This window comes from Mesocricetus auratus, unplaced genomic scaffold, assembly GCF_017639785.1.
Source record: "Mesocricetus auratus isolate SY011 unplaced genomic scaffold, BCM_Maur_2.0 Super-Scaffold_100009, whole genome shotgun sequence".
NCBI lineage: Eukaryota > Metazoa > Chordata > Mammalia > Rodentia > Cricetidae > Mesocricetus > Mesocricetus auratus.
Genome location: NW_024429193.1, coordinates 50,084,932 through 50,138,356, shown reverse-complemented (window position 1 = coordinate 50,138,356; position 53,425 = coordinate 50,084,932). Strand labels below are relative to the sequence as shown.

General features: G+C 39.3%; 1 long non-coding RNA gene across 1 annotated transcript; it reads left to right on the top strand.

The window, feature by feature from the left end:
- The first annotated feature begins 29,856 nt into the window (after window positions 1-29,856).
- LOC121142208 lies at window positions 29,857-53,183 on the top strand. Its single transcript, XR_005879186.1, has 4 exons — window positions 29,857-30,008; window positions 30,610-30,614; window positions 34,730-34,731; window positions 53,172-53,183. It is a non-coding gene; the product is annotated as an uncharacterized LOC121142208 (long non-coding RNA).
- The last annotated feature ends 242 nt before the right edge of the window (window positions 53,184-53,425 follow it).

Here is a 53,425-nt window from a genome sequence, read left to right as displayed (position 1 = left end):
CAAGACTTAAGACCAACACTCCTCAAACTGTTCTACATAATAGAAGCAGAATGAGTTATTGGAAAACTTTTAAAAAGTTTTTTATAATAACTTTTTTATTTAACATTTACACTTGTTACTCTCAGCTCTACGTCCCCTTTTCCCCCTCTCATCTAACTCCCCCAACACCTCACTCTACCACCCCTCTGCTCCCCAGAGAGGGTAAGGCCTTCCATGGGGATTTTCAAAGTCTGTTATATCATCCCAGGCAGGGCCTAGGCCTTCCCCATGTGTCCAGGCTGAGAGACCCTCCCTCCATGTGGAGTGAGCTCCCAAATTCCATTTGTGTGCCAGGGATAAATACTGATCTACTATCCAAGACCCCATATATTGTTGAGCCCTCCTTTCCGAAACTCAGGTAAAGGGGGTCTGGATCAGCCCCATGCTGGCTTCTCATTCATCATCCTGGGATCCATGCATTCCCCCTTGTTTAGGTCAGCTGCCTCTGTGGGTTTCACTAGCTGGGTCGTGATTCCTTTGCTTGACACTCCTCTTTGCAACTGGGTTCCAGGAGTTCAATTGAGTATTTCACTATGGATGCCTGCCTCTGCTTCTGTCAGCCAGTGGATGACAGTTCTAGGATTGCATATAAGGTAGTCATCAATCTCATTATCAGGGAAGGACATTTAAGATAGCCTCTCCACTATTGCTTAGATTGCCAGTTGGCAAACATTTTTACAAGGCTACAATTATGTTGGTACCCAAACCACACTAAGACCCAACCAAAAAATAGAAATACAGACAAATTTCCTTCATGACCATTGACACAAAAATACTCAATAACATACTAGCAAATAGAATCCAAGAACACATCACGAAAATCGTTCACCGTGATTAAGTAGACTTCATCCCAGAAATGTAGGTATGGTTCAACATGCAAAAATCCATCAATGTAATCTACCATATAGACAAACTGAAAAAGAAACACCATAGGATAATCTCAGTATATGCTGAAAAAGCCTTCCACAAAGTCCAACACCCCTTCATGATAAAAGTTTTGGAGAGTTCAGGGATAATAGGAATATACCTAAACATGATTAAGGTAATATAGAGCAAGCCAACAGCCAAAATGAACTAAATGGAGAAACTCCAGAATGAGACAAGTTTGTCCACTCTCTCCACATCTCTTAAATACAGTACTTGAAGTTCTAGCTAGAAAAATAATACAACAAAGGGAGATCAAGGGGATACAAATTGGAAAATTAGAAGGCAAACTTTCAGTATTTGCATGATATGATAGTTTATATAAGTGACCTGAAAACTTCTACCAGGGAACTCCTACAGCTGATAAACACGTTTAGCAATGTGGCATGATACAAAATTAATTACAAAAAGTTGCCATAATATATGTAGACCATAAATGGGCTGAGAAAGAAATCAGAGAATCATCATTCCTTACAATAAGCACAAACATCATAAACTACATGAGGTAACTCTACCCAAACAAGTGAAAGACCTGTATAACAAGAACTTTGAGTCTTTAAAGAAAGAAATTAAAGAAGATACCAGAAAATGGAAAGATCTTCCATGCTCATGGGAGATAGGTAGGATCAACATAGTAAAAATGGCTACTTACCAAAAGCAATTTATGAATTCAATGCAATCACCATTAAAATCCCAGCACAATTCTGCATAGACCTTGAAAGAATAATTCTCAGCTACATATGGAGAAACAAAAAACCCAGGATAGCCAAAACAATCCTGTACAGTAAAGGAATTTCTGGAATCATTGTCATCCCTGACTTTAAGCTCTACTACAGAGCTATAGTCATGAAAACAGCTTGGTATTGGCATAAAAACAGACCAGTAGACCAATGGAATTGAATTGAAGACCCGGATATTAATTTTCACACCTGTGGTCACCTGATTTTTGATAAAAAAGCTAACAGAATGGAATGGAAATGGAAAATGAAAAGTATCTTCAAAAAATGGTGCTGGCATATTGCAGATAGATCCATATCTATCACCATACTCAAGTCCAAATGGATGAAAGACCTCAACATAAATTCAGCCACATGGAACCTCTTAGAAGAAAAATGGGAAGTACCCTTGAATGAATTGGTTCAGGAGACCACTTCCTGATCATAAGAGTAGCATAGATACTGAGATCAACAACTAATAAATGGGACCTCATGAATTGAGAAGCTTCTTTAAGGAAAAGGACACAGTCAACAAGACAACCTGATAGCCCACAAAATGGGAAAATATCCTCACCAACTCCACACCTGACAGAGGGCTGATATCCAAAATATACAAAGAACTCAAGAAGCTAGTCACCAAAACACCAAACAATCAAATTAAAAAGTGTGCAAATCAAAATAACTCTGAGATACCATCTTACTCCTATCAGAATGGGTAAAATCAAAAACACCAAGGACAGGTTATTCTGGAGGGGATGTGGAGAAAGGGTAACACACCTCCACTGCTGGTGGGAGTGCCAACTCATACAGCCACTTTGGAAATCAGTATGGAGATTCCTCAGGAAAATGGGAATCAATCTACCACAAGACCTAGCAATTCCACTCTTAGGCACATATCCAAAAGAGGCAAATTCATACAACAAGGGCATCTACTCCACTATGTTCATAGCAGCATTATTTGTAATAGCCAGAACTTGGAAGCAAACTAGATGCCACTCAGCAGAAGAGTGGATAGAGAAAATGTGGTGCATTTACACAATGGAGTATTACTCAGCAGAAAAATAACAATGGAATCTTGAAATTCGCAGGTAAATGGATGGCAATAGAATAAACCATCCTGAGTGAAGTAATCCAGTCACAAAAAGACAAACATGGTATGTACTCACTCATTTATGGATTTTTAGACATGGATCAGGGGAGTGTCAGCCTACAATCCCACTGACAGAGAGTCTGGGAAACAGAACCTTCAACCAATGATTGATGGAAGCAGAGGCAGACACTCACCGGTAACCACAGAACTGAACTCCAGAACCCAGAAACAAAGAGGGAGGACTGATGATCATAGGGGTTAAGACTTGGCTTGTTTAACCCACAGAAACAGCTGACCTGAACAAGGGGAGCTCTTGAACCCCAGACTGATGGCTGGGAATCCAGCATGGGACTGATCCAGACCCCCTCAATGTGGGTGTCAGTGAGGAGGTCTAGGCAATCTACGGGGCCTTGGGAAGTAGATCAATATTTGTCCCTGGCATACAAATGGACTTTGGGTGCCCATTGCACAATGAGATGCTCTCTCAGTATGGACTCTTGGGGGAGGGCCTAGGCCCTGTCCTGAATTAAAAGACAGACTATGGATACCCCCATGGTGAGCCTCACCCTCCCTGGGAAAAGGAGTGGGGATTGTGGGAGGTGGGATGGAGGGTATGGTGGGAGGTCATGGAAGGAGAGGAGGGAGAGAGAGGACCTGGGATTGACATGTGAAGCAACCATGTTTCTAGTTTAAATTTAAAAATCAAAAAGACATAAAAAGTGGGGTACATAACTAAGTAGAGAATTCTCAATAGAGGAATCTAAAATGTGTGAAAGACTCATGAGAAATTGTTCGACATCCTTAGACATCAAGGAAATGCAAATCGAAGCAACACTGAGATATCACACCTGTCAGAATGGCTAAAATGAAAAACATCAACGACAGTTTATGTTTGAAAGAATGTGGATAAAGGGGAACACTCCTCCATTGCTGGTGGGAGTGCAAACTTGTATAGCCACTTTAGAAACCGATATGTTTTCTCAGGAAATTTGGCAATCAGTCTACCTCAAGATCCAGCACTTTTACTTTTAGGCATATACCCAAAGGAGACACATTCATACCACAATCTATTCAACTATGTTCATAGCAGCATTTTTGTATAGTCAGAACCTGGAAGCAGCTTGAATGGCCCTCAAATGAAGAATGGATTAAAAAAATGTGGTGCATTTACACAATGGAGTGCTACTCAGCAGAAAAAAATACCATTGAAATCTTGAAATTCATATGCAAATGAATGGAACTAGAATAAACCCAGGCACTGAATGGCAAACATGGTATGTACTCACTCATGTATGTATATTGTACATAGAACAAAGGACTATCAGCTATACCTACAGAAAGTCTAGGAAACAAGAATGACCTTGCATAAGGGGGAAGGGACAAGATCTGCTTCGTAACTTGGGAGCATGAAGGGAGGTGGAAGGAGGTAGGAGAAAGAGGAGGGGAGAAGAGGAGGTGGAAGGAGAATATGATGGATCAGGAAGACTTGAGTCAGGGGAAGAATAGAGGAGAGCAAGAAAAGAGATACCTTAATAGAAGGAGCCATCATAATTTTAAAGAGAAATCTGGCACTAGGGAAATGTCCAGAGATCGGCAAGGATGATCCCAACCAAGAATCTAAGCAATAAGAGGCTACCTTAAATGTCCTTCCCCTATAATGATATTGATGACTACCTTATATGCCATCCTAGAGCCTTCATCCAGTAGCTGATGGAAGCAGAACAGAGATTCACTGGTAAGCACTGAGGTGAACTCCTGGAATCCAGTTATAGAGAGGAAGGAGTGATGAGCAAATGGGTCAAGACTATGCTTGGAAAACCCACAGAGACAGCTGTCCTGAAAAAGTGGGAGCTCCAAAGTGACAACTGGGGAACCAGCATAGGACCAAACAAAGACCTCTGAACATGGGTGTCAGTTTGGAGGTCTGGGCAGGGGGCCTCTGTCAGTGGACTTTGGGAGTCCATCCCCCACATGGAGATACTCTTTTAACCTAGACACATGCGAGGAGGGCCTAGGCCCTGCCCCAAATGATGCGAAAGACTTTGATAATTCCCCATGGGAACTGGATTGACTGGTGAGATTGAGGGTTGGTGGGGACATGGGAGAATGGGAGTGAGAGGGAACTGGGATTGATATGTAAAATAAGATTGTCTCTAATTAAAATAAAAGTTTAGAAAAAATGAAAATAAAAAACAATTTTTAAAAAGTGGATCCCAAAAGGTGCAAATTAAGAGAGTTCGATTGCAGATTCTTAATAACTTTCAAAGATTGCTAGGAGACATTTCCTATTTATGAGCCACTATTGAGGTAAAACCTGATGAACTGAGGAATTTGATAAAACCCTTAGAAGTTGACAAGGACTTAAATAGTCCCAGGTAATTAGCAGCTGAAGCTGAGAGAGAACTGCCTTCGGTGGAAGAGAAATTACAGATTGCACATGTGGACCATGTGGATGCAAAGCTTAACTGCATTCTAGTCCTGATATCCTCCAAGAACTCCCCTACAGGAATTTTAATGCAGAGGGAAAATAATTATCTTAGAATGGAATTTTTACCACATAAACCAAGTAAAAATTTAAAAAAATTTTCGAGTTAATTCTAAATGGAAAATTGAGAATTTGTCAATTAGCAGGAATAGACTCAGCAGAAATCATTGCACCTTTTAAGAATGATGAAATTGAAAAATTATGGCCAGAAGTGATCCTGGGTAAGGAGCTTTCAGTAATTTCTTTGGGAGAGATTAAGAGCAAATATCCCCAATGCAAGAGAATTCAACTTATAAAGAGAACAAATTGGATGCTTCCTTGCATTGTCTGGGAAACACTAATTTCTGGAGACCCAACTTTCCATACTGATGGAAATAAATCAGGAAAGGCAGGTTACATATCAGAAAATTTAAATAAGGTAGATCTAAGCCTTTATGATTCTGTCCAAAATTACGATTACATGTTATTCTCATGGTATTGTGGATTTTATGGAACCTCACTACATAGTTATTGATTCACAATATTCAGAAAGATTTGTTTATTTATTTTTTTTATTTTTCAGTTTAAATTTAGATTAGAAACAAGGTTGCTTCACAAGTCAGTTCCAGGTCCCTATCCCTTTTCCTCCCCTCCTCCATGCCCTCCCCCAACCTTCCCAATATCCCCTCATTTCACCAGGGAGGGTGGGGCCCTCCATGGGGGTGTCCATAGTCTGTCATATCATCCAGGGCAGGGCCTAGACCCTCCCTCAAGAGTTCAGGGTGAGAGTGCATCTCACATTGTTGGATGGGAGTCCAAAGTCCGTGTGTATACTCGGGATGAGTACTGATCTACTGCCGAAGGCTCAATAGATTACCTAGGCCTCCTCACTGACACCCACATTCAGAGGGTCTTGATCAGTCCCATGCTGGATTCCCAGGCTGATGCCTGGGATTCAAAAGTAACCTTTGTCAGGTCAGCTGTTTCTGGGGGTTACACCAGCCCAGTCTTAATCCCTTTGGTCATCAGTCCTCCCTCTCTGTTACTAGCTTTCTTGAGTTCAGCTCAGTACTTAACCGTGGGAGTCTGCCTCTTCTTCCATTAGCCACTGAATGAAGTTTCTGTTTCTCAGACTCTCTGGCCATGGGATTGTAGGCTGGCCCTCCCCAGATCTATGTCTAAAATCCATATGTGAGAGAGAACATGCCATGGTGCTCTTTTTGTGACTGTGTTACCTCACTCAGGATGGTTTCTTCTAGTGTCATCCATTTGACTGCAAATCTCAGGATTCCATTGTTTTTTTCTGCTGAATAGTACTCCATTGTGTAAATATACCACATTTTCTCTATCCGTTCTTTGGTTGAGAGGCATCTAGGTTGCTTCCAAGTTCTGGCTGTTACAAATAATGCTGCTATGAACACAGTGGAACAGACATCCTTGTTGTATGAATGGACATCTTTGGGATATATGCCTAAGAGTGGGGTTGCTGGGTCTTGTGGTAGGTTTATTCCCATTTTTCTGAGGAATCTCCATACTGATTTCCAAAGTGGCTGAACAAGTTGGCACTCCCACCAGCAATGGAGGAGTGTTCCCCTTTCACCACATCCTGTCCAGCATAAATTGTTATTGGTGTTTCTGATTTTAGCCATTCTGACAGGAGTGAGATGGTATCTCAGAGTTGTTTTGATTTGCATTTCCCAGATGGCTAAGGATATAGACCAATTTCTCAAGTGCTTCTCGGCCATTTCAGACTCCTCTATTGAAAATTCTCTATTTAGTTCTGCAGCCCACTTTTTAATTGGATCCTTTGGTGTTTTGGAGACTTGCTTCTTGAGTTCTTTGTAAATTTTGGAGATCAACCCTCTGTCAGATGTGGGATTAGTGAATATTTTTTCCCATTCTGTGGGCTGCCTTTTTGTCTTGCTAACTGTGTCCTTTGCCTTATAGAAGCTTCTCAGTTTCAGGAGGTCCCATTTATTACTTGTTGATCTCACTGTCTGTGCTAGTGGTGTTATGTTCAGGAAGCTGTCTCCTGTACCAATTCATTCAAGGGTACCACCAACTTTCTATTCTAAGAGGTTCAGTGTGGCTGGATTTATGTTGAGGTCTTTGATCCATTTGGACTTAAGTTTTGTGCATGTCAATAAACATGGATCGATCCACATTCTTCTACATGCCAGCCTCCAGTTATGCCAGCACCATTTGTTGAAGATGCTTTCTTTATTCCATTGTATATCTTTAGCTTCTTTGTCAAAGATCAGATGTTCATACATGTGTGGGTTAATAGCCGGGTTTTCAATTCGGTTCCATTGGTCTACCTGTCTATTTTTGTGCCAATACCAAGCTGTTTACAGGACTATAGCTCTATAATAGAGCTTGAGGTCAGGGATGTTGATGCCTCCGGATGTTTCCTTGTTGAACAGGGTTGTTTTGGCTATCCTGGGTCTTTTGTTTTTCCATACAAAATTGATTATTGTTCTTTCAAGGTCTGTGAAGAATTGTGCTGGGATTTTAATGGGGATTGCATTAAATCTGTAAATTGCTTTTGGCAGGATTGCCATTATTACTACATTGATCCTACCTATCCAAGAGTATGGGGGATCTTTCCATTTTCTGAGGGCTTCTTTAATTTCTTTCTTTAAAGATTCAAAGTTCTTGCGATACAGGTCTTTCACTTGTTTGGTTAGCATTACCCCAAAGTATTTTATGTTGTTTGTGGCAATTGTAAAGGCTGATGTTTCTCTGATTTCTTTCTCAGCCCTTTTATCATCTGTATATAGTAGGGCTACTGATTTTCTTGAGTTGATCTTGTAGCCTGCCACTTTGCTGAAGGTGTTAATCAGCTGTAAGAGTTCCCTGGTAGAGTTCTTTGGGTCATTGATGTAAACTATCATATCATCTGCAAACAGTGAAAGTTTGACCTCTTCCTTCCCAATTTGTATCCCCTTGATCCCCCTTTGTTGTCGTATGGCAATAGCTAGAACTTCAAGTACCATGTTGAAAAGGTATGGAGAGAGTGGACAGCCTTGTTTTGTTCCTGATTTTAGAGGAATTGCGTTGAGTTTCTGTCCATTTAGTTTGATGTTGGCTGTTGGTTTACTGTATATAGCTTTTATTATGTTTAAGTATGTCCCTGTTATCCCAGCTCTCTCCAAGACCTTTATCATGAAGGGGTGTTGGATTTTGTCAAAGGCTGTTTCAGCATCTAGTGAGATGATCATGTGATTTTTGTTTTTCAGCTTGTTTATATGGTGGATTACATTGATGGATTTTTGTATGTTGAACCATCCCTGCATCCCTGGGATGAAACCTACTTGATCGTGGTGAATGATTGTTTTGATATGTTCTTGGATCTGATTTGCCAGTATTTTATTGAGTATTTTTGCATCAATGTTCATGAGGGATATTGGTCTGAAGTTCTCTTTCCTAGTTGTGTCTTTGTGTGGCTTGGGGATCAAGGTTATTGAAGCCTCATAGAAAGAGTTTGGCAAAGACCCTTCTGCTTCTATTGTGTGGAATACTTTGAGAAGAATTGGTATAGGCTGTTCTTTGAATTTCTGGTAGAATTCTGCACTGAGGCCATCTGGACCTGTCCTTTTTTTGGTTGGGAGATTTTGATGACTGCTTCTATTTCCATAGGGGTTATAGGTCTATTTAAATTGCTTATCTGTATTTGATTTAGTTTTGGTAAGTGATAGCTATCCAGGAAGGCGTCCATTTCCTTTAAATTTTCGAATTTTGTGGAGTACAGGTTTTCAAAGTATGACCTGATGATTCTCTGGATTAACTCAGAGTCTGTTGTTATGTCCCCCTTTTCATTTCTGATTTTATTTGCATGTTCACTCTCTGCTGTTTGGTAATTTTGGACAAAGGTTTGTCTATCTTGTTGATTTTCTCAAAGAACGAACTCTTCATTGCATTGATTCTTTGTATTGTTTTCCTAGTTTCTACTTTATTGATTTCAGCCCTCAATTTGATTATTTCTTGACATCTACTCTTCCTGGGGGAGTTTGCTTCTTTGTGTTCTAAAGCTTTCAGCTGTGCTGTTAATTCTCTAGTATAACTATTCTCCAGTTTCTTCATGTGGGCACTTAGTGCTATGAACTTTCCCCGTAGCACTGCTTTCAAAGTGTCCCATAGGTTTGGGTATGTTGTGTCTTCATTCTCCTTGAATTCTAGGAAGTCTTTAATTTCTTTTTTATTTCTTCTTTGACCCAGGAATGGTGCAGTTGTGTATTATTCAATTTTCATGAGTTTGTAGGTTTTCTGCAATTTGTGTTGTTGTTGAATTCTAATTTTAAAGCATGGTGGTGTGGTAAGATACATGGAGTTATTCCAACTTTTTGTAGCTGCTGAGGTTTGATATGTTGCCAAGTATGTGGTCTATTTTTGAGAAGGTTCCATGTGGTGGTGAGAAGAAGGTGTATTCTTTTTTATGTGGATGAAATAGTCTATAGATGTCTGTTAATACCAGTTGCGTCATTACTTCTATTAGACCCTTTGCTTCTTTGTTGAGTTTCTGTCTGGTATTCCTGTCTAGTGGTGAGAGTGGTGTGTTGAAATCTCCCACTATAAGTGTGTGGGGCTTTATATGTGATTTAAGTTTTAGTAATGTTTCTTTTACGAAAGTGTATGCCTTTGTATTTGGGGCATAGATGTTCAGGATAGACACTTCTTCTCGGTGGATTTCACCTGTGATGAGTATGTAATGACCTCCTTCATCCCTTTTGATTGATTTTATTTTAATGTCTAGTTTGTTAGATATTAGAATTGCTACCCCTGCTAGTTTCTTGGGTCCATTTGATTGAAAAATTTTTTCCCAACCTTTAACTCTCAGGTAATGTCTGTCTTTGAGGGTGAGGTGTGTTTCTTGTATGCAGCAGAAGGAGGGGTTCTGTCTTGGAATTAATCAGAAAGATTTGTTTTACATATTGAAACTGCTGCATTTACACTAGATGATACAGAATTGAATTTACTATTTATTCAGTTACAAGAAATAATCAGGAATAGGAACCATCCCATAAATATACAACACACAATATCTGATACCATATGGGTCTGTCAGACCCTCTAGCACAAGGTAATGATGTAATTAGTCAAGTATTGATAATAAATGTGCTGGAGACCTCAACATTTCATTTAAAACATCCACCAGCCCCACATCTGACATAGGGCTGATTTCCAAAATATACCAAGAACTCAAGAAGCTAATCACCAAATACCAAATAATTCCAACAAAAAGTGGGGTACATAACTAAATACAGAATTCTCAATAGAGGAATCTAAAATGGCTGAAAGACACATAAGAAAGTGCTCAACATCCTTAACCATCATGGAAATTCAAATCAAAACAAGTCTGAGATACCAACTTACTCCTGTCAGAAGGATAAAATCAAAAACACTAGCGACAGTTTATGTTGGAGAATATGTGGAGAATGGGAACAGTCCTCCACTGCTGGTGGGAGTGCAAACTTGTACAGCCACTTTAAAAATCAGTATGGCAGTTCCTCAGGAAAATGGGCATCAGTCTACCTCAAGATGCAGCAATTCCACTCTTAAGAATATACCCAAAAGATGCACATTCATACAACAAGGACATCTGTTCGGCCATGTTCATAGTAGCATTATTTGTAATAGCCAGAACCTGGAATAAACCCAGATGCCCCTCAACTGAAGAATGGATAGAGAAAATATGGTACATTTACACAATGGAGTACTACTCAGCGGAAAGAAAACAATGGAATCTTGAAATTCACAGGAAAATGGATGGAACTAGAAGAAATCATTCTGAGTGAGGTAACCCAGTCACGAAAAGACAAATATGGTATGTACTCACTAAGATGGATTTTAGACATAGAGCAAAGGATTACCAGCCTACAATCTACACTACCACAGAAGCTAGGGAACAAGGAGGACCCTAAGAAAGACATACATGATCCCTTGGATAAGGGGAAAGGGACAAGATCTCCTGAGCTAATTGGGAGCATGTGGGTAGGGGAGAGGGAGTTGCAAGAAAGAGAAGGGAAGAAGAGGAGGGGATAGGAGGACATGAGAGAGCAGAAAGATGGAATCAGGGAAAGAATAGAGGAGACCAAGAAAGAGATACCATAATAGGGGAAGCTATTATAGGCTTAAGGAGAAATCTGGCACTAAGGAAGTGTCCAGAGATCTACAAGGTTGACCCCCAACTAATAATCTAAGCAACAGTGGAGAGGCTACTTTAAATGCCCTTCCCTGATAATCAGATTGATGACTACCTTATATGCTGTCGTAGAGCCTTCATCCAGTAGCTGATGGAAGCAGAAGCAGACACCCACAGCTAAACATTACGTTGACCTCTGGAATCCAGTTGCAGAGAGGGAGGAGTGATGAGCAAATGGATCAAGACCAGACTGGAGAAACCCACAACAACAGCTGACCTTAACAAGGGGGGAACTCACAGACTCCAGACTGACAGCTGGGAAACCAGCATAGGACTTGTCTATATCCCCTGAATATTGATGTTAGTTTGGAGGTTTGGTTAATCTATGGGGCCTCTGGTAGTGGATCAGTATTTATCTCTAGTACACGAATGAACTTTGGAGGCCCACTCCCATGGATACTTTCTCAGCCTACACACATGGGGGAAGGTCTAGGACCTGCTCCAAATGATATGACAGACTTTGAAGATCCTTGTGGAAGACCTCACCCTCCCTGTGCAGCAGAAAGGGGATGGGATGGGAGGTTGGTGGGGGACAAGGGAGAAGGGAAGGTAGAGGTAACTGGGATTGACCTGTAAAACAAACTTGTTTCCAATTTAAATTTAAAAAAGGAAGAAAAGTCATGTAGACAGCAAATTTTTTTAGATTTTAAAAATTTTTTTACAAGGCTGTCCACTCTCTCCATATCTCTTCAATATTGTACTTGAAGTCCTAGCTACAGCAATAAGACCACAAAAGGAGATAAAGGGGATACAAATAGGAAAAGAAGAAGTCAAACTTTCACTATTTGCAGATGATATGATAGTTTACATAAGTGACCTGAAAAACTCCTCAAGGGAACTCCTAGAGATGACAAACACCTTCAGGAAAGTGGCAGGATACAAGGTAAATGCAAAAAAATCAGTGGCCCTATTATATACAGACGATGAAGTGACTGAGAAAGAAATCAGAGAAGCCTCACCCTTTACAATAGCCATAAACAGCATCAAATATCTGGGGATAATGTTAACCAAGGAAATGAAAGACCTGTATATCAAGAACTTTGTGTCTTTAAAGAAAGAAATCAAAAAGGATACCAGAAAATGGAAAGATCTCCCATGCTCTTGGATTGGTAGGATCAACATAATAAAAATGGCAATCTTGCCAAACACAGTCTACAGATTCAATGCAATCCCTATCAAAATTCTGGCACAATTCTTCACAGACCTGGAAAGAACATTAATCAACTTTATATGGAAAACAAAAGGCCCAGGATAGCCTAAACAACCCTATACAATAAAGGAACTTCAGGAGGCATCACCATACCTGACTTCAAGCTCTATTATAGAGCTATAGTCCTTAAAACAGCTTGGTATTGGCACAAAAATAGGCAGGTAGACCAATGGAACCGAATTTAAAACCCTGATTTTAACCCACACACCTATGAACACTTGATTTTTGACAAAGAAGCTAAAACTATACAATGGAAAAAAGAAAGCATTTTCAACAAATGGTGCTGGCATAACTGGGTACTGGTATGCAGAAGACTGCAGATAGATCCATGTCTATTGCCTTGTACAAAACTTAAGTCCAAATGGATCAAAGATCTCAACATAAATTCAGCCACACTGAAACTTTTAGAAGAGAAAGTGGGAGATACTCTTCAATGTGTTGGTACAGGAAACCACTTCCTGAACATAACACCAGTGGCACAGGCACTGAGATCAACAACAAGTAGACAGCAAATTTTGCTAAAGATTTTTCCATCACTTGGCAACAAGCCAAGGAAATCATAAGGAAATGTCCTACTTGTTCTTTATGCAACCAAACTCCACTACCTGCAAGAAATAACTGAATGGAATGAAATCTGGTATGTGGATGTGTTCCATTTTGTAGAATGTGGAAATTTAAAATATGTACACCATACCACTGATGTCAACATACTCAGGATATCAATGGGTAACTGCTTTGAGTTCAGAAAAAGATGATTTAGTAATCATACATTTGCTAGAAGTTACGGACATCATGGGTATACCTGAACAAGTTAAAACATGCAATCCTTCAGCATGCATCTTTAAGAAAATGAAACAGATTTTTTTTTGCTTGTTATAATATAAAGCATGTTACAGGTATACCACACAATCTGACAGGGCGAACAGCTATAGAAAGATCAAATCAAACTCTAAGGTATATATTAAATAAACAAAAAGATCTAATAAACACCCCCAGAAATTTATTGCATAATACTTTAGTAATCTGAATTTTCTAAATTCTAAGGAGAAAGGAATGACAATGCTAAGAGACATTGGATAATAGAGACTATACAATTAAATCATACTTTAAAGATGTGTTGACCTCAGAATGGAAACCAGAGCATATGTTACATTGGGAAAGGAGCTTTGCTTTGCTTCCACAGGAGAAGCTATGATACCATCGATATTGATGAAGGTCAGATTTGAGCAAGAGAGACATCTTAAGCTAAACTAACTAACCAATATTTTCCATTTGATCAGACATAACTTTCCAAAAGAGAACCTCCCCGAAATTAAGAACGGGAAAGAGTTTTATTTCTGTCTTTTCAGGAGAACAAAGGCATCCATCTAGGAAATCTTAAGACCAATGGACAAGTGAGATGTGAAGAAAATGGGCAAATCACCCCCCCAAAAACCCTAATGTCGCCTATTGGTATATCACATTTCCAACAGGATAAAATTTCATAAATCTTCCCAAGCATTTTTTCCTCTACAGACACATAATGCAAATGTTTTTTGTAGTCCCAGTGCAATTAAATATTAAAACTTCTTTTGGAGTTGGAAAGTGGCATTCTCCTTCTCTAAACCCAAGCACACTTGTTAAAGTAAAATCCTAAATCTCTGTCTAATATCAGGAAATCTACCTGATATGGGACAGAAGAAAAACCAAAATTATAGGACTATTTTATTGCCACTAATCTTATAATCCTTTGGTTTTATATTGACTACTTAACAGCTTTTCTTAAGGTGTAAATATTATCTCAAAATTTTTAAAGTTATATATATATAATTTGATATTAATGGTCATATAGAGTAATAACTAATTTTATGAAAAGGCTTCATCTTCCTTCCTCTATATGATTGTGGGTTTAAATCTCTATTAGTTTATTGCATTGAACCACAACCATGCTTATCAGAAATATGTGAAGTCTCCAAAAGCAGAATAAGGCCCCATAAGGACAATTACACCAGGGTCATAACACCACCAAGCTAAAAAATACCACCTAAATATCAAATTTGGACTACAAACACCTCAGAACAATTTCAAGGTGGCTAACTGAGATGATCCAGCCTCACGGATTACTATAACCAGGATTTGGGACAAGCCCTGCACTTTCCCATTATGCAGAGACTGGACAATAAATGATATAGTTACCTCTCCCAGGACTTGAAAATTAACCCAATTTTTTTCTTAACAGGATCCCCTAAAGACACCATGGCCCCCAGACATCAGTAATTAAATTAAAAAATATGATGCTCATATTGCCAAGAGGTGGGGTGTGTGGGTTTTGGTCACTGAAAGGGTTATGCACTTTTAGAAAAAAATCCTAGTTTTAAATATTTTACATCGGATTTAGCTTCTGTATATTGTACACAAATATTTTATATTGATACAAATTTGAGATTAATTTTGTTAAAACATACTGTACATGTGTATCTAATCTTATTCAAGGTATTACACACTATTTAGCTCATTTAACATTGTAATGCAAATTTCTAGTACTTAAAATTATTGTTACAGACTATTGCAGATAATAAAGAAATGTAGGTTAGTAGCTAATCACCTATTACAATCAAAATGTAGTCATATTAGGTGTATTTTCAAGATCAAAAGAGATGTATTTTAGATAGGTCATCTTCAAATGCTTCAGAGATCTACAGAATATAGCATTTAAGATGTTTTAATAATGTAGGTTCTTCTTATTTTTATGACAATGAAACATGTCTGTTCCTGGCAGCACAAATTTTCTTTGAGAAATTCCACATGCAGTTTACTTTCTTTGTAGCAAAAGTAAGCCAGTGGGCAAGAAAGTGCACTTGCCTTGACTACTGACATTATGCTGTCCAAAATGGACAAGCAAGACACAAAAGAGAGTGACCGCAAAATCTTGCCAAGGCAAGGCAGGGTAGTCATTCAAAACTCCTGCTTCATGGTAAAGTCTGTCAGATATGCTAGTCTTTTAGGCTGAAGCTGGATATTCCAACACTGAAGAACTTTGGTGACCGTCCAGGCAGCCAGCTGTTTGGTTTTTTTTTTTTCACTTCTCACATTTTTTGGAAGTCGCTTGCTTACACTTCGTGATCTTGGGGGGAATTGAAGACTAGATAGTTTTAGTTTACAGTTTTCCTCATTTACCAGATGCAGAAAAGAAACTCCATAAGAAATGTAAGGTGTATAAGGTTGAGAAATATCAAAAGATAGCTTTGGATGGTAATACAATTTAGGATAGAAAGTGAATTAGGTACAACACTTTGGACTCACCAAGATAGAATAGATAATGGAGTATTTTCTCTGAATTTGTCAAATACAAATGGGCTAGACATTGTTGATGTCCTTATTGCCTGTATATATTGCATGTATTTATTGTACTTACTATATATATTTTTTCTTATACTAGTTATAACCTTCTTTTATATTTTAGACATAAAAGGGGAAATGTGGTTATAATTTGTTTATGATTTAACAAATAAAGCTTGCCTGAAGATCAGAGTGCAAAGCTAGCCACACTAATTATTCACAGAGGCCAGGCAGTTGTGATACACACCTTTAATCCGAGCACTTTGGAGACACAGGCAGACAGAGCTCTGTTAGTTCAAGGCCACTCTGAACTACACAAGATTTAAACTATCTAAAAGAGAAACAGAGCACACACAAAGGTGATCCCAGCACTTGGGATCCTACACATTTAATCCCAACACTAGGGAGGATAGAGAAAATGTGATATGGCTAAGCAGAAAGAGGAATGTAAGATGGGAGGAGGCAAGAGATAGATGCAGTCTGAAGAGCAGTGCAGTCTAAGCAGTCTAAGGATGCATTCTTAGGACAGGATTGCCCCTTTGGTCTGAGCATTGGCAGAGGTAAGAACTCTCTTCGCTGGCCACTTTGCTTCTCTAGTCTCTGGTCTCTCAAGAGTTTGTGAAATATTTTTCAAAACATTTCTGGTGTTTGTAGTCTCCATTGAGAAGACTTGTGTTATTCTAATGGGTCTGTGTTTATATGTTACTTGGTCTTTTTGCATTGCAGGTTTTAATATTCTTTTATTCTGTATACTTTGTGTTTTTATCATTAGATATTATAGAAATATCTTTTGTGGTCTGGTCTATTTGATACTTTGTATGCTTCTTATACTTTGATAGGTATGTACATTCTTCTTTAGGTTAGGGGATTTTTCTTCTGTGATTTTTTTTGTTGAAAATAATTTTTGTGCCCTTGACCTGGTGTTTGCCTTCCTCTACTCTTATCATTTGCATATTTTATTTTTTCATGGTGTTCCAGATTTCCTGGATGTTGTGTGCCTGATTTTTTTATTTAATATTTTATTTGACTGAGGTATTCATTTCTTCTAACTTCTGTCAAACAGCTGAGATTTGTTCTTCTATGCCTTCCACTATTATTTTCATTCACACCACTGGGATTTTTTTGACTTCCTAAATGTTTCACTTCTATTTTTATCTTGTTTGGGGTTTTTGATTGGTGATTCTATTTATACTTTCATATCTTGAAATGTTTTCAGTACATTGTTTGTGTTTTCACAGGATTTACCCATATCCTCCTTAATGTCTTTGAACATATTAATAATTGCTGTTTTGAAATATTTGTCTTGTGTTTCAATTATATTCTGGGCCTGCTATAGTAGGGTTGCTGGGTTCTGGATGAGACATATTGTCCTAGGGTTATCATGATGTTATGTTGGGGGCTAGGCATCTGGGATCAGAATGATTGAGATGGTTTCAGGTCTTGTCTTTGTTGGGTTGATGTTGCATTCCTTGGTTTCTGTTGTGCTCTTTGGATCTTAGTAAAGTGTAGTGGTTATGGTTTGCCTAGAGAAAAGGACTAAAAGACTTCAAGAAAGAGCTAAGAGGATCTTTTTCACACTTAGAGATAGGGTGCCCAGAGAGTTGGACAGATGATAGGAAGAGGGGATCCAGAAAGTATGTTGTAGTTGGATAAAGAATAATCTGAAAAGACAGGGATGTAAGGACTATAAGGACTCTGGTTCTTAGTAGTTGGCATCTACAGTAAATGGAGTTGAGGTAGAAAGAAGGTCACCTGTAGGAATGTTTTGTTATTGTTGTTGGCCTGAGGGTCATAATGAAAATGTTGTTAAAAAGGACAGGGAAGATAGTATGATTCACCTACTTGAGTCCTTTCTGTATGTGTTCACTGGGGAGCCTGGGTAGAGGGTATTTCTTGTTATATGCAATGTGGGGAAAGAGGAAAGCTGCTCCACAGCTAAGTTCTGTGGAGTTCCTAGGGAATGGAGATAGGGTAGGAAGAGAGGCCTCTTGCAAATAGTCTGCAACATAACTGTGGGTGAGATGGAGAGATTTAAATGGTGAACAAGAAGTAGAGTGGAAAATGCCACCTATGTTCAAGTCAGGTGGGACCACTCAATTCCAGGTTTTCTGATGGTATAGTTTCAGTCTCCTATATATAATATATCATCTGCCAATATCTTTTCCTATTTTTAACCATTTAATTTCCTTCTTTTATATTATTGCTCTATCTAGGCCTGCCCCTCACAGGAGAGTCTGGGCATGAGATAGGGGGACCTGCCCCTTTCCAGCCACCTTAGGTGGGGAAGCTGCCCTTGCCCCTTGGTGGCTGCATCGTGATGGTGGTCTGGGTGTGGAATATCTGACTGTGCCCCTCACCAATGTCCACTGGGGCACTGTACAAGAGAGCAGGCTCTGACCCTTGAGTAGGGTGAAGGTCCTGGCAGAGGCCCAAACCAATCAATGGAGGCCCACATCCAAGGCTTTAAATTAGCCTACCCCAACATATACTGTATATTTGGCTTGATGGAGTATATGAATGGGACAGTCCTGTGGAACCATGTCACAGTATCTCCATGACTAAGGGCAAAAGCAGGATATCAGATAGGAATTTCAGTGAGGGTCCAATATTGATGGTGTAGCAGAAGTCAGAGGCCTTGAACCAGAACAACAACCTACTGCAAAGAACATTTGCAAGTAAAGCTGTTTGAGCAAAAGGGCATACTGCATGACACACCAGAGTTCACACCACAACTACTACAAAGAATGAATACGTGATGGAGAGGCAGGCAAGATGGAGGATCTAAGTGGGTTTTTTTAAAAAAATGTTCATAGCAGCATTATTTGTAATAGCCAGAACCTGGAAGCAACCTAGATGCCCCTCAACTGAACAGTGGATAGAGAAAATGTGGTACATTTACACAATGGAGTATTACTCAGCAGAGAAAAACAATAGAATCTTGAAATTCGCAGGTAAATGGATAGCACTGGAAGAAACTATCCTGAGTGAGGTAACCCAGTCACAAAAAGACAAACACGGTATGTACTCACTCATATATGGATTTTAGACATGGATCAGGAGAGTGCCAGTCTGCACTTCCACTGATAGAGAGTCTTGGAAACAGGAAAGAACCTAAAAGATATGCATAGTACCCAAGAGAAGAGGAATGAGGCAAGATCCTCTGAACAGATGGGGAACACGGTGAGGGGTGGGGGGGAGTGGGAGCTGGGATGAAGAGAGGGAGAGAAGAGGAAGAGAGAGTAGGTCATGAATGAACAGGAAGGTTAAGTGTGGGGGGGTAATAGGGGGAAGAGGGAATCATAGGTTAGAAGACAGATCAGGCACCAGAGTGACCTCTAGTGATCTAAAAGGATGACACCAATTGGCAAGCTAAGCAATAGTGGAGAGACCACCTCGAATGCCCATTCCTGACAATGAACTTGATGTCTATAACCATCCTGGAGCCTTCATCCAGTGACTGATGGAGACAGAGGCAAACATCCACAGTTAAACACTGAACTGAAGCCAAGGAACCCAGTGACAGAGAGAGAGAGGAGTGATGAGCAAATTGGCAAAGAATGGGCTGGCAAAACCAGCAGAGACAGCTGATCTGAACAGGGGAGAGCTCTTGGACCCCAGACCGGCAGTGGGGAGGCCAGCATGGGACTGATCTGGACCCCCCCCCGAATGTGAGTGTCAGTGAGAAGGCCTTGGCAACCTATGGGGCCCTGAGCAGTGGATCAGTGTTTATCCCTAGAGTACAAACAGACATTGTGTGTCCATAGCACAAAGAGGGATGCTCTCTCTTCCTGGACTCTTAGGGGAGTTCCTGGACCCTACCCTAAGTGAAATGACAGACTCTAGATATCCCCTATGTGGAAGGAATTGGCAATAGGGTGAGAGGCTGGTGGGGGATAGGGGGTGTGGGAGGAGGGGAGGGAGAGGGAACTGGGATTGACATGTAAAACAAGCTATTTAAAATTAAAATAAAAAATCATTATGTTTTTCTTCTTTTTTGGGGGGGAGGCTACAAAGGTATAGGGTGGACATGGGAGGACTGGGAACGGAGTGGGATTGGGGTGTGTTAGTATTCAGGCATTTGTACAGGCTTTCCGTTGGGGTTCTGACAGGATATACCCTCCGCTGCAGCCACTAAGAGCATCACCTGTGCACATTCATTACATTCCCTTTTTAAACGGGCCCTGCCCTTCTCCCGTCTCTCCCTTTCTCTTTTCCTCTCTCTCTCTTTCTCTTCCACAACTCTTGTCCCCAGTAACCAGTCTCTGTCCCCTTTCTACTCCTTTTCTCTTCTCATCTGATAAACCTCCTATATGAGTCCTGTTGTATGGTGTGACTTCACATCACAACATTCTTAAATTAAAACAGGGTGAATGGTGTGAAATTCCCAAAGGACCAAAAATGTTTATAAAAGCAGGCTCAAGAGAAAAATGCCACTTTAATTACAAAGGCAGTCTAATTAGGATTACCAAAGACCATAAAGGAAGACCATCTAAAGTCAAAAAAAAGCATGAAATAAGGCATTTCAACTCCTGAGAGTATGGTAGCTAATTCTCAATCTAACTACCTAATTGCACACTAACTAATTTAACTTGTGACCACTACAAGGCCAGTCAGTACTGTAGAATATACATAAAGGAGTCATACACAGATATGAAAAGTAAAGATAGTAAAAACATGAAAGTTGGGGAAATAATTAATTTTGTGAGAAAGAGAAAAAATACAAATTAGAAAAGAATCAAATATGTTCAACTCAGCAGAGCTCCAAATTTTTAAGTTGGATACAGAGGAAACAAGAAAATATACAGTAGTCAAATTAAATAAAAAAAACCCAAAAGGTAAACAGTCTTAACTAAAACATACAGACTTATATGCCACCCCCAATGGTTCTTTCTGTCCTGCATCTAACCTCTCCAAATAAACCTCCCACATCCTTCTCCAGAGTTAAGGCCAGTGATTATCCATAATCTTTTCATTCCAAGACTTCTTCCCAACCCACCAGATCTAGTACTGGTCCAAACATCTAATAACCTGACTTTGGCCATGACTACATGTGTGTAATCAACTTCTAAGCTTCTGCAAGGCTGCACACTGCTTGTCATTATCCACTGGTCACTTCTACACCCCATTCAACATCTCCGTCAACCTAGATATCCCACATGAATCTAGGTGGGTATGGTAGTTTGAATGTAATTGACCCTCATAAACTCATGGGGAGTGGCACTATTGGGGGTGTCACTTTGTTGGAATAAGTATGGCCTTGGAGGAAATATGTCATTGTGGGTGTAGGCTTTAGTGTTTCATATTTGCCCAAATCCTGCCCAGTACTTCATTCTAGTTCCTCTTGCCTTCTGACCAAGATGTAGCCAGCACCATGTCTGTTTACATAACACCATGCTCCACACCATGATGATAATGGAATGAACCTCTGAAACTGTAAGGGAATCACCTCAGTTAAATGTTTTACTTTATAAGAGTTGCAGTGTTCATGGTGTCTCTTATAGAAACCATAAGATGTGGGTGGATGATTGATGGGGAAGTCCTTCTGTGTATATGTTTGTCTTATTGGTTGATAAATAAAGCACTGCTGGTCAATAGATAAGCAATATAGGTGGGACTAGAAGTCGTGAAGGATTCTGGGAAACAGAGGCACAGTCAGTCACCATGTAGGACTTGAGAGGAGTAAGAGGTCTGGACCATTTCTCTGGTTAGAGAATTGCATGGAAATACTCAGTTATGGGTTAATGATTAAGTGAGAGCTAGCCAACAAGAAACCATAGAAAATGCTCAATAGCTTCATAATTAATATAGCATCCTGAGTGTTCATTTGCAAGTGACGCAGCTCTGGGACCAGGCTGGCAGGAAGAATGCTTGTTACAGTTATCTCTGGTCTTTCCTCCATCCATGCCTTCTGTCTCAATAGCCAGATTTAGCTTGGTCCTATATCCAGTACCTGGGCCTAGTCTGACCCCCAATACCTGCACCACAACTAATCTCTAGGCTTCTGTGGGGACACACTCTACCTATGCAATGTGTCCCTGATCCTGCTACTGTTGTGCCCTGCCCCAAACTGAGTGGACCAGTGCCACTGAAGTGCAGACCACACTAGACACAAACTGAGTAACCCTTTTATCCTCTAAGCACACCACCTCCTGTCTCAGCATCAACACAACAGCTGGTCCTTTCCCTCAACTCCAGAGGAATCCCACTGCTCTGTTGCAGCCCTCACCATTTTACAAGGAGGTGAGTGATATTCCTTCCATCTGGACTGCCACCTATGTCCTTCTCCCCCAAGGCTGACACCACTACATGTTCCCTCCCACCTCATCATTCTTCCCCAACCACTCATTACCCAAAACTCCAGCAGATGCCATAGGCCAAGACATATTTCACAGCAGTTGGAAGAACAGCCACCACATGACCAAATACACCAGGCAGAAAAACAGCCCCAGCAGCTTTTCTGGAGGTTACACTGATCCTAGGTATGTCAGAAGACTCAGGCTTTACTGGTGGCCAGGCAATATCTAGAGAAACAAGAAAGCACTGGCTTTACCTGATGCCTGATGCCAGACAGATCAATGGAGTCAAAGCCACCAAAATCCAATTAGAGATACAATACTGGTTGTGAAATTTACCAAAATCCTTGGCCACTTAAGACAAAAGAGCACAGAGGAAACAGAAACCAAGGAACTAAACACACACCCAACAAAGACAAACACAGGAATAAACACCTAGAACTATAATAATCTGAAACCCAGTTTACAAAGACAATCATTAACAGAAAATGTAATATGTCACCACCAGAATTCATTTATCCTATGATGGCAATACCTAAACATTCCAACACAACTGAAGCACAAGAAAATGTTAAAAATAACTTTGTGAAAATGATAGCAGTCCTTAAAGAATATATGAAAAAAATCCCTTAAAGAAATTAAGGAAAAGGTAACCAAAAACAGAGAAAATCAATAAATCTCTTAAAGAATGTCAAGAATACCAATAAAAAATTGAGCGTTTGTCAGAAACAAATAAAACTGTTCAAGGCCTGAAAATGGATATAGAAGCAATAAAGAAAACACAAACTGAGGGAATTATGAAAATGGAAAATCTGGAAAAATGAATAAGAACAACAGATGCAAACATTACCAAAAAATACAAGAGATGGAAGAGAGAGTCTCAGACATTAAAGATACTTTAGAAGAAATAGATTCATTGGTCAAAGAAAATGTTAAATAAAAAGAATCCTAGCATAAAACATCCAAGAACTCTGGAATACTATGAAAAGACCAAACCTGAGAATAATAGAAACAGTATTTAGTATCCCTGCTAAAAGCCCTGAAAATATATTCAACAAAATCATAGAAGAAAAATTTTCCAGACTAAAGAAGGACATACTTATAAAGGTGCAAAAAGCTTACAAAACACTGGATCAGAGAAAAATTCCCCTTGTCACATAATAATGAAAGCACTAAATGTACAGAATAAAGAATATCAAAAGCTGCAAAGAAAAAAAGGCAGACCTACCAGAATTACATCCAAATTCTCAGTGTTGACTCCCAAAATCAGAAGGGCCTGGACAGATGTGTTACAGACACTAAGAGGCAATAAATGCCAGCCTAGACTACAATACCAAGCAAAACTTTCAATCATCATAGATGGACAACACACAATGTTTAATGGCAAAGTTAAATTTAATAAATATCTATCCACAAACTCAGCTGATAGAAGGTACTAGAAAGAAAACTCCAACACAAGGAAGTTAGTTAGACCTACAGGAACATAGGCAAAAAATAAACTTCACCAGCAAAGTACAGAAAAGGGAAACACACACACACACACACACACACACACACACACACACACATACACACCCTACCACCACCAACAACAATAACAACAATTAATAATCACCTTATCATCACCATCTCTCAATATCAATGGACTCAGTCCACCAAGGAAAAGACACAGACTAACAGAATTGATAGGAAAATAGAATCCATCCTTCTGTTGTATACAAGAAACACACCTCAACATCAAAGCTAGAGCTGAAATCAATAAATTAGAAGCAAATAGAGAAATACAATGAATCAATGAAAAAAAAGAGTTGATTCTTTGAGAAAGTCGACAAAGTAGACAAACCCTTATCCAAAGAAAAATGCAGAGAGAAAATGTAAAAATTAGCAAAATCAGAAATGAAAAGGGGGACTAAACAACAGACTCTGAGGAATTCCAGACAATCATTAGGTCATACTTCAAAAACATGTATTCCTCTGAATTGGAAAATCTAAAAGAAATAAACAAATTTTGATAGATACCACACACCAAAATTAAATCAAAATCAGGTAAACAATTTAAATAGACCATAACCCCCAAGGAAATAGAATTAGTCATTAAAATTCTCTCAACCAAAAGAAGCCCATGTCAGATGGTTTCAGTTCAGGACTCTACCAGAATTTCAAAGAAGATCTAAGACCAGTACTCCTCAAATTATTCCACAAAATAGAAACAAAAGGAACATTACCAAATTGTTATGAGGCCACAGTTACACTGATACTCAAACCACACAAAGACTCAACAAAAAAGAACATTAATGCAAAAATATTCAACGAAATAGTGGCAAATCAAATCCAAGAGCACAACAAAATATTATCTACAATTATCAAGTGGCATTCATCCCAATTCAACATATAAAAATCTGTCATTGTAATCCTCCATATAAACAAACTAAAAGACAAAACACCATATGACAATCTCATTAGATGCTGAAAAGTCCTTGACAAAATCCTACACCCCTTTATGATAAAATTCTTGGAGAAATCAGGGACACAAGGCACATAACTAATGTAATAAAAGCAGTACAGAGCAAGCTGATAGCTAGTACCAAATTAAATGGTGAAAACTAAAACAATTGAGAATAAGATAAGGCTGTCCACTCTCTCCATATATATTCAGTATAGTCTCAAAGTTCTAGCTAGAGCAATGGGGCAACAAAAGGAGTTCAAGGGGGATATAAATGGAAAGGGAAGAATTCCATTTATATCCATTGGGGAACCTACATGGGACAGAACTAGGCCCTCTGAATGTGGATGACAATTATGTAACTTGATTGTTGGGGAGGGGGCTGGCAGTGACACCAGGGTCTATACCAGGTGCATGAACTGGATTTTTTTTTAGAGTCAATTCCATATGGCGGGATGCCTTGCTTAGCCTTGATACAGTTGGGAGGGTCTTGGTCCTGCCTCAACTTGGTATGTCGGACTTTTTTGACTCTCCAAGGAAGACCTTACCCTCTCTGATGAGTGGATGGGGAGGTGGGAAGGGTGGAGGTGGGAGGACCAGAGAAGGGGAGGGAAGGGAAACTGGGGTTGGTGTGTAAAATGAAAACCAATTTTTTTATTTTTTTAATTTTAAATAGCTTGTTTTACATGTCAATCCCAGTTCCCTCTCCCTCCCCTCCTCCCGCACTCCCCCATCCCCCCCAGCTTCTCACCCTATTGCCAATTCCTTCCACATAGGGGATATCTAGAGTCTGTCATTTCACTCAGGGTAGGGTCCAGGCACTCCCCTAAGAGTCCAGGCTGAGAAAGCATCCCTCTTTGTGCTATGGGCACAAAATGACTGTTTGTATTCCAGGGATAGACATTGATCCACTGCTCAGGGCCCCATAGGTTGCCCAGGCCTTCTCACTGACACTCACATTCAGGGGGGTTCCAGATCAGTCCCATGCTGGCCTCCCCACTGCCAGTCTGGGGTCCAAGAGCTCTCCCCTGTTCAGATCAGCTGTCTCTGCTGGTTTTGCCAGCCCATTCTTTGCCAATTTGCTCATCACTCCTCTCTCTCTGTCACTGGGTTCCTTGGATTCAGTTCAGTGCTTAATTGTGGGTGTTTGCCTCTGCTTCCATCAGTCACAGGATGAAGGCTCCAGGATGGTTGTAGACATCAAGTTCATTATCAGGAATGGGCATTCGAGGTGGTCTCTCCACTATTGCTTAGCTTGCCAATTGGTGTTATCCCTTTAGATCACTAGAGGTCACTCTGGTGCCCGATCTGTCTTCTAACCTATGATTCCCTCTTCCCCCTATTCTACACCCCCAGTCAATCTTCCTGTTCCCCCATGACCTACTCTCTCTTCCTCTTCTCCCCCTCTCTTCTTCCCAGCTCCCACTCCCCCCACCCCTCACTGTGTTCCCTATCCATTCAGAGGATCTTGTCTCCATCCTCTTCTCTTGGGTACTATGCATATATGCATATCTTTTAGGTTCTTTCCTGTTTCCAAGACTCTCTATCAGTGGAAGTGCAGACTGGCACTCTCCTGATCCATGTCTAAAATCCATATATGAGTGAGTACATACCATGTTTGTCTTTTTTGTGACTGGGTTACCTCACTCAGGATGGTTTCTTCCAGTGCTATCCATTTACCTGCAAATTTCAAGATTCCATTGTTTTTTTCTGCTGAGTAATACTCCATTGTGTAAATGTACCACATTTTCTCTATCCACTCTTCAGTTGCTTCCAGGTTCTGGCTATTACAAATAATGCTGCTATGAACATAGTGGAGCAGATGCCCTTGTTGTATGAATTTGCCTCATTTGGATATATGCCTAAGAGTGGAATTGCTGGGTCTTGTGGTAGATTAATTCCCATTTTCCTGAGGAATCACCATACTGATTTCCAAAGTGGCTGTATGAGTTGGCATTCCCACCAGCAGTGGACGAGTGTTCCTCTCTCTCCACATCCTCTCCAGCATAAATTGTCTTCGGTGTTTTTGATTTTAGCCATTCTGACAGGAGTAAGATGGTATCTCAGAGTTGTTTTGATTTGCATTTCCCTGATGGCTAAGGATGTTGAGCACCTTCTTAAGTGTCTCTTGGCCATTTTAGCCTCCTCTATTGAGAATTCTCTATTTAGTTCTGTACCCCACCTTTTAATTGGATCCTTTGGTGTTTTGGAGACTTGCTTCTTGAGTTCTTTGTAAATTTTGGAGATTAGCCCTCTGTCAGATGTGGGGTTAGTGAATATCTTTTCCCATTCTGTGGACTGTCTTTTTGTTTTGTTGACTGTGTCTTTTGCCTTACAGAAGCTTTTTAGTTTCAGGAGGTCCCATTTGTTAATTTTCGATCTCAGTTAAAAAGAAATGTGTTGAAATATTTATGGGGACTGTGATGAATCTGTAGGTTTATTTTGGTAAAATGATACTTTTACTGTTAATCCTACCAACCTATAAGCATAGGAGATCTTCCCATCTTCTGGTGTTTTCTCCTATTTCTTTCTTCAAATATTTGAAGTTCTTGTTATAAAAGACTTTCACTTGCTTGACTAGTGTTACCCCCAACATATTTTGTATTGTGTGTTGCTATTGTAAAGGGTGCTTTTTCCCTGATTTCTTTCTGATCCCTTTTAGTATAAGAGGGCTATTGACTTTTTTGAGATAATCTTGGATTCAGTCACTTCACTAAAGTTGTTTATCAGCTATAGGTGTTTCCTGGTAGAGTTTTTGGGCTCCTTACTTATACTATCATGTCATATGGGAATGGTGATACTTTGACTTCTTCTTTTACAATTTATATTTCCTTGATCTCTTTTGTTGTCTTATTGCTCTAGCTAAAACTTTGAGTATGATATTGAGTAGATATACAGTAGACAGCCTTATCTTGTTCCTCATTTTTGTGAAATTGTTGTGAGTTTCTCTCCATTTAATTTGATGTTGGCTGTTGGCTTACTGTAGATTGCTTTAATTGTATTTAGTTATATTCTTTGTATCCATGATCTCTCCAAGATTTTTATCTTGAAGGGGTGTTGAACTTTGTCAAAGGCTTTTCAGCATCAAATTAAATGACCACATGGTCATTCTCTTTTAGTTTTTTAAATAAGGAGTATATTGTCAGATTTTCATATGTTAAGCCATGCTCAAAAGTCTGGGATGAACCCCACTTGATCATGGTGAATGACTTTCTCGTGTTCTTGGATTCTGTTTCTCAGTATTTTATTGTGCATTTTTGCATCAGTGTTCATGAGAGAGACTGCTCTGTAATTTTCTTTGTTGAGTTTGTGTAGTTTAGGTATCAGGGTAACTGTGGCCTCATCAAGAGAGTTTGGTAATGTTCCTTCTCTTTATGTTTTGTGAACTAATTTTCAGAGTACTATTCTTTTAAAGTCTGGTAGATTTCTGAGCTGAAACCATCTGGCCCTGGACTCTGTTTGGTTGGGAGACTTTTGATGGCTGCTTTTATTTCCTTAGGTGTTACTGGCTGATTTGAATCATTTATCTGATCTTGATTTAATTTTGGTGTGTGGTATATATCAAAACAATTTGTTTATTTTTTAGAGTTTCTAATTTTGTGGAATACAGGTTTTGAAATATGACCTAATGATTGTTTGGATTTCCTCAGTGTCTGTTGCTATGTTCCCCTTTTTGTTTCTGATTTCATCAGTTGGGATAGTCTCTCTCTGTCTTTTAGTTTGGATAAGAGTTTGTTTATCTTGTTTATTTTCTCAAAGAAATATATACATATATATTTCTCTATTTGCTTCTATTTTATTGATTTCAGCCCTGAGTTTAATTATTTCCTTCAATCTACACCTTTTGGGTGTGTTCCCTTCTTTTTGTTCTAGAGATTTCAGGTGTGCTGTTAAATAACTAGTTTGAGATTTCTCCAAATATTTTATGCAGGCACTTAGTTCTATGAACTTTCCTTAGTCCTGATTTCATGTGTTTCATAGGTTTGGGTAAGTATTTCATTCATTTTCATTGAAATCTAGGAAGTCTTTAATTTCTTTTATTATTTCTTCATTGACCCAGTGGTAATTCAATTAAAAGTTCTTCAGTTTCCATGAGTTTGTAGGATTTCTTTAGTCTGTGTTGCTGTTGAACTCCAACTGTAATCCATGGCGATACAAAATACAGGGGGTTATTCCAATTTTTTGGATCTGTTAAGACTTTCATTGTGATGGAAGCAGATACAGAGATCCACAACTAAGAACCAGGCTGAGCTCCAGGAATCCAGGCAAAGAGAGGAAGGAGTGAACATATGAGCAAGGGAGGTCAAGATCATGATGGAGAAATCAACAGAGAAAGCTGAACCAAGTTCATGGAAACTCATGAACTGTATGTAGACTGCTAGCTGTGGAGACTCCGGGGGACTGAACTAAACCCTCCATAAGCGGAAAACAGTTGTGAAGCTTGGACTATAAGAGGGGGGCCCTGGCAGTAGGACCATGATATGAACCCGGTATATGAGCTTACTTGTAGGAGCCCATTCCCTATGGTGGGATGCCATGTTCAGTCTTAATGCATGGGAGAGGGACTGGGCCCTGCCCTAACCTAATGAGCCAGACTATGTTGACTCCTCATGGGAGCCCTTACCTGTGAAGAGAAGTGGACTGGAGGTGGGCTACTGGGGAGATGAGGAGTGTGGGAGGAGACATGGGGAGTGGGAGGGAGAAGGGAATATAAAATGAAATCAAATAAGAAATGGAAAAAAATAAAAAAGACTTGCTTTGTGACTAAAAATGTGATCCGTTTTTGAGAAGGTTCCATGATGTGCTGAGAAGAAGGTATATTCTTTGGTTTGGGGGTAAAATGTTCTGTAGACATCTGTTAGTTATATTTGAGTAATAAAGTCTGTTAGTTATGTTATTTCTGTTTAGTTTCTGTCTTTATGACCTATCCATTGATAAGAATTGGTAGAAGTCTCTCACTATTAATGGGTAGTGTTTGACATGCAATTTAAGGTTTAGTAATGTTTATTTTACAAATGTGAATGTACTTGTTTAGGAGGGTATATATGCTCAAAACTGAGACATCATCTTGGTGGGTTTGTCCTGTGATGAATACAGAATGTCCTTCTCCATCAATTTTGATTACTTTTTGTTTGATATCTATTTTGTTGACCTGCTCCGTTTCCGACCTGGGCCGGTTCACCCCTCCTTAGGCAACCTGGTGACCCCCCGCTCCCAGGAGGTCACCATATTGATGCCGAACTTAGTGCGGACACCCGATCGGCATAGCGCACTACAGCCCAGAACTCCTGGACTCAAGCGATCCTCCTGTCTCAGACTCCCGAGTAGCTGGGACTACAGGCTTGCGCTACTGCACCCGGCGATATCTATTTTGTTAGATATGAAGGTAACTACAATATGTTGCTTCTTAGATCTCTTTGGTTGGAAAATCTTTGCCCAACCCTTTATTCTGAAGAATAATGTTCCTTTCTTGAAGATGAGGCGTGTTTCTTTGCATGCAACAGAAGGATGGACCCTGTTTTCATATTCATTTTGTTATTCTGTGTCTTTTAATTGGGTAAATGAATCCATTGACAACGATATTCATGACCACTGATTGTTAATTCTTATTATTTTGTTGGTGGTGGTAGTTGTATTGGTGGTGGTTGTGTTAGTGATGGTGGTGGTGTGTGCGTGTGTGTATGAGTGTGTGTGTGTGTTTGTGTGTGTATGTTTCCCTTTTCTGGGTTTTTCTGGTACGGGGTTATTTATTGCCTGTGTCTTTGTGGGTGTAACAGACTTCTTTTGGTTGGAGTTTTCCATCTAGTGCCTTTCTGTAGGGCTATATTTGTGGATAGATTATGACTAAATTTGAATTTGTCATGAAATATCTTGTTTTCCCCAATCTATGATGATAGAAAATTTTGCTAGGTAGAGTAGTGTAGGCTATGTCATCCATGGTTCCTTGGACTCTTCAAGATGTCTGTCTAGGCTCTTATGGCTTTCAGAGTCTTCATGAGAAAACAAGTGTAATTCTGATAGATCTGCCTTATTACTTAGCCTTCTTCCTTTCAGCTTTTAATATTCTTTATATTTTGTGCTTTGATTATTATGTGGTGAGGGAATTTTTTCTGGTTCAATCTATTTAGTATTCTATAAGCTTCTTGTAACTTTACAGGTATGTCTTTTGTTATTTTGGGAAAATTTTCTTCTATCATTTTGTCAAATATATTTTCTGGACCTTTGAGCAGGGATGCTTTTCCTTCTATTCATTCGTGTTATTCTTAGGTTTGGTCTTTTCATAATGTCTCAGATATGCTAGATATTTTGTGTTAGGAATTTTTACATTTAACATTTCCTTTGACCAATGAATGTATTTCCTCTGTCAGATCTTCAATACCTGAAATTCCCCTTCTATATCTTGTATTCTGTGGTAAAGTTTGCATCTTATAGACCTATTCACTTAATCAGATTTACCATTCCTATAATTCCTTGAGTTTGTGTTTTCTTTATTGCATCTATATCCATTTTGAACAGCTTTAATTATTTCCACAAACTGATTTTTCTTTCTTTTCTTGGCATTCTTAAAGAGATTTACTGATTTCCTCCATTTTTTGTTTGCCTTTTCCTTAAATTTTAAAGGGATTTTTTCCTTTCCTATCTAAGAAACTTTATCATCTTCATAAAGTTGGGTTTAAGTTCATTTTCTTCTGCTTCATCTGTGCTGAATTATTGAGGTCTTGCTGTTGTGTGATGGCTGGGCTCTAGCTGTGCCATGTTGCCCTTTCTGATGTTGACATTTAAGCATCTTTGTTTGGAATGATCTGTGTTTGTCTTTGTGGTGGGGTGTTCTGTTCTTTCATTTCTGTTTCTTTCTTGTCTTCTGGTCTAACTGGCCAAGGTTTCTGGTAATGTGTGAGTATTCGAGTCCAGTAGGATAGATATCTCTGCTGGGGTTTTGGAAGACTTGGGTACCTTGATTTGGTCTGACCTCCAGTAAAGTCAAAGTTTTCTATGGTCTCTAGATTCATTCTTTTCTCCAGTAAAGCCTGAAACATCTTCTGGGGTACGTAAGGTCATCCTGTCCTCTGGTAGCCAGTACTGTTCTTCTGACTGATGTTGACTCTACCTTGGCATACAGAGTCTTCTAGAGTTCCAGCAAAAGTCTATCCATGGGGAGGATGATGAACTGGGAGAGACTAGGGTTTGTATAGGTCTTGGGAAGCAGAATTCAGTGGGTGGCAGCAGTCTAGCAGGCAGGTGTGTCAACCTGCTGGTTGACTCATGAGGGCTGCACCAGAGGAGTGGGATTCCTCAGGAGTTGGGGTAGGGCCTAACAGTGGTGTTGGTGCTGAGATGGGATAGGCAACAGGACAAGAAGGTCACTTACAAGTTGTGGCTGGTGTGCTCTTTTCCTCAGTGCTGAAAGTCTTATGTGGTTAGGGGCAGGGCCCAGAAGGAGAAGAGTCAGGGATGAACTGGGATGGTATTGGCTTAGGGAAGGCTAATCAGGCACAAAACTCATGGAGTGGTACAGTTCCACTGGCAGGTAAATCACTCACTATTCTGGCTTGTATGGTCTGGGTATGCTTGGTAGAAGTCTTCAGGGGGTTGGAGAGAGGGCCCAACAGAGGGACCAGGGATGGTGTCAGATCTTATGGGCCTATGGGAAGTGTTCCAGGGGACAGAACCCAGGGAGAGGTGCAGTTATGCTGGCAGCAAAGTCACTCACCTGTTCTGCCTGGTGTGCTCTGGGCCTGTTTATGGATAAATATTTTTTTAAAAAACTGTTAAGAATGCATAGATATCCAAAGAAATATGATGGCAAAACATTAAAATATATGAGAAAAATTTGAGAATATTAATAAGTCAGAGCCAGAAATTATATAGAAGCAACATAAACAATCAAGTACAATAACAAATACAAAATGCACTAGCAATAATAACAAACAAATACAAGTAAAGCAAAAGAATCAGCAAACTTGATAAGAAAATTAAAGCCATTGTTTTAGAGAAACAGAACAAAAAGAGGTATGGAAAGACAGCTCAGTCAGAACCCAAATTCCACTTTCAGCACCCATATAAGGAAACTCACAACTGTCTGTAACTTTAGCTCCATGGAAAGTCAATGCTCCTTTCGGGCCTCTATAGGCACATGTACTTATATGTACATATCCACACAGAGATACACTCAGGTAAAATTAAACCTAAATATTAAGAAAAAATAAAAGCAAGGGCTAGTCAGACGACTCAGTGTATGTGTGTGGGGGGGGGCGGGTGCCTGTTGCTAATCCTAATTATCTGAATTTGATCCCTATAAACCACATCATGGGAGAGCACTGACAACTGCAAGTTGTCTTCTGACTTCCACATGTGTGCCATAGCATGTGCATGTACATTCACCCACTTCTACATATGAAATAAATCAATAAATGTAAAAAGCATTTAATAGCAAAAGCTATTCATTACTGGCAAGACACTGCCAGTAAAGTTTGAGGTTGTTGTTACCACCAGGTCTGCTCTTCACTAATTGTTAAAAAAGTGTGTACAGGGAGATTGGACTGTGAGTTTAAACCTTATGAAACAGTAAAGGTGAATACATTTAATTGGGGTGGCTCTCTTACAGTTCCAGAGGTTCGGTCCATTATCATCATGGTGGGGGCATGGTGGTATATAGGCAGACAGGGTGTTGGAGAAGGAGCTGCTGCATGTTGCTATGTAGGCAAAAGGAAGAAGACTGGGAGTACCTTAAGCATAGGAGACCTCAAAGACCCCTGTAGAAGGAGATTTCTCCATCTATCTCAGTCCTGCTGGACCAGTTTTCTCTCTGCCCACAGGGTCCCACAATTGCTTAATGAACTAACCACTCTGAGATTTAATATCAGTTACAGTTGTTTTGCCAGTGGCTTAGGCTCCTTACTGGCTAGCTCTCTCTTAATTATTAACCCATTTCTATTACTAAGTGCATCTCCATGTGACCTTGGCTTACCAGTGATGTACTTGCATCTTGACTCCCTGGTTGGTACATTGTGTCTCTCTTTAGTCTTTCTTTTCCCTGCCTCTTTTTTTTTTGGAATTCGCACCTAGCTGATTTTTTCCTGTTAATTGGCTGAAACAGCTTTATTTAAAAAAATGAGAGAAACATAGTCACAGCATAGAGAAGGACATCCCCCACCATCTCTTTTCTGTCTAAATAAAAGGAAGGTTTTAAATTTAATTTAGCGAAATTATATATGACAAAACAGTTATCAAGTGAACCTCCGGCAACCCCAGCTTCAGGTGAGCTTGGGTCTCCGGGAGGACACTCCCCATCCTCCGCCCAACACCCATCCCCTAGATCTTCTGGGGGCCACTCCTGGCATCTAGAAGACCTGCCCACACAGGAAAGACATCAGCCCTTCCAGGCCCCACCCTCCGGTGATCCCAGATTCAGCTCTTCCAGGCCCCAAGCTCTGGTGACCCCAGCTTCAGCTTCAGTGTCAGTGTCCCTAGATTCATCTTCTGGAAGGAAGGAGACCAATGGAGATGGAAAGAACCTACCTGCACCCAGTGGAATAAGAGATGGGAAGAAGACAGAATAAGACCTCACTCAGCGATAGAAAGACCAATATGTCTCCACCAGAATCTAGAGAACCAACGCTAGCAAGACCTGAAAAGAACTACATGGATGAAGCAGAGGAGACAGACCTTAAAAATTATTTTATGAAGATGATAGAGACCCTCAAAGAGGAAACAAGGAAATCCCTTAAAGAAATAGAAGAAAAAACAAACAAAAAATCCATGAAATGGGAAAATTCAAGAAATAAACAAATCTCTCAAAGAATCTAAAGAGTACCAAGAATAGACAACCAAACAAATGAAAGAAACAACTCAAACAGTTGAAGGATTGAAAGTTGAAGTAGAAAAAATAAAGAAAACACAGAACGAGGGGATGCTGGAAATAGAAAACCTGGGTAAATGATCAGGAACTACAGATGCAAATATCACCAATAGAATACAAGAGATGGAAGAGAGAATCTCAGGTGTTGAAGACTCATTAGAGGATATAGAGTCGTCAACCAAAGAAAATCTAAAAACCAACAAATCCCTAACACAAAATATCCAGGAAATGTGGGACACCATGAAGAAGCCAAACCTGAGAATAATAGGTATAAAAGAAGGCAAAGAAATACAGCTCAAAGGTACAGAAAACATATTCAACAGAATCATAGAAGAAAACTTCCCTAACCTAAAGAAGGATATGCCTATGGAAATACAAGAATCTTACAGAACACCAAATAGGCTGGACCAGAAAAAGAAGTCACCTTGCCATATAATAGTCAAAACATCAAACCTACAGAATAAAGAGAAAATATTAAGAGCAGCTAAAGAAAAAGTCCAAGTAACATATAAAGGCAGACCTATCCGAATTACACCTGACTTCTCAATGGAAACAATGAAAGCCAGAAGATCCTGGACAGATGACCCACAAACACTAAGGGAACAAGGATGCCTGCCCAGACTACTATATCCAAAAAAGCTTTCAATTACCATAGATAGAGAAAAGAAAATATTCCATGAGAAAGCCAGATTTAAGCAAAACGTATCCATGAATCCAGCTCTACAGAAAGTGCTAGAAGGACAACCTAGGCCCAAGGAAGATAACTACACTCACAAAGACACAGGCAATAGTTAATACCACTTTACCAAACACCAAAAGTAAAAGGGAAGAGAAACTACAAAAAATAACTCCACTACGAATAAATCAAGCACAAACAAGAATCATCAATCAATGGTCATTAATATCCCTCAATGTCAACGGCCTCAACTTACCTATAAAAAGACACAGACTAGCAGAATGGATACAAAACAGAACCCATCATTCTGCTGCATACAAGAAACACACCTCATCATCAAAGACAGACGTTACCTGAGAGTAAAGGGTTGGGAAAAGATTTTCCAATTAAACAGACCCAAGAAACAAGCGGGTGTAGCAATCCTAATACCTAAAAAACTAGACTTCAAATTAAAATCAATCAAAAGAAATGAAGAAGGCTATTTCATATTCATCAAAGGAAAAGTCCATCAAGATGAAGTCTCAATTTTAAACATCTATGCCCCAAATACATAGGCACCTACATTCGTGAAAGAAACATTACTAAAGCTCAAATCCCACATAAAATCTCACACACTAATAGGAGGAGACTTCAGCACTCCACTCTCACTGCTAGACAGGACCTCCAGACAGAAACTTAACAAAGAAACTAATAGAAGTTATGACCCAACTGGGTTTAACAGACATCTGTAGAACATTCCACCCAAATACAAAGGGATATACCTTCTTCTCGGTGCCACATGGAACCTTCTCTAAAATTGACCACATAATAGGAAACATAGCAAATCTCCACAGATACAGAAAAATTGGAATAACCCCCTGTATCTTATCAGACCACCATACATTAAAATTAGAATTCAATAACACAAATCGCAGAAATCCTACAAACTCATGGAAATTGAACAATGCACAATTGCACCATCCCTGGATAAAGGAAGAAATAAAAAAAGAAATTAAAGTCTTCTGGAATTCAATGAAAATGAAGACACAACATACTCAAACTTACGGGACACTCTGAAAGCAGTGCTGAGAGGAAAGTTCATAGCACTAAGTGCCCACATGAAGAAACTGGAGAACAGTCACACTAGAGAATTAATAGCACAGCTGAATGTTCTAGAACAAAAAGAAGCAAACTCCCCCAGGAGGAGCAGACACCAGGAAATAATCAAATTGAGGGCTGAAATCGACCAAATAGAAACCAGGGAAACATTGAGAAGAATCAATGAAACAACGAGTTGGTTCTTTGAGAAAATCCACAAAATAGACAAACACAACAGAAGCAGGAGGCTCACTGCCAAACTCTTTCTACGAGGCTACAATTACCTTGATACCCAAGCCACACAAAGACACAACTAAGAAAGAGAACTATAGACCAATTTCCCTCATGAACATCGATGGAAAAATACTCAATAAAATACTGATGTCAAGAAGACATCAGAAACATTATCCACCATGATCAAGTAGGCTTCATCCTAGGAATGCAGGGATGGTTCAACATTAGAAAATCTATCAATGTAATCCAACATATAAACAAACTGCGAAAGAAAAACCACATGATCATCTCACTAGATGCTGAAAAAGCCTTTGACAAAATCCAGCATCCCTTCATGATAATGGTCCTAGAGAGATCAGAGATAACAGGAACATACCTGAACATAATAAAAGCAATATAAATTAAACCAACAGCTAACATCAAATTAAATGGAGAAAAACTCAAAGCAATTCCTCTAAAATCAGGAACAAGACAAGGTTGTCCACTCTCTCCTTATCTCTTCAGTATTGTACTTGAAGTTCTAGCTAGAGCAATAAGACAATGAAAGGAGATCAAGAAGCTACAAATAGGAAAAGAAGAAGTCAAGCTTTCACTATTTGCAGATGATATGATAGTTTACATAAGTGACCCAAAAAGCTCCTCAAGGGAACTCCTAGAGCTGATAAACACCTTTAGGAAAGTGGCAGGATACAAGGTTAATTAAAAAAAATTAGTGGCCCTACTATATACAGATGATAAAGTGGCTGAGGAAGAAATCAGAGAAACATCACCCTTTACAATAGCCATAAACAGCATCAAATATCTGGGGATAATGTTAACCAAAGAAGTGAAAGACATGTATATCAAGAATGTTGAGTCTTTAAAGAAAGAAATCAAAGAGGACACCAGAAAATGGAAATATCTCCCATGCTCTTTCGATTGGTAGGATCAGCATAATAAGAATGGCAATCTTGCCAAAAGCAGTCTATAGATTCAATGCAATCCCTGTCAAAATTCTGACACAAATCTTCACAGACTTTGAAAGAACAATAATCAACTTCATGTGGAAAAACAAAAGGACAAGGATAGCCCAAACAACCCTATACAATAAAGGAACTTCAGGAGACATCACCATAGCTGACTTCAAGCTCTACTATAGAGCTATAGTCCTGAAAACAGCTTGGTATTGGCACAAAAATAGGCAGGTAGACTAATGGAACCGAATTGAAAACCCTGATTTAAACCCACATACCTATGAACATTTGATTTTTGACAAAGAATCTAAAATTATACAATGGAAAAAAGAAAGCATCTTCAACAAATGGTGCTGGCATAACTGGGTATTGGTATGCAGAAGACTGCAGATAGATCCATGTTTATCACCTTGTACAAAACTTAAGTCCAAATGGATCAAAGATCTCAACATAAATCCAACCACACTGAAACTCTTAGAAGAGAATATGGGAGATACTCTTCAATGAGTTCCAACAGGAGACCACTTCCTGAAAGTAACATCAGTGGCACAAACCCTGAGATCGACAATTAACAAATGGAACCTCCTGAAACTAAGAAGCTTCTGTAAGGCAAAGGACACAGTCAACAAGACTAAAAGGCAGTCCACAGAATGGCAAAAGATATTCACTAACCTCACATCTGACAGAGGGCTAATCTCCAAAATTTACAAAGAACTCAAGAAGCAAGTCTCCAAAACACCAAAGGATCCAATTAAAAGGTGGAGTACAGAACTAAATAGAGAAGGTTAAAATGGCCAAGAGACACTTAAGGAAGTGCTCAACATCCTTAGCCATCAGGCAAATGCAAATCAAAACAACTTTGAGATACCATCTTACTCCTGTCAGAATGGCTAAAATAAAAAACACCAAAGACAATTTATGCTGGAGAGGATGTGGAGAGAGGAAAACACTCCTCCACTGCTGGTGGGACTGCCAACTCATATAATCACTTTGGAAATCAGTATGGAAATTCCTCAGAAAAATGGGAATCATTCTACCACAAGACCCAGCAATTCCACTCTTAGGCATATATCCAAAAGATGTCCATTTATACAACAAGGATGTCTGTTTGACTATGTTCATAGCAGCATTATTTGTAATAGCCAGAACCTGGAAGCAACCTAGATGCCCATCAACTGAAGAGTGGATACAGAAAATGTGGTACATTTACACAATGGAGTATTACTCAGCAGAGAAAAACAATGGAATCTTGAAATTTGCTGGCAAATGGATGGCACTAGAAGAAACCATCCTGAGTGAGGTAACCCAGTTACAAAAAGACAAACATGGTATGCTCTCACTCATATATGGATTTTAGAAATGGGTCAGGATAGTGCCAGTCTGCACTTCCACTGACAGAGAGTCTGGGAAACATGAAAGGACCTAAGAGATATGCATGGTACCCAAGAGAAGAGGAATGAGGCAAGATCCTCTGAACAGATGGGGAACATGTCGAGGGTCCGGGGAGAGTGGGAGCTGGGAAGGAGAGAGGGGGAGAAGAGGAAGGGAGAGTAGGTCATGGGGGAACAGGAAGGTTGAGTGGGGGGTAGGATAGGGGGGAAAGGAATCATAGGTTAGAAGACAGATCAGGCATCAGTGTGACCTCTAGTGATCTAAACGGATGACACCAATTGGCAAGCTAAGCAATAGTGGAGAGACCACCTCGAATGCCCATTCCTGATAATGAACTTGATGTCTATAACCATCCTGGAGCCTTCATCCAGTGACTGATAGAAACAGAGGAAAACACCCACAGTTAAACACTGAACTGAACCCAAGGAACCCAGTGACAGAGAGAGAGGAGCGGTGAACAAATTGGCAAAGAATGGGCTGGCAAAACCATTGGAGACAGCTGTTCTGAAAAGGGGAGAGCTCTTGGACCCCAGGCTGACAGCTAGGAGGACAGCATGAGACTGATCCAGACTCCTCCCCGGAATGTGAGTGTCAGTGATGAGGCCTGGGTAACCTATGGGGCCCTGAGCAGTGGATCAGTGTTTATTCCTGGCATACAAACAGACATTGTGTGTGCATAACACAAAGAGGGATGCTCTATCAGCCTGGACTCTTAGGGGAGTGCCTGAACCTTGCCCTGAGTGAAATGACAGGTGCTAGATATCCCCAATGTGGAAGGAAATGGAGATATGGTGGGAGGCTGGGAAGGGTGGTGGGGTGTGCAGGATGAGGGGAGGGAGAGGGAACTGGGATTGACATGTAAAACAAGCTATTTAAAATGAAAATAATAATAATAAAAAAAGAAAAAACCAATGGGTCACAAAACAAAAAAAAGTTATCAAGCAAGAATTATAGTTACAATGTTTAGCTCATTTACATTTGGTAAAATTTAAAGAAAATATTCCATCATCTATCCTATATTTGTGAGTCTAAAGTTTTATGTGTAACTTATATTTTATCATAACTAAGGAAAACCATAATCACTATCTGTGTTCAACTTCATCAAAGACCAAAGAAGGGTACAGTATAAACTCTAGAACTGACAGAGACATCTTGCTACCTGGACAGTAACCAAAAATTCATCTGTAACATCAGGGCATTCATCTTCAGCCTACAAGTACAGAGTGTCTGGAAGATGTTTTAATGAAGCAGGAACCTTGAAGGATCATTCTGTTTATCAATCACTTTCCTTTGTAACCTGCTTATCCAGTTTGGAAAGCATTCTGTCAAGCAGTCCAGGGAAGAGCAGTTTCTTGTCCAAATGGCTATCCCTGCCACATTGAAGGCAAACTCCATAAAGAGTTTCTTCAATGGCCATTTTCCTCTCTGATGTAATCATTGCTGCCAAGAGCAGATGTGCCTCATTGTCATGAAAAGCCCAAAGTTAACAAACCATTCTAAATGCCAAATAGTTCTTTGAATAGTTTTGAAGAATACCAATCCATCTAAAATATATCTCTGTATAAGTTTTGACTATTATAGATGACTATCTATAATCTGTACAGTTTTAAATGAGCTGTATAAACACAATACCTAAACAAGAGTAGAAATATACATATACAAAATTGACTTTAAAATTGTATCAATAAATCAAAATTCACACCAATGCAAAATACTCGTTTCTATAGCATATCCATCCCTTTTTCTTCATAAATTGATTGTGATCATTAGCCATTTATAACCAATTTCCTTTGAACACAAGCAAGCATTTATAAACAATATTTGGGAATTTGGGCTCATCTCTCCAAATTGCTTCCTGCTGTTTATTCGTGCTGTCAATCACATGGGGATCCTGAGAATACCCAGAATCATGGTCAATTGTGTTGTTTGGTGTTTGGTAGATAGCTTATTGAGTTCATTGTATATTCTGGAAATTAGCCCTCTGTCAGATGTGGGGTTGGTGAAGGATTTTCCCATTCTGTGGGCTGCCTTTTTGTCTTGCTGACTATATCCTTTGCCTTACAGAAGCTTCTCGTTTTCAGGAGATACCATTTATTAATTGTTGATCTCAATGTCTGTACTACTGGTGTTACGTTTATGAAGTATTCTCATGTACCAATTCGTTCAAGGGTACCTTCTACTTTCTCTTCTAAGCGGTTCAATTTGGCTGGATTTATGTTGAGGTCTTTCATCCATTTGGGTTTAAGTTTTATACATGGTGATACATATGGATCTATCTGCAATCTTCTACATGTCTGCATCCAGTTACACCAGCACCATTTATTGAAGATACTTTCTTTTTTCCATTGTATAACTTTAGCTTCTTTGTCAAAAAAACAGGTGTTCATAGGTGTGTGGGTTAATATCTGGGCTTTCACTTCAATTCCAATGGTCTACCTGTCTATTTTTCTGCCAATACCAAGCTGTTTTCAGGACTATAGCTCTTTAATAGAGGTTGAAGTTAGGAATGGTAATGCTTATGGACATTCCTTTATTATACATGGTTGTTTTGGCCATCCTGGGTCTTTTTTCCACATAAAGTTGAGAAATGTTCTTTAAGCTCGGTTAAGAATTGCACTTGAGAAAATGCTCAGCATCCTTAGCCATCTGGGAAATGCAAATCAAAACAACTCTGAGATACCATCTCACTCCTGTCAGAATGGCTAAAATCAAAAACACCAGCGACAATTTATGCTGGAGAGGATGTGGTAAAAGGGGAACACTCCTCCATTGCTGGTGGGAGTGCCAACTTGTTCAGCCACTTTGGAAATCAGTATGGAGATTCCTCAGAAAAATGGGAATAAACCTACCACAAGACCCAGCAACCCCACTCTTAGGCATAAATCCAAAAGATGCCCATTCATACAACAAGGATGTCTGTTCCACTATGTTCACAGCAGCATTATTTGTAATAGTCAGAACTGGGAAGCAACCTAGATGCCCCTCAACTGAAGAGTGGATAGAGAAAATGTGGTCCATTTACACAATGGAGTACTACTCAGCAGAAAAAAACAATGGAACCCTGAGATTTGCAGGCAAATTGATGACACTAGAAGAAACCATCCTGAGCTAGGTAACCCAGTCACAAAAAGAGAAACATGGCATGTACTCTCTCATATATGGATTTTAGACATAGATCTGGGGAGTGTCAGCCTACAATCCCATGGCCAGAGAGTCTGGGAAACAGAACCTTCATTCAGTGGCTGATGGAAGAAGAGGCAGACTCCCACAGCTAAGCACTGAGCTGAACTCAAGAAAGCCAGTAACAGTGAGGGAGGACTGATGATCAAAGGGATTAAGACTGGGCTGGTTTAACCCCCCAAAACAGCTGACCTGACAAGGGTTATCTCTTCAATACCAGGATGATGTCTGGGAATCCAGCATGGGACTGATCAAGACCACCTGAATATGGGTGTCAGTGAGGAGGGCTAGGTAATCTATTGAGCCTTGGGTATTTATCCCAGGTACACAAAAGGACTTTGGACTCTCATCCAAAAATGTTAGATGCACTCTCACCCTGAACTCTTGGGGGAGTGTCCAGGCCCTGCCCTGGATGAAATGACAGACTATGGACACCCCCATGGAGGGTCTCACCCTCCCTGGGGAAATGAGGGGATATTGGGGGGGTTTGGGGGGCACCGGAGGAAGGGAGGGAATTGGAGAGGGACCTGGAACTGACTTGTGAAGCAACCTTATTTCTAATTTAAATCTAAATTTAAAAATAAAAATTAAAAAAAAGAATTGTCCTGGGATTTGGGTGGGGATTGCATTGAATCTGTAGATGTCTTTTGGCAAGATTGCCATTTTTTACTATGTTGATCCCACCTATCCAAAAGAATGGGAGATAGTTCAATTTTCTGGTATCTTCTTTAATTTCTGTCTTTAAAGACTCAAAGTTCTTACTGTACAGGTCTTTCCCTTGTTTTGTTAGTGCTACCCCAAGATATTTCATGTTCTTCGTGGCTATTGTAAAAGGTGATGTTTCTCTGATTTCTTTCTCAGCCCATTTATCTTCTGTATATAATAGGTCTACTGATTTTTTGTTAATTTTGTATCATGCCACTTTACTAAAGGTATTTATCGGCTCTAGGAGTTCTCTGGTAGTCACTTATGTAAACTATCATATCATCTGAGAACAGTAAAAGTTTGACTTCCTTCTTCCTTTCCAATTTGTATCCCCTTGATTTCATTTTGTTGTCCTATTGCTCTAGCTAGAACTTGAAGTACCATATTGAAGAACTCAAGAGAGAGTGGACAGCCTTGTCTTGTTTCTGAGTGCAGAGGAATCATGTTGAGTTTCTCCTCATTTAGTTTGATATTGGCTGTTGGTTTAATGTATATTGCTTTTAGCATGTTTAAGTATGTTCCAGTTATTCCTGATCTCTCCAAGACTTTTATCATGAAGGGATGTTGGATTTTGTTGAAAGTTTTTTCAGCATATATTGAAATGATCATGTGTTTTTTCTTTTTTCAGTTTGTTTATATGGTGGATTACATTGATAGATTTTTGTATGTTGAACCATCCCTGTATCCCTGAGACGAAGCCTACATATTTATGTTGGTTGATTTTTCTGATGTGTTCCTGGATTCGATTTGCCAGTATTTTTTGAGTATTTTTGCATCAATGTTCATGAGGCATATTGTTCTGTAGTTCTCTTTCTTAGTTGTTTCTTTGTAGGGCTTGGGTGCCAAGGCAATTGTAGCCTCATAAAAAGAGTTTGGCAATGACCGTTCTGGCTTTGTATCTATTCTTTTAGCCTATGTCTTTTTATAGACAAGTTAAGATCATTGACATTGAGGGATATTAATGATGATCAAGTGTTTATTCTTGTTTGTTTTGGATTTGTTGGTTGTGGTGTTATTGTGAGTGGATTACCCCACCCTTTTTTTGCTTTTGGTGTTTGGTAAATGGTATTATCTATTGCCTATGTTTTTGTTAGTGTAGTTACCTTTGTTGGGTTGGAGTTTTCCTTTCAGTATTTTCTGTAGGACTGGATTTGTGGATATGTACTGCTTAAATTTGGTTTTGTCATGGAATATCTTGTTTTCTCCATCTATAGTAATTGAAAGTTTTGCTGGGTACAGTAGTCTGGACTGACATCCATGTTCCTTTAGTGTTTGTAGAAGATCTATCCAGGACCTTCTGGCTTTCATAGTTTCCATTGAGAAATCAGGTGTAATTCTCATAGGTCTGCCTTTATATGTTACTTGACCTTTTTTCTTTTGCTGCTCTTAATATTCTCTCTTTATTTTGTAGGTTTCATGTTTTGATTATTTTTTTACTGAATGAGAATATTTCCTTATTCATACTATATATAAACTTAACTAAAATACAAATTTCATTGTGACAGTTTCACACTTGTGCATGATGTACTTTGACTATGTATCTCCAATTATTCTCCATATAGTTTAAAGAATATTTTTTCAAGACATAGTAATATTTGGGACAGTGGTTTACTGTCAAGGCCTTAAATATTATACATTCTTTTTTAATTTTTATTATTTTAATTTTAAATAGCTTGTTTTACATATCAATCCCATTTCCCTCTCCCTCCTCCCACACACCCCACCATCCCCCCATCCTTCCACCCTATTGCCAATTTCTTCCACATAGGGGATATCTAGAGTCTGTCATTTCACTCAGGGTAGAGTCCAGGCACTCCCCTAAGAGTCCAGGCTGAGAGAGCATCCCTCTTTGTGTTATGGACACACGATGTCTGTTAGTATTCAAGGGATAAACACTGATCCACTCCTCAGGACCCCATAGGTTTCCCAGGCCTCCTCACTGACTCTCACATTCGGGGGGTCTGGATCGCTCCCATGCTGGCCTCCCAGCTGTCGGTCTGAGGTCCAAGAGCTCTCCCCTGTTCAGATCAGCTGTCTCTGCTGGTTTTGCCAGCCCATTCTTTGCCCATTTGCTCATCGCTCCTCTCTCTCTGTCACTGGGTTCCTTGGGTTCAGTTTAGTGCTTAACTGTGGGTGTTTGCCTCTGCTTCCATCAGTCACTGGATGAAGGCTCCAGGATGGTTATAGACATCAAGTTCATTATCAGGAATTGGCATTGGAGGTGGTCTCTCCACTATTGCTTAGCTTGCCAATTGATGTCATCCGTTTAGATCACTAGAGGTCACACTGATGCCTGATCTGTCTTCTAACCTATGATTTCCTCTTCTCCCTATCCTACCCCCCAGTCAACCTTCCTGTTCCCCCATGACCTACTCTATCTTCCTCTTCTCCCCCTCTCTTTTTCCCAGCTCCCCCCCACCCCTCGCCGTGTTCCCCATCTGTTCAGAGGATCTTGCCTCATTTCTCTTCTCTTGGGTACCATGCATATCTTTTAGGTTCTTTCCTGTTTCCCAGACTCTCTGTCAGTGGAAGTGCAGACTGGCAGTCTCCTGTTCCATTTCTAAAATCCATATATGAGTGAGTACATACTATGTTTGTCTTTTTGTGACTGGGTTACCTCACTCAGGATGGTTTCTTCCAGTGCTATCCATTTACCTGCGAATTTCAAGATTCCATTTTTTTTTCTGCTGAGTAATACTCCATTGTGTAAATGTACCACATTTTCTCTATCCACTGTTCAGTTGAGGGGCATCTAGGTTGCTTCCAGATTCTGGCCATTACAAATAATGCTGCTATGAACATAGTGGAGCAGATGCCCTTGTTGTATGAATTTGCCTCTTTTGGATATATGCCTAAGAGTGGAATTGCTGGGTCTTGTGGTAGATTGATTCCCATTTTCCTGAGGAATTTCCATACTGATTTCCAAACAGAATCTAGAAAAACAATCATTGCTTTATCTCTTGTGGTTGACAATGTGGTTTTTAGACAAACCTCAATAATCTTCTCCTAAATTAAACCATTTACCTTTTCTCTCTGGACATTTATCTTTCCTACTTCTGTATATCTTACTTTCTGTCTTTCTCTGTAACTGGCTTGTTAACTGACCCCTGAAGTCCTCCTCTCTTTGTCCTGTATTTGTGTCTCTTCCTCATTTCTCTTTCTATTTATACTCTCTGCCTGCCAATACTGCTTATTCTTGCTCCTGCTTCATTATTTTCACTTCAACCCTTTATTAGGAGTACCAGGTATTTTATACAGGCACAGTAACACAGCTTCATAGAGTTAAACAAATACAGCATAAACAAAATTCACATACCTTAAAAAAACATTCTACCACATTTCCCTTTTTATCTAATAAAAAGAAAGGTTTTAACTTTAACATAGTAAAACTATATACAAAAGATGGTTATCAAGTAAGAATTAATTTACAATAGTCTGTCCATTTGTAGTTAGCATAATTGAGCAAAATAATGCATTATCTATTCTATCTTAGTGAATCCAAAGTTTTGTACCTAAAAATCTCTATCATGTCTAAGGAAAACTGCAACTATAACTACTTAGTCCTCATCTCCATTAAAGGCACCAGAATTTAAGTAACAAAAGTGCATCACACACAGCTTCTAAAAAACTCTAGAAATGACAAAGACATCTGACTACCTGGACAGTCACTTAAAGTCCCTTTGCAACAATGGTGCATCCATTTTCAGCCTAGAAGACTTTACAGTGAATCGGGAAATTTGACAGACTGTCCTGCCTAGACTGGCAGTTTGTTAGTCATTTTCTGCTTTGCCCTTAATAATATCTGGCAGTTCCCTTTATGAATCAGGAAAGCTGAAGGACAATTGCACCATGTTTAGGCAAAGTTCAGTGGTCACTTTCCTGTGGGTTCTGCAGAATTTCTGGCACAGTCTTCTTTGAAGCAGGAATTTTGAAGGACTGTCCTACCTTGTTTTGGCAAAGTTCAACAATCTTTTTTCTGTAGGTCTGCAGAATGTCTGCACAGCACATTGTAATCAGTTAAAGGCAAGAACAGTTTCTTTGCCCTGTTCCTAACCTTGTCACAACAAAAACACACTCCATAAGGAGTTTCTCCAATGCCCATTCTCTCTGAAGTAAATTGGTGTTGCCAGGAGCAGATGTGTCTCATTGTCATGAAAATATTTAAATCAGCAAAACAGTTTAAATGCCATATTCTATAGGTCTTTGAAGTATTTGAAGACCATCTATCTAAAATATATCTATTTAATCTAGAAAACATACCTAACATATCTACAAATTTGATTGCTACAGAAGGTTAACAACTGACCTGTGCTTTATGATTATCCTAAAGAGTTCATAATAGTAGTTTTCAAAAATTAGTATTTTACCTTGCATTTTTAATGAGTTACCTAGGTACTAGACATGAAACAGGAGCAAAAGTTTGACTGCAATGCCTCTTAAAGGTGCTGTGTCCCCTTCCTCCCTGTCTTTCTGTCTTTCTTTCTTTCTTTCTTTCTTTCCAGCTTTCTTAGTCCCTACATAGAAATTCAGAACCCATGTTGGTGTGCCATAAGATTGTTGCTTGTTTTTTAGTTTTTGGCTCTTTTGGGGGCCCCACCATTCATCACCCAAATAAATCACACACAGAGATGCTTATGCTTAATTATGAATTCACACCCTTAGAGTGGATTGTTTCTTTCCATCTTTTCTTAACATAAATTAACCCATTTGCCTTTTCTTTCTGGGCTTTTATCTTTCTTACTTTTGTATACCTAGCTTTTCTTCTTTCTCTGTTGCTGGCTGGATGGCTGGCCCCAGAAGTCCTCCTCCTTTGTTCTCTCCTTGCATCTCTTCCTTGCTTCTCCTTCTTTTTATATTCTCTGTCTGCCAGCCCTACCTATCCTTGTTCCTGCCTTGCCATTAGCTGTTCAGCTCTTTATTACTACCACCAGGTGTTTTAGACAGGCACAGGAACACAGCTTCAGAGAATTAAACAAATGCACTATACACAAAAGTCATACACCTAAAATAATATTCTAATACATCTAGTCCCACGTCCAGTGACCCCACAACCTTCTCAAGCCATCTACTGTCATCTGCATTCAGGGGACCTAGTTTGGACTTACACAGGTTCCCAGATGTCAGTCCAGGGTCAGTGACCTCCCACTAGCTTATGTCAGCTGTTTCTGTGGGTCTCCCCATCATGCCTTGACCCCTGTCTTCGACTGGACTCTGGGATCTCAGCCCAATGGTTGGTTGTGGCTTCCAACAGTTAATGGATGAAGGTTCTAGGATGACAATTACAGTAGTCTTCAATCAGTTTACAAGGGAAGAACAATTCAGGCACCCACTCCACGATGACTGTTTTATCAGCAGTCATCCTTGTGTATTCCTGGGAATTTCCTTAGTGCCATGTTTCTGGCTAATCCCATAATTTGTTCCCTCAAACAAAATATTTCTTTCCTTCCACTCCTTCTCTGTCCTTCCACCAACCTGACCATTCCCTTCCCTTCCCTAGTGTTTTTATCCCCACTCCCTTTCCCTCCCTCATTTTCCCTTTACATCCTCTCCTTCCCTCCCATGCTTCCAATTCACTCAAGAACACTTTTCTGTTTCCCCTTCCTAGGCAGATTCATGTATTTCTCTCTTAGGGGATCCTCTTTGCTACCTAGCTTCTCTGTGTTTGTGGATGGTAGGTTGGCTATCCTTTGCTTTACGTCTAATATCCACTTATGAGTGAGTACATACCATATTTGTTTTTGTGGGTCTGGGATACCTCACTCCAGAGTGCTTTATCTAGTTCCATTCATTTGTCTGAAAATTTCATAATGTCATTGTTTTTTAATGCTGAGTATACCCCATTGTGTATATGTACCATATTTACTTTATTCATTCTTTAGTTGAATGGCATCTAGGTTGTTTCCATGTTTGGGTTATAACAAATAATGATGCTATGAATATAATTGAGCAAATGCCCTTGTGGTATGGGTGTGCATCCTTTTGGTATATGCCAAAGAGTGGTTTTGCTGGGTCATAAGATTGATTCCAAATTTTCTGAGAAACTTCCATACTGATTTCCGAAGTGGTAGTACAAGTTTGTACTCCCACAAGCAATGGAGGTAGTTGAGGTGTGTTTCTTGTATGCAGCAGAAGAATGGATTCTGTTTCCATATCCGTTCTGTTAGCCTGTGTCTTCTTATAGATGGATTGAGTCCATTGTGCAGTGGTTGCAAGTTTCTGTTATTTTGTTTTTGTTGTTGTTGGGTATAACTAACTTTCTTAGGTTTGAGTTTTCCTACTAGTACTTTCTGTAGGGCTTGATTTGTGGATAGGTGTTGTTTAAATTTGTTTTTGCCATGGAATATCTTATTTTCCCCAACTATGGTGATTAAATCTTTTCTAGATATAATCATAGGGACTGGCATCTATAATCTCTTTGTGACTGCATAATGCCTGTCCAGGACCTTCTGACTTTCATTGTTTCCATTGAGAAGTCAGGTGTAATTCTGATAGGTCTGCCTTTATAATGTTACTTGGCCTTTTTCCTTTGTAGCTCCTTATAATCTTTATTCTCTATTTAGTGCTTTGATTATTATGTGGCAAGGCATCTATTTTTTTGGTCCCATCTATTTGGTGTTCTGTAAGCTTCTTGTACTTTTGTAGGCATTTCCTTCTTTAAGTTGGAAAGTAGTCTTCTATGATTTTGCTGAATATATTTTCTGTGTCTTTGAGTTGGACTTCTCCTTCTTATAACCCTATTATTTTAGGTTTGGTCTTTTCATGGTGTCCCAGATTTCCTGGATACTTTGTGTTAAAAATTTGTTGAAGTTAACATTTTATTTTACTGATGAATCTATTTCCTCTATTGGGTCTTCAGTGCCTGAGATTCTCTTTTTCATCTGTTGTATACTGTGTTTTATGTTTGAATCTGTAGTTCCTGAACATTTACCCAGATTTCCCATTTCCAGAATTACCTTGGTTTGTGTTTTATTTTTAATTGTCTCTATTTCAATTTTTATATCTTGAACATTTTCCTTCACCTGATTTATTGTTTTCTCAGTTTTCTTTAAAAGATTTGTTGGTTTCTTCCTATTTTGGGGGGTTTCCTCCACTTCTTTAAGGGAATTTTTCATTTCCTCTTTAAGGATCTCAGTCACATCCTTATAAACTTATTTTTAAGGTTGTTTTTTCTGTTTCATCTGAATTGGGATGGTCAGGTCTTGTTGATGTAGATCCAATCATTTCAGGTGGTGCATCTTTGCTCTTTACATTGCTGAGTATATTCTTACACTGTTGTCTTGTCATCTCTATCACTCTTCTAGGTGCAGGCAGGTCCGAGTCTCTGGTGGTCACTAATGCAACTGGGTATCTCCTACAGAAAATGGCACTGGATGCTCGCTGGGACACAGGTGCTCTTTCTCAGAGGAACTTTTAAGATAGTTACTGGAAGCCACTGCTGTCAATGCTTCTGCTCCCCAGCAGGGCATGCTTGCCTCTGACTCAAGAGAACTCTCTTAATGTTGCTATTTTCCTTATCGCTTTCAGGACAAATATTGGCTGAAACATTAAGTTTTGTAGTGCTCCTTTTCTCTTTAAACTATGCTTTTGAATTTTACTTTCTGCTCCATATGCTTCTTTCCATTATAGACTTGCATCCATATCAAATTGCTTTGAATTGTCTCCTCCAAGCAAATTAGGCCATTACTTGTAAACCTAACCTTGGGTAAGTTCTTAGGTCAAGGGCATAAGAAAGCCATATTCTTTATCAAAATATAACAGAAGTAGATTCTAGCCCAGTTGCTACTAATGTCCTTGATTCCTGAAAATCCTTTTGTTGAGGTTCCACATTCCACATTTCTATCAACACTATTATCTTCTATGCTTCCATAAGGATGGTCTATTAAGCCCTTATTTATAACATTAAATCACATTTCTAGTCAAAATTTCCAAATTCTTCCACATCTCTCCCCTCAAAATAGCATAATTAAGGTGCAAAATATTAAAAATTAAGTCAATAAAATTAGTCATCCAGCTTTAATAAAATGGGGCATGTGTGGGGATATATTGCTTATGATTTAATAGAGATTGCCTGAAGCATCAGAATGCAAAGCCAGCCACACTAGTTAGCTATAGAAGCTACGCAGTGGTGGTACACAACTTTAATACCAGGACTCAGGACACAGAGGTAGACAGATCTCTATTAGTTCAAAGCCACACTGAGCTACATGGCATTGATACAGTCTAAAAGCACTTGGGATCAAAATTCTTTAATCCCAGCACTAGAGAGGTATATAAGGAAGAAGCAAAGGGTCTCTTGGAAATGAAGTCTGAAGTTTGGTGGAGATAGGAGTGCAGTCAGAGTCTTGGTGAAGACACAATCACCCATTTCAATCTGAGGTAGAGGTAAGAATTAGTGGCTAGTTGCTTTGCTTCTCTGAACTTTCAGCTCAAACCCCAATATCTGTCTTTGGGTCTTTTTTGTTCATGCTACAGTTATGGATCTCAAAAGTAATAAAAATGGCTAAGAAATATTTTAAAGTGTTTAATATCTTTAGAAATGTGGGAAATTCAAATTGAAACTATTTTTAGATTTTATCTTACCCCAATAATAATTGCTAAGATCAACAAAACACCTGTCAAACATTGTGGTTAGTATGAGGGGAACCTGAATTCACTGCCAGTGGAATTGAAAATTGGTGCAGACACCAGAGAAATCAATTAGATATATCATATTACCTAGCTATACCACTCCCTTAGCATGTCTCCAAATGATACAATATTCTACTCCATACTTGCTCAGTCATGATCATTGCTGACCTATTCACAATAACTAGACAATTTTTATCCTTCAACTTGTGAGTGGAAACTGGATATGAGGTATATAAACAATGGGATTATATTCATCCATAAGGGAAAGTGAAATTAATATTCCAAGTGAATGTATAGAATTAGAAAATGCTATACTGACTTGTCAAAATAAGATTCTCATACTTGAGCATACTCACTTTAAACCTTTAGATATGAGTAATCAGTTGAAGTAACCACAGATACCAGGAAAGATATGGAAGATAAGTCTCTATTACTGAAAACATCATACACTTCAGAATCAGTATCCAAAAATCCTGAGATGGAACTAACCTGAATGACCACTCTTAGAGGACTAAAATTCTTATACTGTCAAATGAGGGAGGCAATCAACAATTCTACCCAGCTATAATGCCGAAGAACCACATTAATATCCAGCATGACATGATAACCCTAAGGGTACAACAATAACACATATACCCTGGCAGTGACAAATAGCTTTCTAATTGGAGTTAAAGCCTATTCAATGAGAGTGGGACTATGCCTGGGACTGAAAACCTAGTCAGCTACCCAGTGCTAATGATATTGAAAGAGAGTCTATAACCAATAATCTACTAAACCAGAATATTCCCTAACAATCTATACCTATTACCTTTATATGCACAGATGAGTATGGTCTTTATCCCTAATCAAAGAAACTTCTGTGTGCCCCAGAGGCAACTATTACAGAAAACCACGACTAGTCAGTATGCATAATTGTAGAGCCCAACAGCAATAGAGACATCTATAAACCACTACTGGCATCTAAGGCTCAGGGAACATTGCAGAAAGAGGAGGCAGAAAGAGCTAGAGGATCAAGGGTGTTGCTGTGAAATTATGTCTCCTAGTCATTTCAGAAGCTGCACCTAGAAAATTTCAACAACTTAGCTGTTGTTTCCTGTCAGCACAGAGACTAAACTTTAATCTACTGCTATTTCAGTCAGCAGTTGTGACTCTGCAATTACTGGTCTGCTTCTGTGGAAGTGGCCAGCTACTTAGGCCATGGCCTGGTAGTAATTCTGTTTCCACAGGCACTGAGCATATCCCTGCCACCAAATATAGCTTTTAATCAAATCTCTATTATTCTACTTTATAATAAGGCTCAGGAGTCAAAGACTTGGATGAAAACTTGCTAGGTCAAAGAGGCCGAATAGCAGCTACCTGACCTTCTCTCTTTTCTGACATCTTCAAAAGAGAACATCCTTCTGTTCCACCAAAACAAACAAACAAACAAAAACCAGGCCACATAAAGTCCCTCCCTACTCCTTCCTGTGCATCTCTTTATCATCTTAGAGACACCCTCTGATTCTCTATGATTACTTTCTGTCAACTAGTTGCTAACTTGGCCTTCTCATCCAAGGTTGATTTTATTTATTTAATGCAAATGCAAACTTAGGGTTCATGGTGTGGTTGAATATACCATAACACATGATTTCCCAAATATGAGTTGAACAAGGATGACACCAATGAACATGCCAAGTTGGACAGGGAAAGACCCAGGGGGGCTCAAATTTAAACAAAGAACTATAGATTAATGAATAAAACTGGAAACAGGGAAGATGGTCTTCCCCAGGGAAGAGCACACCTTGGTTTTTCAGTGCTAGTCCTGAAAATATATACAGGTAGCTTTATATGGAATGATAAATTTATATTTAGGAATGTATATGTATGCACATATACATGTGTACATGCAATAAGGCTTATCGACAAAAGAAGGCAAAAATTTGAAAGATAGCAAGGAAGGAGGGCTTGGGGAAGAATTCAAAAGGAAAAATGTTGTCTGTATTATAATTTCATAACGAAAAAAAGAGAACTTACTCTTGGTTG